This window comes from Petromyzon marinus, assembly GCF_048934315.1.
Source record: "Petromyzon marinus isolate PM22_M1 ecotype Great Lakes invasive population chromosome 85 unlocalized genomic scaffold, UKy_Petmar_22M1.pri1.0 chr85_unloc.3, whole genome shotgun sequence".
NCBI classification, from domain to species: domain Eukaryota; kingdom Metazoa; phylum Chordata; class Hyperoartia; order Petromyzontiformes; family Petromyzontidae; genus Petromyzon; species Petromyzon marinus.
The window spans coordinates 362-72,450 of NW_027422648.1; the positions used below are offsets into that span (position 1 = coordinate 362).

The window sequence follows — 72,089 nt, forward strand, 5'->3', positions numbered from 1 at the left end:
AGTGACTAGCACTTGGTGAGTGACTTGGTGAGTGACTTGGTGAGTGACCTGGTGAGTGACTTGGTGAGTGACTTGGTGAGTGACCTGGTGAGTGACATGGTGAGTGACTTGGTGAGTGACTTGGTGAGTGACCTGGTGAGTGACCTGGTGAGTGACTTGGTGAGTGACCTGGTGAGTGACCTTGGTGAGTGACTTGGTGAGTGACTTGGTGAGTGACCTTGGTGAGTGACTTGGTGAGTGACTTGGTGAGTGACCTGGTGAGTGACTTGGTGAGTGACTTGGTGAGTGACTTGGTGAGTGACCTGGTGAGTGACCTGGTGAGTGACTTGGTGAGTGACCTGGTGAGTGACTTGGTGAGTGACCTGGTGAGTGACTTGGTGAGTGACTTGGTGAGTGACTTGGTGAGTGACTTGGTGAGTGACCTGGTGAGTGACTTGGTGAGTGACTTGGTGAGTGACTTGGTGAGTGACCTGGTGAGTGACCTGGTGAGTGACTTGGTGAGTGACTTGGTGAGTGACCTGGTGAGTGACTTGGTGAGTGACTTGGTGAGTGACTTGGTGAGTGACTTGGTGAGTGACCTGGTGAGTGACTTGGTGAGTGACTTGGTGAGTGACTTGGTGAGTGACTGGTGAGTGACCTGGTGAGTGACTTGGTGAGTGACTTGGTGAGTGACCTGGTGAGTGACTTGGTGAGTGACTTGGTGAGTGACTTGGTGAGTGGCTGTGTGACCTGGTGAGTGACCTGGTGAGTGACTTGGTGAGTGACTTGGTGAGTGACCTGGTGAGTGACTTGGTGAGTGACCTGGTGAGTGACTTGGTGAGTGACCTGGGTGAGTGACTTGGTGAGTGACTTGGTGAGTGACCTGGTGAGTGACTTGGTGAGTGACTTGGTGAGTGACTTGGTGGAGTGACTTGGTGAGTGACCTGGTGAGTGACTTGGTGAGTGACTTGGTGAGTGACCTGGTGAGTGACTTGGTGAGTGACCTGGTGAGTGACTTGGTGAGTGACTTGGTGAGTGACTTGGTGAGTGACTTGGTGAGTGACTTGGTGAGTGACCTGGTGAGTGACTTGGTGAGTGACTTGGTGAGTGACTTGGTGAGTGACTTGGTGAGTGACCTGGTGAGTGACTTGGTGAGTGACTTGGTGAGTGACCTGGTGAGTGACCTGGTGAGTGACTTGGTGAGTAACATGGTGAGTGACCTGGTGAGTGACTTGGTGAGTGACTTGGTGAGTGACCTGGTGAGTGACTTGGTGAGTGACCTGGTGAGTGACCTGGTGAGTGACTTGGTGAGTGACCTGGTGAGTGACTTGGTGAGTGACCTGGTGAGTGACCTTGGTGAGTGACTTGGTGAGTGACCTGGTGAGTGACCTTGGTGAGTGACTTGGTGAGTAACTTGGTGAGTGACCTGGTGAGTGACTTGGTGAGTGACCTGGTGAGTGACTTGGTGAGTGGACTTGGTGGAGTAACTTGGTGAGTGACCTTGGTGAGTGACTTGGTGAGTGACCTGGTGAGTGACTTGGTGAGTGACTTGGTGAGTGACCTGGTGAGTGACTGGTGAGTGACTTGGTGAGTGACTTGGTGAGTGACCTGGTGAGTGACTTGGTGAGTGACTTGGTGAGTGACCTGGTGAGTGACTTGGTGAGTGACTTGGTGAGTGACCTGGTGAGTGACTTGGTGAGTGACTTGGTGAGTGACTTGGTGAGTGACCTGGTGAGTGACTTGGTGAGTGACTTGGTGAGTGACCTGGTGAGTGACTTGGTGAGTGACCTGGTGAGTGACTTGGTGAGTGACTTGGTGAGTGACTTGGTGAGTGACCTGGTGAGTGACTTGGTGAGTGACCTGGTGAGTGACTTGGTGAGTGACTTGGTGAGTGACCTGGTGAGTGACTTGGTGAGTGACCTTGTGAGTGACTTGGTGAGTGACTTGTGACTTGGTGAGTGACCTGGTGAGTGACTTGGTGAGTGACTTGGTGAGTGACTTGGTGAGTGACTTGGTGATGACCCGGGAGGACCTGGTGAGTGACTTGGTGAGTGACCTGGTGAGTGACTTGGTGAGTGACTTGGTGAGTGACCTTGTGTTGTAGTGGACGTGTGGTGAGTGACCTGGTGAGTGACTTGGTGAGTGACTTGGTGAGTGACTTGGTGAGTGACTTGGTGAGTGACCTGGTGAGTGACTTGGTGAGTGACTTGGTGAGTGACTTGGTGAGTGACCTGGTGAGTGACTTGGTGAGTGACTTGGTGAGTGACCTGGTGAGAGACTTGGTGAGTGACTTGGTGAGTGACCTGGTGAGTGACTGGTGAGTGACCTGGTGAGTGACTTGGTGAGTGACTGGTGAGTGACCTGGTGAGTGACTTGGTGAGTGACTTGGTGAGTGACCTGGTGAGTGACTTGGTGAGTGACCTGGTGAGTGACCTGGTGAGTGACTTGGTGAGTGACTTGGTGAGTGACTTGGTGAGTGACTTGGTGAGTGACTGGTGAGTGACTTGGTGAGTGACTTGGTGAGTGACCTGGTGAGTGACTTGGTGAGTGACCTTGGTGAGTGACCTGGTGAGTGACTTGGTGAGTGACTTGGTGAGTGACTTGGTGAGTGACCCGGTGAGTGACTTGGTGAGTGACTTGGTGAGTGACTTGGTGAGTGACCTGGTGAGTGACTGGTGAGTGACTTGGTGAGTGACTTGGTGAGTGACTTGGTGAGTGACCTTGGTGAGTCACCTGGTGAGTGACTTGGTGAGTGACTTGGTGAGTGACCTGGTGAGTGACTTGGTGAGTGACTTGGTGAGTGACTTGGTGAGTGACCTGGTGAGTGACTTGGTGAGTGACTTGGTGAGTGACCTGGTGAGTGACTTGGTGAGTGACCTGGTGAGTGACCTGGTGAGTGACTTGGTGAGTGACTTGGTGAGTGACTTGGTGAGTGACCTGGTGAGTGACCTGGTGAGTGACTTGGTGAGTGACTTGGTGAGTGACTTGGTGAGTGACCTGGTGAGTGACTTGGTGAGTGACCTGGTGAGTGACTTGGTGAGTGACCTGGTGAGTGACTTGGTGAGTGACCTGGTGAGTGACTTGGTGAGTGACTTGTGAGTGACTTGGTAAGTCACCTGGTGAGTGACTTGGTGAGTGACTTGGTGAGTGACTTGGTGAGTGACCTGGTGAGTGACTTGGTGAGTGACCTGGTGAGTGACTTGGTGAGTGACCTGGTGAGTGACTTGGTGAGTGACTTGGTGAGTGACTTGGTGAGTGACCTGGTGAGTGACCTGGTGAGTGACTTGGTGAGTGACTTGGTGAGTGACCTGGTGAGTGACTTGGTGAGTGACTTGGTGAGTGACTTGGTGAGTGACCTGGTGAGTGACTTGGTGAGTGACCTGGTGAGTGACTTGGTGAGTGACCTGGTGAGTGACTTGGTGAGTGACTTGGTGAGTGACTCTGGTGAGTGACTTGGTGAGTGACCTGGTGAGTGACCTGGTGAGTGACTTGGTGAGTGACCTGGTGAGTGACTTGGTGAGTGACCTGGTGAGTGACTTGTGAGTGACCTGGTGAGTGACTTGGTGAGTAACTTGGTGAGTGACCTGGTGAGTGACTTGGTGAGTGACTTGGTGAGTGACCTGGTGAGTGACTTGGTGAGTGACCTGGTGAGTGACTTGGTGTGTGACCTGGTGAGTGACTTGGTGAGTGACTTGGTGAGTGACTTGGTGAGTGACCTGGTGAGTGACCTGGTGAGTGACTTGGTGAGTGACCTGGTGAGTGACTTGGTGAGTGACCTGGTGAGTGACTTGGTGAGTGACCTGGTGAGTGACTTGGTGAGTGACTTGGTGAGTACCTGGTGAGTGACCTGGTGAGTGACCTGGTGAGTGACTTGGTGAGTGACTTGGTGAGTGACTTGGTGAGTGACCTGGTGAGTGACTTGGTGAGTGACCTGGTGAGTGACTTGGTGAGTGACTTGCTGAGTGACTTGGTGAGTCACCTGGTGAGTGACCTGGTGAGTGACTTGGTGAGTGACCTGGTGAGTGACCTGGTGAGTGACCTGGTGAGTAACCTGGTGAGTGACTTGGTGAGTGACTTGGTGAGTGAGTGACTTGGTGAGTGACTTGGTGAGTGACTTGGTGAGTGACCTGGTGAGTGACCTGGTGAGTGACTTGGTGAGTGACCTGGTGAGTGACTTGGTGAGTGACCTGGTGAGTGACTTGGTGAGTGACTTGGTGAGTGACCTGGTGAGTGACTTGGTGAGTGACCTGGTGAGTGACTTGGTGAGTGACCTGGTGAGTGACTTGGTGAGTGACTTGGTGAGTGACTTGGTGAGTGACTTGGTGAGTGACTTGGTGAGTGACCTGGTGAGTGACTTGGTGAGTGACTTGGTGAGTGACTTGGTGAGTGACTTGGTGAGTGACCTGGTGAGTGACTTGGTGAGTGACTTGGTGAGTGACTTGGTGAGTGACCTGGTGAGTGACTTGGTGAGTGACTTGGTGAGTGACCTGGTGAGTGACCTGGTGAGTGACCTGGTGAGTGACTTGGTGAGTGACCTGGTGAGTGACTTGGTGAGTGACCTGGTGAGTGACCTGGTGAGTGACCTGGTGAGTGACTTGGTGAGTGACCTGGTGAGTGACCTGGTGAGTGACTTGGTGAGTGACCTGGTGAGTGACTTGGTGAGTGACCTGGTGAGTGACTTGGTGAGTGACTTGGTGAGTGACCTGGTGAGTGACTTGGTGAGTGACCTGGTGAGTGACTTGGTGAGTGACCTGGTGAGTGACCTGGTGAGTGACTTGGTGAGTGACTTGGTGAGTGACTTGGTGAGTGACCTGGTGAGTGACTTGGTGAGTGACTTGGTGAGTGACCTGGTGAGTGACTTGGTGAGTGACCTGGTGAGTGACCTGGTGAGTGACTTGGTGAGTGACTTGGTGAGTGACTTGGTGAGTGACTTGGTGAGTGACCTGGTGAGTGACTTGGTGAGTGACTTGGTGAGTGACCTGGTGAGTGACCTGGTGAGTGACTTGGTGAGTGACCTGGTGAGTGACTTGGTGAGTGACCTGGTGAGTGACCTGGTGAGTGACCTGGTGAGTGACTTGGTGAGTGACCTGGTGAGTGACTTGGTGAGTGACTTGGTGAGTGACTTGGTGAGTCACCTGGTGAGTGACTTGGTGAGTGACTTGGTGAGTGACTTGGTGAGTGACCTGGTGAGTGACTTGGTGAGTGACCTGGTGAGTGACTTGGTGAGTGACCTGGTGAGTGACTTGGTGAGTGACTTGGTGAGTGACCTGGTGAGTGACCTGGTGAGTGACTTGGTGAGTGACCTGGTGAGTGACCTGGTGAGTGACCTGGTGAGTGACTTGGTGAGTGACTTGGTGAGTGACTTGGTGAGTGACTTGGTGAGTGACCTGGTGAGTGACTTGGTGAGTGACTTGGTGAGTGACTTGGTGAGTGACCTGGTGAGTGACTTGGTGAGTGACTTGGTGAGTGACCTGGTGAGTGACTTGGTGAGTGACTTGGTGAGTGACTTGGTGAGTGACCTGGTGAGTGACCTGGTGAGTGACCTGGTGAGTGACCTGGTGAGTGGCTTGGTGAGTGACCTGGTGAGTGACTTGGTGAGTGACTTGGTGAGTGACCTGGTGAGTGACCTGGTGAGTGACTTGGTGAGTGACCTGGTGAGTGACTTGGTGAGTGACCTGGTGAGTGACTTGGTGAGTGACTTGGTGAGTGACCTGGTGAGTGACCTGGTGAGTGACCTGGTGAGTGACTTGGTGAGTGACCTGGTGAGTGACTTGGTGAGTGACTTGGTGAGTGACTTGGTGAGTGACCTGGTGATTGACTTGGTGAGTGACCTGGTGAGTAACTTGGTGAGTGACCTGGTGAGTGACCTGGTGAGTGACTTGGTGAGTGACTTGGTGAGTGACTTGGTGAGTGAGTGACCTGGTGAGTGACTTGGTGAGTGACTTGGTGAGTGACCTGGTGAGTGACTTGGTGAGTGACTTGGTGAGTGACTTGGTGAGTGACCTGGTGAGTGACTTGGTGAGTGACTTGGTGAGTGACTTGGTGAGTGAGTGACCTGGTGAGTGACTTGGTGAGTGACTTGGTGAGTGACTTGGTGAGTGACCTGGTGAGTGACTTGGTGAGTGACTTGGTGAGTGACCTGGTGAGTGACTTGGTGAGTGACTTGGTGAGTGACTTGGTGAGTACCTGGTGAGTGACCTGGTGAGTGACCTGGTGAGTGACCTGGTGAGTGACTTGGTGAGTGACCTGGTGAGTGACTTGGTGAGTGACTTGGTGAGTGACCTGGTGAGTGACCTGGTGAGTGACTTGGTGAGTGACCTGGTGAGTGACTTGGTGAGTGACCTGGTGAGTGACTTGGTGAGTGACTTGGTGAGTGACCTGGTGAGTGACCTGGTGAGTGACCTGGTGAGTGACTTGGTGAGTGACCTGGTGAGTGACTTGGTGAGTGACTTGGTGAGTGACTTGGTGAGTGACTTGGTGATTGACTTGGTGAGTGACCTGGTGAGTAACTTGGTGAGTGACCTGGTGAGTGACCTGGTGAGTGACTTGGTGAGTGACTTGGTGAGTGACTTGGTGAGTGAGTGACCTGGTGAGTGACTTGGTGAGTGACTTGGTGAGTGACCTGGTGAGTGACTTGGTGAGTGACTTGGTGAGTGACTTGGTGAGTGACTTGGTGAGTGACCTGGTGAGTGACTTGGTGAGTGACCTGGTGAGTGACTTGGTGAGTGACCTGGTGAGTGACTTGGTGAGTGACCTGGTGAGTGACTTGGTGAGTGACTTGGTGAGTGACCTGGTGAGTGACTTGGTGAGTGACTTGGTGAGTGACCTGGTGAGTGACTTGGTGAGTGACTTGGTGAGTGACTTGGTGAGTGACTTGGTGAGTGACTTGGTGAGTCACCTGGTGAGTGACTTGGTGAGTGACTTGGTGAGTGACCTGGTGAGTGACTTGGTGAGTGACTTGGTGAGTGACCTGGTGAGTGACTTGGTGAGTGACCTGGTAAGTGACTTGGTGAGTGACTTGGTGAGTGACTTGGTGAGTGACCTGGTGAGTGACTTGGTGAGTGACCTGGTGAGTGACTTGGTGAGTGACTTGGTGAGTGACCTGGTGAGTGACCTGGTGAGTGACTTGGTGAGTGACTTGGTGAGTGACCTGGTGAGTGACTTGGTGAGTGACCTGGTGAGTGACTTGGTGAGTGACCTGGTGAGTGACTTGGTGAGTGACTTGGTGAGTGACCTGGTGAGTCACCTGGTGAGTGACTTGGTGAGTGACCTGGTGAGTGACTTGGTGAGTGACTTGGTGAGTGACTTGGTGAGTGACCTGGTGAGTGACTTGGTGAGTGACTTGGTGAGTGACCTGGTGAGTGACTTGGTGAGTGACCTGGTGAGTGACTTGGTGAGTGACCTGGTGAGTGACCTGGTGAGTGACTTGGTGAGTGACTTGGTGAGTGACTTGGTGAGTGACCTGGTGAGTGACTTGGTGAGTGACTTGGTGAGTGACTTGGTGAGTGACTTGGTGAGTGACCTGGTGAGTGACTTGGTGAGTGACTTGGTGAGTGACTTGGTGAGTGACCTGGTGAGTGACTTGGTGAGTGACTTGGTGAGTGACCTGGTGAGTGACTTGGTGAGTGACTTGGTGAGTGACTTGGTGAGTGACTTGGTGAGTGACTTGGTGAGTGACCTGGTGAGTGACTTGGTGAGTGACCTGGTGAGTGACTTGGTGAGTGACTTGGTGAGTGACTTGGTGAGTGACCTGGTGAGTGACTTGGTGAGTGACCTGGTGAGTGACTTGGTGAGTGACTTGGTGAGTGACCTGGTGAGTGACCTGGTGAGTGACTTGGTGAGTGACCTGGTGAGTGACTTGGTGAGTGACCTGGTGAGTGACTTGGTGAGTGACCTGGTGAGTGACTTGGTGAGTGACTTGGTGAGTGACCTGGTGAGTCACCTGGTGAGTGACTTGGTGAGTGACTTGGTGAGTGACTTGGTGAGTGACCTGGTGAGTGACTTGGTGAGTGACTTGGTGAGTGACTTGGTGAGTGACCTGGTGAGTGACTTGGTGAGTGACTTGGTGAGTGACCTGGTGAGTGACTTGGTGAGTGACCTGGTGAGTGACTTGGTGAGTGACCTGGTGAGTGACCTGGTGAGTGACTTGGTGAGTGACTTGGTGAGTGACTTGGTGAGTGACTTGGTGAGTGACTTGGTGAGTGACTTGGTGAGTGACCTGGTGAGTGACTTGGTGAGTGACTTGGTGAGTGACTTGGTGAGTGACCTGGTGAGTGACTTGGTGAGTGACTTGGTGAGTGACTTGGTGAGTGACCTGGTGAGTGACCTTATGAGTGACTTGGTGAGTGACTTGGTGAGTGACTTGGTGAGTGACCTGGTGAGTGACATGGTGAGTGACCTGGTGAGTGACTTGGTGAGTGACCTGGTGAGTGACTTGGTGAGTGACTTGGTGAGTGACCTGGTGAGTGACTTGGTGAGTGACCTCCACCTCTCCCCCCCACTCCCCCCCCACCGTCAGCTCCCTTCACCTTCGGCCCACAATGCACTGCGATCTCGAGCCGACCGACCAATCAGAGGCTAGCGCTCGCCCCACGCGTCCGGCAGGAAGTCTCCCACAATGCACCGGGGGGGCAGCTGCTGCTTCCTGCCGCGTCAATCGCCAGGCACACGGACGCCAGGTAGATAGACAACATCCGGTCTAGATAGACAACACAGAGACACACACATAGACACTCACTGAGACTCACACAGAGACACACACAGAGACACTCACACAGAGACTCACACAGAGACTCACACAGAGACACTCACAGACACCCACAGAGACTCACAGAGACTCACAGAGACACGCAGAGATACACAGACACTCACAGAGATACACAGACACGCACAGAGACTCACAGAGACACACAGAGACTCACAGACACCCACAGAGACTCACAGAGACACACAGAGACACACAGAGACTCACAAAGACCCACAGCGACTCACAGACACCCACAGAGACTCACAGAGACTCACAGAGACCCACAGAGACTCACAGACACCCACAGAGACTCACAGAGACTCAGAGAGACTCACAGACACCCACAGAGACTCACAGAGACACACAGAGACTCACAGAGACACACAGAGACTCACAGAGACACACACAGAGACACACACATAGACACTCACAGAGACTCACACACACACACAGAGACACACACAGAGACACACACAGAGACACGCACAGAGACACACACAGAGACACACACAGACACACACAGAGACACACACATAGACACTCACAGAGACACACACACACAGAGACACACACAGAGACACACACAGAGACACTCACAGAGACACACACAGAGACACACACAGAGACACACAAAGACACACACAGAGACTCACACAGAGACTCACACAGAGACACACACAGAGACACACAGAGACTCACAGAGACTCACAGAGACACACAGAGACTCACAGAGACACACAGAGACTCAGAGAGACTCACAGAGACTCACAGAGACACACAGAGACTCACAGAGACACACAGAGACACTCATAGAGACTCACAGAGACTCACAGAGACACTCACAGAGACACACAGAGACTCACAGAGATACACAGAGACTCACAGAGACACACAGAGACTCACAGAGACTCACAGAGACACACAGAGATACACAGACACTCACAGACACTCACAGAGACACACAGAGACTCACAGAGACCCACAGAGACTCACAGAGACTCACAAAGACTCACAGACACTCACAGAGACTCACAGAGACCCACAGAGACTCACAAAGACTCACAGAGACCCACAGAGACTCACAGACACCCACAGAGACTCACAGAGACTCACAGAGACACACAGAGACTCACAGAGACTCACAGAGACACAGAGATACACAGACACTCACAGAGATACACAGACACTCACAGAGACTCACAGAGACACACAGAGACTCACAGAGACTCACAGAGACACTGAGTCACACAGAGACTCACAGAGACTCACAGAGACACATAGAGACTCAAAGAGACCCACAGAGACTCACAGAGACTCACAAAGACTCACAGAGACACACAGAGACACACAGACACTCACAGAGACTCACAGAGACCCATAGAGACTCACAGAGACACACAGAGACACACAGAGACTCACAGAGACACACAGCGACTCACAGACACCCAAAGAGACTCACAGAGACTCACAGATACCCACAGAGACTCACAGAGACACTCAAAGACACACAGAGACTCACAGAGACTCACAAAGACTCACAGAGACCCACAGAGACTCACAGAGACTCACAGACACCCACAGAGACTCACAGAGACTCACAGAGCCTCACAGAGACACACAGCGACTCACAGAGACTCACAAAGACTCACAGAGAAACACAGAGACTCACAGAGACTCACAGACACCCAGAGAGACTCACAGACACCCACAGACACCCACAGAGACTCACAGAGACTCACAGAGACCCACAGAGACTCACAGAGACCCACAGAGACTCACAGACACACAGAGACACACAGAGACTCACAGAGACTCACAGAGACACTCAGAGACACACAGAGACTCACAGAGACGCACAGAGACTCACAGAGACTCACAGACACCCAGAGAGACTCACAGACACCCACAGACACCCACAGAGACTCACAGAGACTCACAGACACACAGAGACACACAAAGACTCACAGAGACTCACAGAGACTCACAGAGACCCACAGAGACTCACAGAGACTCACAGACACCCACAGAGACTCACAGAGACTCACAGAGGCCCACAGAGACTCACAGAGACTCACAGACACCCACAGAGACTCACAGAGACTCACAGAGACTCACAGACACCCACAGAGACTCACAGAGACACACAGAGACTCACACAGAGACCCACAGAGACTCACAGAGACCCACAGAGACTCACAGAGACCCACAGAGACTCACAGACACACAGAGACACACAGAGACTCACAGAGACTCACAGAGACACTCAGAGACACACAGAGACTCACAGAGACGCACAGAGACTCACAGAGACTCACAGAGAATCACAGACACCCACAGAGACTCACAGACACCCACAGACACCCACAGAGACTCACAGAGACTCACAGACACACAGAGACACAAAGACTCACAGAGACTCACAGAGACTCACAGACACCCACAGAGACTCACAGAGACACACAGAGACTCACAGAGACTCACAGAGACTCACAGAGACACACAGAGACCCACAGAGACTCACAGAGACCCACAGAGACTCACAGACACCCACAGAGACTCACAGAGACTCACAGACACTCACAGAGACACACAGAGACTCACAGAGACTCACAGAGACACTCAGAGACCCACAGAGACTCACAGAGACTCACAGACACTCACAGAGACACACAGAGACTCACAGAGACTCACAGAGACACTCAGAGACCCACAGAGACTCACAGAGACTCACAGACACGCACAGAGACTCAAGTAGACCCACAGAGACCCACAGAGACTCACAGACACCCACAGAGACTCACAGAGACCCACAGAGACTCACAGAGACTCACAGACACCCACAGAGACTCACACAGACTCACAGAGACACACAGAAACTCACAGAGACTCACAGAGACACACAGAGTCACACAGAGACTCACAGAGACACACAGAGACGCACAGAGACGCACAGAGACTCACGGAGACTCACAGAGACTCACAGACACCCACAGACACCCACAGAGACTCACAGAGACTCACAGACACACAGAGACACATAAAGACTCACAGAGACTCACAGAGACTCACAGACACCCGCAGAGACTCACAGAGACACACAGAGACTCACAGAGACTCACAGATACCCACAGAGACTCACAGAGACTCACATATACCCACAGAGACGCACATAGATGCACAAAGACTCACAGACACTCACAGAGACTCACAAAGACCCACAGAGACTCACAGAGACACACAGAGACACACAGAGACTCACAGAGACACACAGAGACTTACAGAGACCCACAGCGACTCACAGACACCCACAGAGACTCACAGAGACTCACAGACACCCACAGAGACTCATAGAGACTTACAGACACCCACAAAGACTCACAGAGACTCACAGAGACACACAGAGACTCACAGAGACACTCACAGAGACTCACAGAGACTCACAGAGACTCACATAGAGACACACAGAGACACTCACAGAGACACACAGAGACTCACAGAGACTCACAGACACCCACAGAGACTCACAGAGACACACAGAGACCCACAGAGCCTCACAGAGACACACAGAGACTCACAGAGACACACAGAGACACACAAAGACTCACAGACACCCACAGAGACTCACAGAGACACTCACAGAGACACACAGAGACTCACAGACACCCACAGAGACTCACAGAGACTCACAGAGACACACAGAGACTCACAGAGACTCACAGAGACACACAGAGACTCACAGACACCCACAGAGACTCACAGAGACACACAAAGACTCACAGACACCCACAGAGGCTCACAGAGACACATAGAGACTCACAGAGACTCAGAGACACCCACAGAGACTCACAGAGACTCACAGACACCCACAGAGACTCACAGAGACTCACAGAGACACACAGAAACACACAGAGACTCACAAAGACCCACAGCGACTCACAGACACCCACAGAGACTCACAGAGACTCACAGAGACCCACAGAGACTCACAGACACACACAGAGACTCACAGAGACACACAGAGACTCACAGAGACACACAGAGACTCACAGAGACACTCACAGAGACTCACAGAGACTCACAGAGACTCACAGAGACTCACACAGAGACTCACAGAGACACACAGAGACTCCCAGAGCCTCACAGAGACACACAGAGACTCACAGAGACTCACAAAGACTCACAGAGACTCACAGAGACTCACAGAGACACACAGAGACACACACAGATACACACACAGAGACTCACACAGAGACACACACAGAGACACCCACAGAGACTCACAGAGACTCACAAAGACTCACAGAGACTCAGAGAGACACACAGAGACTCACAGAGACACACAGAGATACACAGACACTCACAGAGACACACAGAAACTCACAGAGACTCACAGAGACACACAGAGTCACACAGAGACTCACAGAGACACACAGAGACGCACAGAGACTCACATAGACACACAGAGACACACAGAGACATACTGAGACCCACAGAGACACACAGAGACTCACAGAGACCCACAGAGACTCACAGACACCCACAGAGACTCACAGAGACTCACAGAGACCCACAGAGACTCACAGAGACTCACAGACACCCACAGAGACTCACACAGACTCACAGAGAGACACAGAAACTCACAGAGACTCACAGAGACACACAGAGTCATACAGAGACTCACAGAGACACACAGAGACGCACAGAGACTCACAGAGACTCACAGAGACTCACAGAGACTCACAGACACCCACAGAGACTCACAGACACCCACAGACACCCACAGAGACTCACAGAGACTCACAGACACACAGAGACACATAAAGACTCACAGAGACTCACAGAGACTCACAGACACCCACAGAGACGCACAGAGACACACAGAGACTCACAGAGACTCACAGAGACTCACAGAGACACACAGAGACCCACAGAGACTCACAGAGACCCACAGAGACTCACAGACACCCACAGAGACTCAAGGAGACTCACAGAGACACACAGAGATACACAGACACTCACAGAGACACACAGAAACTCACAGAGACTCACAGAGACACACAGAGTCACACAGAGACTCACAGAGACACACAGAGACGCACAGAGACTCACATAGACACACAGAGACACACAGAGACATACAGAGACCCACAGAGACACACAGAGACTCACAGAGACCCACAGAGACTCACAGACACCCACAGCGACTCACAGAGACTCACAGAGACCCACAGAGACTCACAGACACCCACAGAGACTCACAGAGCCTCACAGAGACCCACAGAGACTCACAGAGACTCACAGACACCCACAGAGACTCACAGAGACTCACAGAGACTCACAGACACCCACAGAGACTCACAGAGACACACAGAGACTCACACAGAGACCCACAGAGACTCACAGAGACCCACAGAGACTCACAGAGACCCACAGAGACTCACAGACACACAGAGACACACAGAGACTCACAGAGACTCACAGAGACACTCAGAGACACACAGAGACTCACAGAGACGCACAGAGACTCACAGAGACTCACAGAGAATCACAGACACCCACAGAGACTCACAGACACCCACAGACACCGACAGAGACTCACAGAGACTCACAGACACACAGAGACACAAAGACTCACAGAGACTCACATAGACTCACAGACACCCACAGAGACTCACAGAGACACACAGAGACTCACAGAGACTCACAGAGACTCACAGAGACACACAGAGACCCACAGAGACTCACAGAGACCCACAGAGACTCACAGACACCCACAGAGACTCACAGAGACTCACAGACACTCACAGAGACACACAGAGACTCACAGAGACTCACAGAGACACTCAGAGACCCACAGAGACTCACAGAGACCCACAGAGACTCACAGACACCCACAGAGACTCACATAGACCCACAGAGACCCACAGAGACTCACAGACACCCACAGAGACTCACAGAGACTCACAGAGACCCACAGAGACTCACAGAGACTCACAGACACCCACAGAGACTCACACAGACTCACAGAGACACACAGAAACTCACAGAGACTCACAGAGACACACAGAGTCACACAGAGACTCACAGAGACACACAGAGACGCACAGAGACGCACAGAGACTCACAGAGACTCACAGAGACTCACAGACACCCACAGAGACTCACAGACACCCACAGACACCCACAGAGACTCACAGAGACTCACAGACACACAGAGACACATAAAGACTCACAGAGACTCACAGAGACTCACAGACACCCGCAGAGACTCACAGAGACACACAGAGACTCACAGAGACTCACAGACACTCACAGAGTCACACAGAGACTCACAGAGACTCACAGATACCCACAGAGACTCACAGAGACTCACATATACCCACAGAGACGCACATAGACTCACAGACACTCACAGAGACTCACAAAGACCCACAGAGACTCACAGAGACACACAGAGACACACAGAGACTCACAGAGACACACAGAGACTTACAGAGACCCACAGCGACTCACAGACACCCACAGAGACTCACAGAGACACACAGAGACACTCATAGAGACTCACAGAGACTCACAGAGACACTCACAGAGACACACAGAGACTCACAGAGATACACAGAGACTCACAGAGACACACAGAGACTCACAGAGACTCACAGAGACACACAGAGATACACAGACACTCACAGACACTCACAGAGACACACAGAGACTCACAGAGACCCACAGAGACTCACAGAGTCTCACAAAGACTCACAGACACTCACAGAGACTCACAGAGACCCACAGAGACTCACAAAGACTCACAGAGACCCACAGAGACTCACAGACACCCACAGAGACTCACAGAGACTCACAGAGACACACAGAGACTCACAGAGACTCACAGAGACACAGAGATACACAGACACTCACAGAGATACACAGACACTCACAGAGACTCACAGAGACACACAGAGACTCACAGAGACTCACAGAGACACTGAGTCACACAGAGACTCACAGAGACACATAGAGACTCAAAGAGACCCACAGAGACTCACAGAGACTCACAAAGACTCACAGAGACACACAGAGACACACAGACACTCACAGAGACTCACAGAGACCCATAGAGACTCACAGAGACACACAGAGACACACAGAGACTCACAGAGACACACAGCGACTCACAGACACCCAAAGAGACTCACAGAGACTCACAGATACCCACAGAGACTCACAGAGACACTCAAAGACACACAGAGACTCACAGAGACTCACAAAGACTCACAGAGACCCACAGAGACTCACAGAGACTCACAGACACCCACAGAGACTCACAGAGACTCACAGAGCCTCACAGAGACACACAGCGACTCACAGAGACTCACAAAGACTCACAGAGAAACACAGAGACTCACAGAGACTCACAGACACCCAGAGAGACTCACAGACACCCACAGACACCCACAGAGACTCACAGAGACTCACAGAGACCCACAGAGACTCACAGAGACCCACAGAGACTCACAGACACACAGAGACACACAGAGACTCGCAGGAACTCACAGAGACACTCAGAGACACACAGAGACTCACAGAGACGCACAGAGACTCACAGAGACTCACAGACACCCAGAGAGACTCACAGACACCCACAGACACCCACAGAGACTCACAGAGACTCACAGACACACAGAGACACACAAAGACTCACAGAGACTCACAGAGACTCACAGAGACCCACAGAGACTCACAGAGACTCACAGACACCCACAGAGACTCACAGAGACTCACAGAGACCCACAGAGACTCACAGAGACTCACAGACACCCACAGAGACTCACAGAGACTCACAGAGACTCACAGAGACCCACAGAGACTCACAGAGACCCACAGAGACTCACAGAGACCCACAGAGACTCACAGACACACAGAGACACACAGAGACTCACAGAGACTCACAGAGACACTCAGAGACACACAGAGACTCACAGAGACGCACAGAGACTCACAGAGACTCACAGAGAATCACAGACACCCACAGAGACTCACAGACACCCACAGACACCCACAGAGACTCACAGAGACTCACAGACACACAGAGACACAAAGACTCACAGAGACTCACAGAGACTCACAGACACCCACAGAGACTCACAGAGACACACAGAGACTCACAGAGACTCACAGAGACTCACAGAGACACACAGAGACCCACAGAGACTCACAGAGACCCACAGAGACTCACAGACACCCACAGAGACTCACAGAGACTCACAGACACTCACAGAGACACACAGAGACTCACAGAGACACTCAGAGACCCACAGAGACTCACAGAGACCCACAGAGACTCACAGACACGCACAGAGACTCAAGTAGACCCACAGAGACCCACAGAGACTCACAGACACCCACAGAGACTCACAGAGACTCACAGAGACCCACAGAGACTCACAGAGACTCACAGACACCCACAGAGACTCACACAGACTCACAGAGACACACAGAAACTCACAGAGACTCACAGAGACACACAGAGTCACACAGAGACTCACAGAGACACACAGAGACGCACAGAGACGCACAGAGACTCACAGAGACTCACAGACACCCACAGAGACTCACAGACACCCACAGACACCCACAGAGACTCACAGAGACTCACAGACACACAGAGACACATAAAGACTCACAGAGACTCACAGAGACTCACAGACACCCGCAGAGACTCACAGAGACACACAGAGACTCACAGAGACTCACAGACACTCACAGAGTCACACAGAGACTCACAGAGACTCACAGATACCCACAGAGACTCACAGAGACTCACATATACCCACAGATACGCACATAGACGCACAAAGACTCACAGACACTCACAGAGACTCACAAAGACCCACAGAGACTCACAGAGACACACAGAGACACACAGAGACTCACAGAGACACACAGAGACTTACAGAGACCCACAGCGACTCACAGACACCCACAGAGACTCACAGAGACTCACAGACACCCACAGAGACTCATAGAGACTTACAGACACCCACAAAGACTCACAGAGACTCACAGAGACACACAGAGACTCACAGAGACACTCACAGAGACTCACAGAGACTCACAGAGACTCACATAGAGACACACAGAGACACTCACAGAGACACACAGAGACTCACAGAGACTCATAGACACCCACAGAGACTCACAGAGACACACAGAGACCCACAGAGCCTCACAGAGACACACAGAGACTCACAGAGACACACAGAGACACACAAAGACTCACAGACACCCACAGAGACTCACAGAGACACTCACAGAGACACACAGAGACTCACAGACACCCACAGAGACTCACAGAGACTCACAGAGACACACAGAGACTCACAGAGACTCACAGAGACACACAGAGACTCACAGACACCCACAGAGACTCACAGAGACACACAAAGACTCACAGACACCCACAGAGGCTCACAGAGACACATAGAGACTCACAGAGACTCAGAGACACCCACATTGACTCACAGAGACTCACAGACACCCACAGAGACTCACAGAGACTCACAGAGACACACAGAGACACACAGAGACTCACAAAGACCCACAGCGACTCACAGACACCCACAGAGACTCACAGAGACTCACAGAGACCCACAGAGACTCACAGACACACACAGAGACTCACAGAGACACACAGAGACTCACAGAGACACACAGAGACTCACAGAGACACTCACAGAGACTCACAGAGACTCACAGAGACTCACAGAGACTCACACAGAGACTCACAGAGACACACAGAGACTCCCAGAGCCTCACAGAGACACACAGAGACTCACAGAGACTCACAAAGACTCACAGAGACTCACAGAGACTCACAGAGACACACAGAGACACACACAGATACACACACAGAGACTCACACAGAGACACACACAGAGACACCCACAGAGACTCACAGAGACTCACAAAGACTCACAGAGACTCAGAGAGACACACAGAGACTCACAGAGACACACAGAGATACACAGACACTCACAGAGACACACAGAAACTCACAGAGACTCACAGAGACACACAGAGTCACACAGAGACTCACAGAGACACACAGAGACGCACAGAGACTCACATAGACACACAGAGACACACAGAGACATACTGAGACCCACAGAGACACACAGAGACTCACAGAGACCCACAGAGACTCACAGACACCCACAGAGACTCACAGAGACTCACAGAGACCCACAGAGACTCACAGAGACTCACAGACACCCACAGAGACTCACACAGACTCACAGAGAGACACAGAAACTCACAGAGACTCACAGAGACACACAGAGTCACACAGAGACTCACAGAGACACACAGAGACGCACAGAGACTCACAGAGACTCACAGAGACTCACAGAGACTCACAGAGACACACAGAGACCCACAGAGACTCACAGAGACCCACAGAGACTCACAGACACCCACAGAGACTCACGGAGACTCACAGAGACACACAGAGATACACAGACACTCACAGAGACACACAGAAACTCACAGAGACTCACAGAGACACACAGAGTCACACAGAGACTCACAGAGACACACAGAGACGCACAGAGACTCACATAGACACACAGAGACACACAGAGACATACAGAGACCCACAGAGACACACAGAGACTCACAGAGACCCACAGAGACTCACAGACACCCACAGAGACTCACAGAGACTCACAGAGACCCACAGAGACTCACAGACACCCACAGAGACTCACAGAGCCTCACAGAGACCCACAGAGACTCACAGAGACTCACAGACACCCACAGAGACTCACAGAGACTCACAGAGACTCACAGACACCCACAGAGACTCACAGAGACACACAGAGACTCACACAGAGACCCACAGAGACTCACAGAGACCCACAGAGACTCACAGAGACCCACAGAGACTCACAGACACACAGAGACACACAGAGACTCACAGAGACTCACAGAGACACTCAGAGACACACAGAGACTCACAGAGATGCACAGAGACTCACAGAGACTCACAGAGAATCACAGACACCCACAGAGACTCACAGACACCCACAGACACCCACAGAGACTCACAGAGACTCACAGACACACAGAGACACAAAGACTCACAGAGACTCACAGAGACTCACAGAGACACACAGAGACCCACAGAGACTCACAGAGACCCACAGAGACTCACAGACACCCACAGAGACTCACAGAGACTCACAGACACTCACAGAGACACACAGAGACTCACAGAGACTCACAGAGAAACTCAGAGACCCACAGAGACTCACAGAGACCCACAGAGACTCACAGACACCCACAGAGACTCACATAGACCCACAGAGACCCACAGAGACTCACAGACACCCACAGAGACTCACAGAGACTCACAGAGACCCACAGAGACTCACAGAGACTCACAGACACCCACAGAGACTCACACAGACTCACAGAGACACACAGAAACTCACAGAGACTCACAGAGACACACAGAGTCACACAGAGACTCACAGAGACACACAGAGACGCACAGAGACGCACAGAGACTCACAGAGACTCACAGAGACTCACAGACACCCACAGAGACTCGCAGACACCCACAGACACCCACAGAGACTCACAGAGACTCACAGACACACAGAGACTCATAAAGACTCACAGAGACTCACAGAGACTCACAGACACCCGCAGAGACTCACAGAGACACACAGAGACTCACAGAGACTCACAGACACTCACAGAGTCACACAGAGACTCACAGAGACTCACAGATACCCACAGAGACTCACAGAGACTCACATATACCCACAGAGACGCACATAGACGCACAAAGACTCACAGACACTCACAGAGACTCACAAAGACCCACAGAGACTCACAGAGACACACAGAGACACACAGAGACTCACAGAGACACACAGAGACTTACAGAGACCCACAGCGACTCACAGACACCCACAGAGACTCACAGAGACTCACAGACACCCACAGAGACTCATAGAGACTTACAGACACCCACAAAGACTCACAGAGACTCACAGAGACACACAGAGACTCACAGAGACACTCACAGAGACTCACAGAGACTCACAGAGACTCACATAGAGACACACAGAGACACTCACAGAGACACACAGAGACTCACAGAGACTCACAGACACCCACAGAGACTCACAGAGACACACAGAGACCCACAGAGCCTCACAGAGACACACAGAGACTCACAGAGACACACAGAGACACACAAAGACTCACAGACACCCACAGAGACTCACAGAGACACTCACAGAGACACACAGAGACTCACAGACACCCACAGAGACTCACAGAGACTCACAGAGACACACAGAGACTCACAGAGACTCACAGAGACACACAGAGACTCACAGACACCCACAGAGACTCACAGAGACACACAAAGACTCACAGACACCCACAGAGGCTCACAGAGACACATAGAGACTCAGAGACACCCACAGAGACTCACAGAGACTCACAGACACCCACAGAGACTCACAGAGACTCACAGAGACACACAGAGACACACAGAGACTCACAAAGACCCACAGCGACTCACAGACACCCACAGAGACTCACAGAGACTCACAGAGACCCACAGAGACTCACAGACACCCACAGAGACTCACAGAGACACACAGAGACTCACAGAGACTCACAGAGACACACAGAGTCACACAGAGACTCACAGAGACACACAGAGACGCACAGAGACTCACATAGACACACAGAGACACACAGAGACATACAGAGACCCACAGAGACACACAGAGACTCACAGAGACCCACAGAGACTCACAGACACCCACAGAGACTCACAGAGACTCACAGAGACCCACAGAGACTCACAGACACCCACAGAGACTCACAGAGCCTCACAGAGACCCACAGAGACTCACAGAGACTCACAGACACCCACAGAGACTCACAGAGACTCACAGAGACTCACAGACACCCACAGAGACTCACAGAGACACACAGAGACTCACACAGAGACCCACAGAGACTCACAGAGACCCACAGAGACTCACAGAGACCCACAGAGACTCACAGACACACAGAGACACACAGAGACTCACAGAGACTCACAGAGACACTCAGAGACACACAGAGACTCACAGAGACGCACAGAGACTCACCGAGACTCACAGAGAATCACAGACACCCACAGAGACTCACAGACACCCACAGACACCCACAGAGACTCACAGAGACTCACAGACACACAGAGACACAAAGACTCACAGAGACTCACAGAGACTCACAGACACCCACAGAGACTCACAGAGACACACAGAGACTCACAGAGACTCACAGAGCCTCACAGAGACACACAGAGACCCACAGAGACTAACAGAGACCCACAGAGACTCACAGACACCCACAGAGACTCACAGAGACTCACAGACACTCACAGAGACACACAGAGACTCACAGAGACTCACAGAGACACTCAGAGACCCACAGAGACTCACAGAGACCCACAGAGACTCACAGACACCCACAGAGACTCACATAGACCCACAGAGACCCACAGAGACTCACAGACACCCACAGAGACTCACAGAGACTCACAGAGACCCACAGAGACTCACAGAGACTCACAGACACCCACAGAGACTCACACAGACTCACAGAGACACACAGAAACTCACAGAGACTCACAGAGACACACAGAGTCACACAGAGACTCACAGAGACACACAGAGACGCACAGAGACGCACAGAGACTCACAGAGACTCACAGACACCCACAGAGACTCACAGACACCCACAGACACCCACAGAGACTCACAGAGACTCACAGACACACAGAGACACATAAAGACTCACAGAGACTCACAGAGACTCACAGACACCCGCAGAGACTCACAGAGACACACAGAGACTCACAGAGACTCACAGAGACTCACAGAGTCACACAGAGACTCACAGAGACTCACAGATACCCACAGAGACTCACAGAGACTCACATATACCCACAGAGACGCACATAGACGCACAAAGACTCACAGACACTCACAGAGACTCACAAAGACCCACAGAGACTCACAGAGACACACAGAGACACACAGAGACTCACAGAGACACACAGAGACTTACAGAGACCCACAGCGACTCACAGACACCCACAGAGACTCACAGAGACTCACAGACACCCACAGAGACTCATAGAGACTTACAGACACCCACAAAGACTCACAGAGACTCACAGAGACACACAGAGACTCACAGAGACACTCACAGAGACTCACAGAGACTCACAGAGACTCACATAGAGACACACAGAGACACTCACAGAGACACACAGAGACTCACAGAGACTCACAGACACCCACAGAGACTCACAGAGACACACAGAGACCCACAGAGCCTCACAGAGACACACAGAGACTCACAGAGACACACAGAGACACACAAAGACTCACAGACACCCACAGAGACTCACAGAGACACTCACAGAGACACACAGAGACTCACAGACACCTACAGAGACTCACAGAGACTCACAGAGACACACAGAGACTCACAGAGACTCACAGAGACACACAGAGACTCACAGACACCCACAGAGACTCACAGAGACACACAAAGACTCACAGACACCCACAGAGGCTCACAGAGACACATAGAGACTCACAGAGACTCAGAGACACCCACAGAGACTCACAGAGACTCACAGACACCCACAGAGACTCACAGAGACTCACAGAGACACACAGAGACACACAGAGACTCACAAAGACCCACAGCGACTCACAGACACCCACAGAGACTCACAGAGACTCACAGAGACCCACAGAGACTCACAGACACCCACAGAGACTCACAGAGACACACAGAGACTCACAGAGACACACAGAGACTCACAGAGACACTCACAGAGACTCACAGAGACTCACAGAGACTCACACAGAGACTCACAGAGACACACAGAGACTCTCAGAGCCTCACAGAGACACACAGAGACTCACAGAGACTCACAAAGACTCACAGAGACTCACAGAGACTCACAGAGACACACAGAGACACACACAGATACACACACAGAGACTCACACAGAGACACACACAGAGACACCCACAGAGACTCACAGAGACTCACAAAGACTCACAGAGACTCAGAGAGACACACAGAGACTCACAGAGACACACAGAGATACACAGACACTCACAGAGACACACAGAAACTCACAGAGACTCACAGAGACACACAGAGTCACACAGAGACTCACAGAGACACACAGAGACGCACAGAGACTCACATAGACACACAGAGACACACAGAGACATACAGAGACCCACAGAGACACACAGAGACTCACAGAGACCCACAGAGACTCACAGACACCCACAGAGACTCACAGAGACTCACAGAGACCCACAGAGACTCACAGAGACTCACAGACACCCACAGAGACTCACACAGACTCACAGAGAGACACAGAAACTCACAGAGACTCACAGAGACACACAGAGTCACACAGAGACTCACAGAGACACACAGAGACGCACAGAGACTCACAGAGACTCACAGAGACTCACAGACACCCACAGAGACTCACAGACACCCACAGACACCCACAGAGACTCACAGAGACTCACAGACACACAGAGACACATAAAGACTCACAGAGACTCACAGAGACTCACAGACACCCACAGAGACTCACAGAGACACACAGAGACTCACAGAGACTCACAGAGACTCACAGAGACACACAGAGACCCACAGAGACTCACAGAGACCCACAGAGACTCACAGACACCCACAGAGACTCACGGAGACTCACAGACACTCACAGAGACACACAGAGACTCACAGAGACTCACAGAGACACTCAGAGACCCACAGAGACTCACAGAGACCCACAGAGACTCACAGACACCCACAGAGACTCACATAGACCCACAGAGACCCACAGAGACTCACAGACACCCACAGAGACTCACAGAGACTCACAGAGACCCACAGAGACTCACAGAGACTCACAGACACCCACAGAGACTCACACAGACTCACAGAGACGCACAGAAACTCACAGAGACTCACAGAGACACACAGAGTCACACAGAGACTCACAGAGACACACAGAGACGCACAGAGACTCACAGAGACACACAGAGACACACAGAGACACACAGACACTCACAGAGACACACAGAGACACACAGAGACATACAGAGACTCGCAGAGACACACAGAGTCACACAGAGACTCACAGAGACACACAGAGACTCACAGAGACTCACAGAGACACACAGAGACACAGAGATACACAGAGACTCACAGAGACTCACAGAGACACACAGAGCCTCACAGAGACTCACAGAGACACACAGAGATACACAGACACTCACAGACACTCACAGAGTCACACAGAGACTCACAGAGACTCACAGATACCCACAGAGACTCACAGAGACTCACATAGACCCACAGAGACGCACATAGACGCACAAAGACTCACAGACACTCACAGAGACTCACAAAGACCCACAGAGACTCACAGAGACACACAGAGACACACAGAGACTCACAGAGACACACAGAGACTTACAGAGACCCACAGCGACTCACAGACACCCACAGAGACTCACAGAGACTCACAGACACCCACAGAGACTCATAGAGACTTACAGACACCCACAAAGACTCACAGAGACTCACAGAGACACACAGAGACTCACAGAGACACTCACAGAGACTCACAGAGACTCACAGAGACTCACATAGAGACACACAGAGACACTCACAGAGACACACAGAGACTCACAGAGACTCACAGAGACTCACAGAGACACACAGAGACCCACAGAGCCTCACAGAGACACACAGAGACTCACAGAGACACACAGAGACACACAAAGACTCACAGACACCCACAGAGACTCACAGAGACACTCACAGAGACACACAGAGACTCACAGACACCCACAGAGACTCACAGAGACTCACAGAGACACACAGAGACTCACAGAGACTCACAAAGACCCACAGCGACTCACAGACACCCACAGAGACTCACAGAGACTCACAGAGACCCACAGAGACTCACAGACACCCACAGAGACTCACAGAGACACACAGAGACTCACAGAGACACACAGAGACTCACAGAGACACTCACAGAGACTCACAGAGACTCACAGAGACTCACACAGAGACTCACAGAGACACACAGAGACTCCCAGAGCCTCACAGAGACACACAGAGACTCACAGAGACTCACAAAGACTCACAGAGACTCACAGAGACTCACAGAGACACACAGAGACACACACAGATACACACACAGAGACTCACACAGAGACACACACAGAGACACCCACAGAGACTCACAGAGACTCACAAAGACTCACAGAGACTCAGAGAGACACACAGAGACTCACAGAGACACACAGAGATACACAGACACTCACAGAGACACACAGAAACTCACAGAGACTCACAGAGACACACAGAGTCACACAGAGACTCACAGAGACACACAGAGACGCACAGAGACTCACATAGACACACAGAGACACACAGAGACATACAGAGACCCACAGAGACACACAGAGACTCACAGAGACCCACAGAGACTCACAGACACCCACAGAGACTCACAGAGACTCACAGAGACCCACAGAGACTCACAGAGACTCACAGACACCCACAGAGACTCACACAGACTCACAGAGAGACACAGAAACTCACAGAGACTCACAGAGACACACAGAGTCACACAGAGACTCACAGAGACACACAGAGACGCACAGAGACTCACAGAGACTCACAGAGACTCACAGACACCCACAGAGACTCACAGACACCCACAGACACCCACAGAGACTCACAGAGACTCACAGACACACAGAGACACATAAAGACTCACAGAGACTCACAGAGACTCACAGACACCCACAGAGACTCACAGAGACACACAGAGACTCACAGAGACTCACAGAGACTCACAGAGACACACAGAGACCCACAGAGACTCACAGAGACCCACAGAGACTCACAGACACCCACAGAGACTCACGGAGACTCACAGACACTCACAGAGACACACAGAGACTCACAGAGACTCACAGAGACACTCAGAGACCCACAGAGACTCACAGAGACCCACAGAGACTCACAGACACCCACAGAGACTCACATAGACCCACAGAGACCCACAGAGACTCACAGACACCCACAGAGACTCACAGAGACTCACAGAGACCCACAGAGACTCACAGAGACTCACAGACACCCACAGAGACTCACACAGACTCACAGAGACGCACAGAAACTCACAGAGACTCACAGAGACACACAGAGTCACACAGAGACTCACAGAGACACACAGAGACGCACAGAGACTCACAGAGACACACAGAGACACACAGAGACACACAGACACTCACAGAGACACACAGAGACACACAGAGACATACAGAGACTCGCAGAGACACACAGAGTCACACAGAGACTCACAGAGACACACAGAGACTCACAGAGACTCACAGAGACACACAGAGACACAGAGATACACAGAGACTCACAGAGACTCACAGAGACACACAGAGACTCACAGAGACTCACAGAGACACACAGAGATACACAGACACTCACAGACACTCACAGAGTCACACAGAGACTCACAGAGACTCACAGATACCCACAGAGACTCACAGAGACTCACATAGACCCACAGAGACGCACATAGACGCACAAAGACTCACAGACACTCACAGAGACTCACAAAGACCCACAGAGACTCACAGAGACACACAGAGACACACAGAGACTCACAGAGACACACAGAGACTTACAGAGACCCACAGCGACTCACAGACACCCACAGAGACTCACAGAGACTCACAGACACCCACAGAGACTCATAGAGACTTACAGACACCCACAAAGACTCACAGAGACTCACAGAGACACACAGAGACTCACAGAGACACTCACAGAGACTCACAGAGACTCACAGAGACTCACATAGAGACACACAGAGACACTCACAGAGACACACAGAGACTCACAGAGACTCACAGACACCCACAGAGACTCACAGAGACACACAGAGACCCACAGAGCCTCACAGAGACACACAGAGACTCACAGAGACACACAGAGACACACAAAGACTCACAGACACCCACAGAGACTCACAGAGACACTCACAGAGACACACAGAGACTCACAGACACCCACAGAGACTCACAGAGACTCACAGAGACACACAGAGACTCACAGAGACTCACAGAGACACACAGAGACTCACAGACACCCACAGAGACTCACAGAGACACACAAAGACTCACAGACACCCACAGAGGCTCACAGAGACACATAGAGACTCACAGAGACTCAGAGACACCCACAGAGACTCACAGAGACTCACAGACACCCACAGAGACTCACAGAGACTCACAGAGACTCACAGAGACCCACAGAGACTCACAGACACCCACAGAGACTCACAGAGACACACAGAGACTCACAGAGACACACAGAGACTCACAGAGACACTCGCAGAGACTCACAGAGACTCACAGAGACTCACAGAGACTCACACAGAGACTCACAGAGACACACAGAGACTCCCAGAGCCTCACAGAGACACACAGAGACTCACAGAGACTCACAAAGACTCACAGAGACTCACAGAGACTCACAGAGACACACAGAGACACACACAGATACACACACAGAGACTCACACAGAGACACACACAGAGACACCCACAGAGACTCACAGAGACTCACAAAGACTCACAGAGACTCAGAGAGACACACAGAGACTCACAGAGACACACAGAGATACACAGACACTCACAGAGACACACAGAAACTCACAGAGACTCACAGAGACACACAGAGTCACACAGAGACTCACAGAGACACACAGAGACGCACAGAGACTCACAGAGACACACAGAGACACACAGAGACATACAGAGACCCACAGAGACACACAGAGACTCACAGAGACACACAGAGACTCACAGACACCCACAGAGACTCACAGAGACTCACAGAGACCCACAGAGACTCACAGAGACTCACAGACACCCACAGAGACTCACACAGACTCACAGAGACACACAGAAACTCACAGAGACTCACAGAGACACACAGAGTCACACAGAGACTCACAGAGACACACAGAGACGCACAGAGACTCACAGAGACTCACAGAGACTCACAGAGACTCACAGACACCCACAGAGACTCACAGACACCCACAGACACCCACAGAGACTCACAGAGACTCACAGACACACAGAGACACATAAAGACTCACAGAGACTCACAGAGACTCACAGACACCCACAGAGACTCACAGAGACACACAGAGACTCACAGAGACTCACAGAGACACACAGAGACCCACAGAGACTCACAGAGACCCACAGAGACTCACAGACACCCACAGAGACTCACGGAGACTCACAGACACTCACAGAGACACACAGAGACTCACAGAGACTCACAGAGACACTCAGAGACCCACAGAGACTCACAGAGACCCACAGAGACTCACAGACACCCACAGAGACTCACATAGACCCACAGAGACCCACAGAGACTCACAGAGACACAGAGATACACAGACACTCACAGAGATACACAGACACTCACAGAGACTCACAGAGACACACAGAGACTCACAGAGACTCACAGAGACACTGAGTCACACAGAGACTCACAGAGACTCACAGAGACACTCACAGAGACACACACAGAGACACACACAGAGACACACAAAGACACACACAGAGACTCACACAGAGACTCACACAGAGACACACACAGAGACACACAGAGACTCACAGAGACTCACAGAGACACACAGAGACTCACAGAGACACACAGAGACTCAGAGAGACTCACAGAGACTCACAGAGACACACAGAGACTCACAGAGACACACAGAGACACTCATAGAGACTCACAGAGACTCACAGAGACACTCACAGAGACACACAGAGACTCACAGAGATACACAGAGACTCACAGAGACACACAGAGACTCACAGAGACTCACAGAGACTCACAGAGACCCACAGAGACTCACAAAGACTCACAGAGACGCACAGAGACTCACAGACACCCACAGAGACTCACAGAGACTCACAGAGACTCACAGAGACACACAGAGACTCACAGAGACTCACAGAGACACAGAGATACACAGACACTCACAGAGATACACAGACACTCACAGAGACTCACAGAGACACACAGAGACTCACAGAGACTCACAGATACACTGAGTCACACAGAGACTCACAGAGACTCACAGAGACACATAGAGACTCAAAGAGACCCACAGAGACTCACAGAGACTCACAAAGACTCACAGAGACACACAGAGACACACAGACACTCACAGAGACTCACAGAGACCCATAGAGACTCACAGAGACACACAGCGACTCACAGACACCCAAAGAGACTCACAGAGACTCACAGATACCCACAGAGACTCACAGAGACACTCAAAGACACACAGAGACTCACAGAGACTCACAAAGACTCACAGAGACCCACAGAGACTCACAGAGACTCACAGACACCCACAGAGACTCACAGAGACTCACAGAGCCTCACAGAGACACACAGAGACTCACAGAGACTCACAAAGACTCACAGAGAAACACAGAGACTCACAGAGACTCACAGACACCCACAGAGACTCACAGAGACACACAGAGACCCACAGAGACTCACAGAGACACACAAAGACTCACAGAGACTCACAAAGACCCACAGAGACTCACAGAGACCCACAGAGACTCACAGAGACCCACAGAGACTCACAGACACACAGAGACACACAGAGACTCACAGAGACTCACAGAGACACTCAGAGACACACAGAGACTCACAGAGACGCACAGAGACTCACAGAAACTCACAGACACCCAGAGAGACTCACAGACACCCACAGACACCCACAGTGACTCACAGAGACTCACAGACACACAGAGACACACAAAGACTCACAGAGACTCACAGAGACTCATAGAGACCCACAGAGACTCACAGAGACTCACAGACACCCACAGAGACTCACAGAGACTCACAGAGACCCACAGAGACTCACAGAGACTCACAGACACCCACAGAGACTCACAGAGACTCACAGAGACTCACAGACACCCACAGAGACTCACAGAGACTCACAGAGACTCACAGAGACCCACAGAGACTCACAGAGACGCACAGAGACTCACAGAGACTCACAGAGAATCACAGACACCCACAGAGACTCACAGAGACCCACAGAGACTCACAGACACCCACAGAGACTCACAGAGACTCACAGAGACTCACAGAGACACACAGAGACTCACAGAGACTCACAGAGACACAGAGATACACAGACACTCACAGAGATACACAGACACTCACAGAGACTCACAGAGACACACAGAGACTCACAGAGACTCACAGAGACACTGAGTCACACAGAGACTCACAGAGACTCACAGAGACACATAGAGACTCAAAGAGACACACAGAGACTCACAGAGACACACAGAGACTCACAGACACCCACAGAGACTCACAGAGACTCACAGAGACCCACAGAGACTCACAGAGACTCACAGACACCCACAGAGACTCACACAGACTCACAGAGACACACAGAAACTCACAGAGACTCACAGAGACACACAGAGTCACACAGAGACTCACAGAGACACACAGAGACGCACAGAGACTCACAGAGACTCACAGAGACTCACAGAGACTCACAGACACCCACAGAGACTCACAGACACCCACAGACACCCACAGAGACTCACAGAGACTCACAGACACACAGAGACACATAAAGACTCACAGAGACTCACAGAGACTCACAGACACCCACAGAGACTCACAGAGACACACAGAGACTCACAGAGACTCACAGAGACACACAGAGACCCACAGAGACTCACAGAGACCCACAGAGACTCACAGACACCCACAGAGACTCACGGAGACTCACAGACACTCACAGAAACACACAGAGACTCACAGAGACTCACAGAGACACTCAGAGACCCACAGAGACTCACAGAGACCCACAGAGACTCACAGACACCCACAGAGACTCACATAGACCCACAGAGACCCACAGAGACTCACAGAGACACAGAGATACACAGACACTCACAGAGATACACAGACACTCACAGAGACTCACAGAGACACACAGAGACTCACAGAGACTCACAGAGACACTGAGTCACACAGAGACTCACAGAGACTCACAGAGACACTCACAGAGACACACACAGAGACACACACAGAGACACACAAAGACACACACAGAGACTCACACAGAGACTCACACAGAGACACACACAGAGACACACAGAGACTCACAGAGACACACAGAGACTCACAGAGACACACAGAGACTCAGAGAGACTCACAGAGACTCACAGAGACACACAGAGACTCACAGAGACACACAGAGACACTCATAGAGACTCACAGAGACTCACAGAGACACTCACAGAGACACACAGAGACTCACAGAGATACACAGAGACTCACAGAGACACACAGAGACTCACAGAGACTCACAGAGACACACAGAGATACACAGACACTCACAGACACTCACAGAGACACACAGAGACTCACAGAGACCCACAGAGACTCACAGAGACTCACAAAGACTCACAGACACTCACAGAGACTCACAGAGACCCACAGAGACTCACAAAGACTCACAGAGACCCACAGAGACTCACAGACACCCACAGAGACTCACAGAGACTCACAGAGACTCACAGAGACACACAGAGACTCACAGAGACTCACAGAGACACAGAGATACACAGACACTCACAGAGATACACAGACACTCACAGAGACTCACAGAGACACACAGAGACTCACAGAGACACTGAGTCACACAGAGACTCACAGAGACTCACAGAGACACATAGAGACTCAAAGAGACCCACAGAGACTCACAGAGACTCACAAAGACTCACAGAGACACACAGAGACACACAGACACTCACAGAGACTCACAGAGACCCATAGAGACTCACAGAGACACACAGAGACACACAGAGACTCACAGAGACACACAGCGACTCACAGACACCCAAAGAGACTCACAGAGACTCACAGATACCCACAGAGACTCACAGAGACACTCAAAGACACACAGAGACTCACAGAGACTCACAAAGACTCACAGAGACCCACAAAGACTCACAGAGACTCACAGACACCCACAGAGACTCACAGAGACACACAGAGACTCACAGAGACTCACAGAGACACACAGAGACCCACAGAGACTCACAGAGACCCACAGAGACTCACAGACACCCACAGAGACTCACGGAGACTCACAGACACTCACAGAGACACACAGAGACTCACAGAGACTCACAGAGACACTCAGAGACCCACAGAGACTCACAGAGACCCACAGAGACTCACAGACACCCACAGAGACTCACATAGACCCACAGAGACCCACAGAGACTCACAGAGACACAGAGATACACAGACACTCACAGAGATACACAGACACTCGCAGAGACTCACAGAGACACACAGAGACTCACAGAGACTCACAGAGACACTGAGTCACACAGAGACTCACAGAGACTCACAGAGACACTCACAGAGACACACACAGAGACACACACAGAGACACACAAAGACACACACAGAGACTCACACAGAGACTCACACAGAGACACACACAGAGACACACAGAGACTCACAGAGACTCACAGAGACACACAGAGACTCACAGAGACACACAGAGACTCAGAGAGACTCACAGAGACTCACAGAGACACACAGAGACTCACAGAGACACACAGAGACACTCATAGAGACTCACAGAGACTCACAGAGACACTCACAGAGACACACAGAGACTCACAGAGATACACAGAGACTCACAGAGACACACAGAGACTCACAGAGACTCACAGAGACTCACAGAGACCCACAGAGACTCACAAAGACTCACAGAGACGCACAGAGACTCACAGACACCCACAGAGACTCACAGAGACTCACAGAGACTCACAGAGACACACAGAGACTCACAGAGACTCACAGAGACACAGAGATACACAGACACTCACAGAGATACACAGACACTCACAGAGACTCACAGAGACACACAGAGACTCACAGAGACTCACAGATACACTGAGTCACACAGAGACTCACAGAGACTCACAGAGACACATAGAGACTCAAAGAGACCCACAGAGACTCACAGAGACTCACAAAGACTCACAGAGACACACAGAGACACACAGACACTCACAGAGACTCACAGAGACCCATAGAGACTCACAGAGACACACAGCGACTCACAGACACCCAAAGAGACTCACAGAGACTCACAGATACCCACAGAGACTCACAGAGACACTCAAAGACACACAGAGACTCACAGAGACTCACAAAGACTCACAGAGACCCACAGAGACTCACAGAGACTCACAGACACCCACAGAGACTCACAGAGACTCACAGAGCCTCACAGAGACACACAGAGACTCACAGAGACTCACAAAGACTCACAGAGAAACACAGAGACTCACAGAGACTCACAGACACCCACAGAGACTCACAGAGACACACAGAGACCCACAGAGACTCACAGAGACACACAAAGACTCACAGAGACTCACAAAGACCCACAGAGACTCACAGAGACCCACAGAGACTCACAGAGACCCACAGAGACTCACAGACACACAGAGACACACAGAGACTCACAGAGACTCACAGAGACACTCAGAGACACACAGAGACTCACAGAGACGCACAGAGACTCACAGAAACTCACAGACACCCAGAGAGACTCACAGACACCCACAGACACCCACAGTGACTCACAGAGACTCACAGACACACAGAGACACACAAAGACTCACAGAGACTCACAGAGACTCATAGAGACCCACAGAGACTCACAGAGACTCACAGACACCCACAGAGACTCACAGAGACTCACAGAGACCCACAGAGACTCACAGAGACTCACAGACACCCACAGAGACTCACAGAGACTCACAGAGACTCACAGACACCCACAGAGACTCACAGAGACTCACAGAGACTCACAGAGACCCACAGAGACTCACAGAGACGCACAGAGACTCACAGAGACTCACAGAGAATCACAGACACCCACAGAGACTCACAGAGACCCACAGAGACTCACAGACACCCACAGAGACTCACAGAGACTCACAGAGACTCACAGAGACACACAGAGACTCACAGAGACTCACAGAGACACAGAGATACACAGACACTCACAGAGATACACAGACACTCACAGAGACTCACAGAGACACTCAGAGACACACAGAGACTCACAGAGACGCACAGAGACTCACAGAAACTCACAGACACCCAGAGAGACTCACAGACACCCACAGACACCCACAGTGACTCACAGAGACTCACAGACACACAGAGACACACAAAGACTCACAGAGACTCACAGAGACTCATAGAGACCCACAGAGACTCACAGAGACTCACAGACACCCACAGAGACTCACAGAGACTCACAGAGACCCACAGAGACTCACAGAGACTCACAGACACCCACAGAGACTCACAGAGACTCACAGAGACTCACAGACACCCACAGAGACTCACAGAGACTCACAGAGACTCACAGAGACCCACAGAGACTCACAGAGACGCACAGAGACTCACAGAGACTCACAGAGAATCACAGACACCCACAGAGACTCACAGAGACCCACAGAGACTCACAGACACCCACAGAGACTCACAGAGACTCACAGAGACTCACAGAGACACACAGAGACTCACAGAGACTCACAGAGACACAGAGATACACAGACACTCACAGAGATACACAGACACTCACAGAGACTCACAGAGACACACAGAGACTCACAGAGACTCACAGAGACACTGAGTCACACAGAGACTCACAGAGACTCACAGAGACACATAGAGACTCAAAGAGACACACAGAGACTCACAGAGACACACAGAGACTCACAGACACCCACAGAGACTCACAGAGACTCACAGAGACCCACAGAGACTCACAGAGACTCACAGACACCCACAGAGACTCACACAGACTCACAGAGACACACAGAAACTCACAGAGACTCACAGAGACACACAGAGTCACACAGAGACTCACAGAGACACACAGAGACGCACAGAGACTCACAGAGACTCACAGAGACTCACAGAGACTCACAGACACCCACAGAGACTCACAGACACCCACAGACACCCACAGAGACTCACAGAGACTCACAGACACACAGAGACACATAAAGACTCACAGAGACTCACAGAGACTCACAGACACCCACAGAGACTCACAGAGACACACAGAGACTCACAGAGACTCACAGAGACACACAGAGACCCACAGAGACTCACAGAGACCCACAGAGACTCACAGACACCCACAGAGACTCACGGAGACTCACAGACACTCACAGAAACACACAGAGACTCACAGAGACTCACAGAGACACTCAGAGACCCACAGAGACTCACAGAGACCCACAGAGACTCACAGACACCCACAGAGACTCACATAGACCCACAGAGACCCACAGAGACTCACAGAGACACAGAGATACACAGACACTCACAGAGATACACAGACACTCACAGAGACTCACAGAGACACACAGAGACTCACAGAGACTCACAGAGACACTGAGTCACACAGAGACTCACAGAGACTCACAGAGACACTCACAGAGACACACACAGAGACACACACAGAGACACACAAAGACACACACAGAGACTCACACAGAGACTCACACAGAGACACACACAGAGACACACAGAGACTCACAGAGACTCACAGAGACACACAGAGACTCACAGAGACACACAGAGACTCAGAGAGACTCACAGAGACTCACAGAGACACACAGAGACTCACAGAGACACACAGAGACACTCATAGAGACTCACAGAGACTCACAGAGACACTCACAGAGACACACAGAGACTCACAGAGATACACAGAGACTCACAGAGACACACAGAGACTCACAGAGACTCACAGAGACACACAGAGATACACAGACACTCACAGACACTCACAGAGACACACAGAGACTCACAGAGACCCACAGAGACTCACAGAGACTCACAAAGACTCACAGACACTCACAGAGACTCACAGAGACCCACAGAGACTCACAAAGACTCACAGAGACCCACAGAGACTCACAGACACCCACAGAGACTCACAGAGACTCACAGAGACTCACAGAGACACACAGAGACTCACAGAGACTCACAGAGACACAGAGATACACAGACACTCACAGAGATACACAGACACTCACAGAGACTCACAGAGACACACAGAGACTCACAGAGACACTGAGTCACACAGAGACTCACAGAGACTCACAGAGACACATAGAGACTCAAAGAGACCCACAGAGACTCACAGAGACTCACAAAGACTCACAGAGACACACAGAGACACACAGACACTCACAGAGACTCACAGAGACCCATAGAGACTCACAGAGACACACAGAGACACACAGAGACTCACAGAGACACACAGCGACTCACAGACACCCAAAGAGACTCACAGAGACTCACAGATACCCACAGAGACTCACAGAGACACTCAAAGACACACAGAGACTCACAGAGACTCACAAAGACTCACAGAGACCCACAAAGACTCACAGAGACTCACAGACACCCACAGAGACTCACAGAGACACACAGAGACTCACAGAGACTCACAGAGACACACAGAGACCCACAGAGACTCACAGAGACCCACAGAGACTCACAGACACCCACAGAGACTCACGGAGACTCACAGACACTCACAGAGACACACAGAGACTCACAGAGACTCACAGAGACACTCAGAGACCCACAGAGACTCACAGAGACCCACAGAGACTCACAGACACCCACAGAGACTCACATAGACCCACAGAGACCCACAGAGACTCACAGAGACACAGAGATACACAGACACTCACAGAGATACACAGACACTCACAGAGACTCACAGAGACACACAGAGACTCACAGAGACTCACAGAGACACTGAGTCACACAGAGACTCACAGAGACTCACAGAGACACTCACAGAGACACACACAGAGACACACACAGAGACACACAAAGACACACACAGAGACTCACACAGAGACTCACACAGAGACACACACAGAGACACACAGAGACTCACAGAGACTCACAGAGACACACAGAGACTCACAGAGACACACAGAGACTCAGAGAGACTCACAGAGACTCACAGAGACACACAGAGACTCACAGAGACACACAGAGACACTCATAGAGACTCACAGAGACTCACAGAGACACTCACAGAGACACACAGAGACTCACAGAGATACACAGAGACTCACAGAGACACACAGAGACTCACAGAGACTCACAGAGACTCACAGAGACCCACAGAGACTCACAAAGACTCACAGAGACGCACAGAGACTCACAGACACCCACAGAGACTCACAGAGACTCACAGAGACTCACAGAGACACACAGAGACTCACAGAGACTCACAGAGACACAGAGATACACAGACACTCACAGAGATACACAGACACTCACAGAGACTCACAGAGACACACAGAGACTCACAGAGACTCACAGATACACTGAGTCACACAGAGACTCACAGAGACTCACAGAGACACATAGAGACTCAAAGAGACCCACAGAGACTCACAGAGACTCACAAAGACTCACAGAGACACACAGAGACACACAGACACTCACAGAGACTCACAGAGACCCATAGAGACTCACAGAGACACACAGCGACTCACAGACACCCAAAGAGACTCACAGAGACTCACAGATACCCACAGAGACTCACAGAGACACTCAAAGACACACAGAGACTCACAGAGACTCACAAAGACTCACAGAGACCCACAGAGACTCACAGAGACTCACAGACACCCACAGAGACTCACAGAGACTCACAGAGCCTCACAGAGACACACAGAGACTCACAGAGACTCACAAAGACTCACAGAGAAACACAGAGACTCACAGAGACTCACAGACACCCACAGAGACTCACAGAGACACACAGAGACCCACAGAGACTCACAGAGACACACAAAGACTCACAGAGACTCACAAAGACCCACAGAGACTCACAGAGACCCACAGAGACTCACAGAGACCCACAGAGACTCACAGACACACAGAGACACACAGAGACTCACAGAGACTCACAGAGACACTCAGAGACACACAGAGACTCACAGAGACGCACAGAGACTCACAGAAACTCACAGACACCCAGAGAGACTCACAGACACCCACAGACACCCACAGTGACTCACAGAGACTCACAGACACACAGAGACACACAAAGACTCACAGAGACTCACAGAGACTCATAGAGACCCACAGAGACTCACAGAGACTCACAGACACCCACAGAGACTCACAGAGACTCACAGAGACCCACAGAGACTCACAGAGACTCACAGACACCCACAGAGACTCACAGAGACTCACAGAGACTCACAGACACCCACAGAGACTCACAGAGACTCACAGAGACTCACAGAGACCCACAGAGACTCACAGAGACGCACAGAGACTCACAGAGACTCACAGAGAATCACAGACACCCACAGAGACTCACAGAGACCCACAGAGACTCACAGACACCCACAGAGACTCACAGAGACTCACAGAGACTCACAGAGACACACAGAGACTCACAGAGACTCACAGAGACACAGAGATACACAGACACTCACAGAGATACACAGACACTCACAGAGACTCACAGAGACACACAGAGACTCACAGAGACTCACAGAGACACTGAGTCACACAGAGACTCACAGAGACTCACAGAGACACATAGAGACTCAAAGAGACACACAGAGACTCACAGAGACACACAGAGACTCACAGACACCCACAGAGACTCACAGAGACTCACAGAGACCCACAGAGACTCACAGAGACTCACAGACACCCACAGAGACTCACACAGACTCACAGAGACACACAGAAACTCACAGAGACTCACAGAGACACACAGAGTCACACAGAGACTCACAGAGACACACAGAGACGCACAGAGACTCACAGAGACTCACAGAGACTCACAGAGACTCACAGACACCCACAGAGACTCACAGACACCCACAGACACCCACAGAGACTCACAGAGACTCACAGACACACAGAGACACATAAAGACTCACAGAGACTCACAGAGACTCACAGACACCCACAGAGACTCACAGAGACACACAGAGACTCACAGAGACTCACAGAGACACACAGAGACCCACAGAGACTCACAGAGACCCACAGAGACTCACAGACACCCACAGAGACTCACGGAGACTCACAGACACTCACAGAAACACACAGAGACTCACAGAGACTCACAGAGACACTCAGAGACCCACAGAGACTCACAGAGACCCACAGAGACTCACAGACACCCACAGAGACTCACATAGACCCACAGAGACCCACAGAGACTCACAGAGACACAGAGATACACAGACACTCACAGAGATACACAGACACTCACAGAGACTCACAGAGACACACAGAGACTCACAGAGACTCACAGAGACACTGAGTCACACAGAGACTCACAGAGACTCACAGAGACACTCACAGAGACACACACAGAGACACACACAGAGACACACAAAGACACACACAGAGACTCACACAGAGACTCACACAGAGACACACACAGAGACACACAGAGACTCACAGAGACTCACAGAGACACACAGAGACTCAGAGAGACACACAGAGACTCAGAGAGACTCACAGAGACTCACAGAGACACACAGAGACTCACAGAGACACACAGAGACACTCATAGAGACTCACAGAGACTCACAGAGACACTCACAGAGACACACAGAGACTCACAGAGATACACAGAGACTCACAGAGACACACAGAGACTCACAGAGACTCACAGAGACACACAGAGATACACAGACACTCACAGACACTCACAGAGACACACAGAGACTCACAGAGACCCACAGAGACTCACAGAGACTCACAAAGACTCACAGACACTCACAGAGACTCACAGAGACCCACAGAGACTCACAAAGACTCACAGAGACCCACAGAGACTCACAGACACCCACAGAGACTCACAGAGACTCACAGAGACTCACAGAGACACACAGAGACTCACAGAGACTCACAGAGACACAGAGATACACAGACACTCACAGAGATACACAGACACTCACAGAGACTCACAGAGACACACAGAGACTCACAGAGACTCACAGAGACACTGAGTCACACAGAGACTCACAGAGACTCACAGAGACACATAGAGACTCAAAGAGACCCACAGAGACTCACAGAGACTCACAAAGACTCACAGAGACACACAGAGACACACAGACACTCACAGAGACTCACAGAGACCCATAGAGACTCACAGAGACACACAGAGACACACAGAGACTCACAGAGACACACAGCGACTCACAGACACCCAAAGAGACTCACAGAGACTCACAGATACCCACAGAGACTCACAGAGACACTCAAAGACACACAGAGACTCACAGAGACTCACAAAGACTCACAGAGACCCACAAAGACTCACAGAGACTCACAGACACCCACAGAGACTCACAGAGACTCACAGAGCCTCACAGAGACACACAGAGACTCACAGAGACTCACAAAGACTCACAGAGAAACACAGAGACTCACAGAGACTCACAGACACCCACAGAGACTCACAGAGACACACAGAGACCCACAGAGACTCACAGAGACACACAAAGACTCACAGAGACTCACAAAGACCCACAGAGACTCACAGAGACCCACAGAGACTCACAGAGACCCACAGAGACTCACAGACACTCAGAGACACACAGAGACTCACAGAGACGCACAGAGACTCACAGAGACTCACAGACACCCAGAGAGACTCACAGACACCCACAGACACCCACAGAGACTCACAGAGACACAGAGATACACAGACACTCACAGAGATACACAGACACTCACAGAGACTCACAGAGACACACAGAGACTCACAGAGACTCACAGATACACTGAGTCACACAGAGACTCACAGAGACTCACAGAGACACATAGAGACTCAAAGAGACCCACAGAGACTCACAGAGACTCACAAAGACTCACAGAGACACACAGAGACACACAGACACTCACAGAGACTCACAGAGACCCATAGAGACTCACAGAGACACACAGCGACTCACAGACACCCAAAGAGACTCACAGAGACTCACAGATACCCACAGAGACTCACAGAGACACTCAAAGACACACAGAGACTCACAGAGACTCACAAAGACTCACAGAGACCCACAGAGACTCACAGAGACTCACAGACACCCACAGAGACTCACAGAGACTCACAGAGCCTCACAGAGACACACAGAGACTCACAGAGACTCACAAAGACTCACAGAGAAACACAGAGACTCACAGAGACTCACAGACACCCACAGAGACTCACAGAGACACACAGAGACCCACAGAGACTCACAGAGACACACAAAGACTCACAGAGACTCACAAAGACCCACAGAGACTCACAGAGACCCACAGAGACTCACAGAGACCCACAGAGACTCACAGACACACAGAGACACACAGAGACTCACAGAGACTCACAGAGACACTCAGAGACACACAGAGACTCACAGAGACGCACAGAGACTCACAGAGACTCACAGACACCCAGAGAGACTCACAGACACCCACAGACACCCACAGTGACTCACAGAGACTCACAGACAGACAGAGACACACAAAGACTCACAGAGACTCACAGAGACTCACAGAGACCCACAGAGACTCACAGAGACTCACAGACACCCACAGAGACTCACAGAGACTCACAGAGACCCACAGAGACTCACAGAGACTCACAGACACCCACAGAGACTCACAGAGACTCACAGAGACTCACAGACACCCACAGAGACTCACAGAGACTCACAGAGACTCACAGAGACCCACAGAGACTCACAGAGACGCACAGAGACTCACAGAGACTCACAGAGAATCACAGACACCCACAGAGACTCACAGAGACCCACAGAGACTCACAGACACCCACAGAGACTCACAGAGACTCACAGAGACTCACAGAGACACACAGAGAATCACAGAGACTCACAGAGACACAGAGATACACAGACACTCACAGAGATACACAGACACTCACAGAGACTCACAGAGACACACAGAGACTCACAGAGACTCACAGAGACACTGAGTCACACAGAGACTCACAGAGACTCACAGAGACACATAGAGACTCAAAGAGACACACAGAGACTCACAGAGACACACAGAGACTCACAGACACCCACAGAGACTCACAGAGACTCACAGAGACCCACAGAGACTCACAGAGACTCACAGACACCCACAGAGACTCACACAGACTCACAGAGACACACAGAAACTCACAGAGACTCACAGAGACACACAGAGTCACACAGAGACTCACAGAGACACACAGAGACGCACAGAGACTCACAGAGACTCACAGAGACTCACAGAGACTCACAGACACCCACAGAGACTCACAGACACCCACAGACACCCACAGAGACTCACAGAGACTCACAGACACACAGAGACACATAAAGACTCACAGAGACTCACAGAGACTCACAGACACCCACAGAGACTCACAGAGACACACAGAGACTCACAGAGACTCACAGAGACACACAGAGACCCACAGAGACTCACAGAGACCCACAGAGACTCACAGACACCCACAGAGACTCACGGAGACTCACAGACACTCACAGAAACACACAGAGACTCACAGAGACTCACAGAGACACTCAGAGACCCACAGAGACTCACAGAGACCCACAGAGACTCACAGACACCCACAGAGACTCACATAGACCCACAGAGACCCACAGAGACTCACAGAGACACAGAGATACACAGACACTCACAGAGATACACAGACACTCACAGAGACTCACAGAGACACACAGAGACTCACAGAGACTCACAGAGACACTGAGTCACACAGAGACTCACAGAGACTCACAGAGACACTCACAGAGACACACACAGAGACACACACAGAGACACACAAAGACACACACAGAGACTCACACAGAGACTCACACAGAGACACACACAGAGACACACAGAGACTCACAGAGACTCACAGAGACACACAGAGACTCACAGAGACACACAGAGACTCAGAGAGACTCACAGAGACTCACAGAGACACACAGAGACTCACAGAGACACACAGAGACACTCATAGAGACTCACAGAGACTCACAGAGACACTCACAGAGACACACAGAGACTCACAGAGATACACAGAGACTCACAGAGACACACAGAGACTCACAGAGACTCACAGAGACACACAGAGATACACAGACACTCACAGACACTCACAGAGACACACAGAGACTCACAGAGACCCACAGAGACTCACAGAGACTCACAAAGACTCACAGACACTCACAGAGACTCACAGAGACCCACAGAGACTCACAAAGACTCACAGAGACCCACAGAGACTCACAGACACCCACAGAGACTCACAGAGACTCACAGAGACTCACAGAGACACACAGAGACTCACAGAGACTCACAGAGACACAGAGATACACAGACACTCACAGAGATACACAGACACTCACAGAGACTCACAGAGACACACAGAGACTCACAGAGACACTGAGTCACACAGAGACTCACAGAGACTCACAGAGACACATAGAGACTCAAAGAGACCCACAGAGACTCACAGAGACTCACAAAGACTCACAGAGACACACAGAGACACACAGACACTCACAGAGACTCACAGAGACCCATAGAGACTCACAGAGACACACAGAGACACACAGAGACTCACAGAGACACACAGCGACTCACAGACACCCAAAGAGACTCACAGAGACTCACAGATACCCACAGAGACTCACAGAGACACTCAAAGACACACAGAGACTCACAGAGACTCACAAAGACTCACAGAGACCCACAAAGACTCACAGAGACTCACAGACACCCACAGAGACTCACAGAGACTCACAGAGCCTCACAGAGACACACAGAGACTCACAGAGACTCACAAAGACTCACAGAGAAACACAGAGACTCACAGAGACTCACAGACACCCACAGAGACTCACAGAGACACACAGAGACCCACAGAGACTCACAGAGACACACAAAGACTCACAGAGACTCACAAAGACCCACAGAGACTCACAGAGACCCACAGAGACTCACAGAGACCCACAGAGACTCACAGACACACAGAGACACACAGAGACTCACAGAGACTCACAGAGACACTCAGAGACACACAGAGACTCACAGAGACGCACAGAGACTCACAGAGACTCACAGACACCCAGAGAGACTCACAGACACCCACAGACACCCACAGAGACTCACAGAGACTCACAGACACACAGAGACACACAAAGACTCACAGAGACTCACAAAGACCCACAGAGACTCACAGAGACCCACAGAGACTCACAGAGACCCACAGAGACTCACAGACACACAGAGACACACAGAGACTCACAGAGACTCACAGAGACACTCAGAGACACACAGAGACTCACAGAGACGCACAGAGACTCACAGAGACTCACAGACACCCAGAGAGACTCACAGACACCCACAGACACCCACAGAGACTCACGGAGACTCACAGACACTCACAGAAACACACAGAGACTCACAGAGACTCACAGAGACACTCAGAGACCCACAGAGACTCACAGAGACCCACAGAGACTCACAGACACCCACAGAGACTCACATAGACCCACAGAGACCCACAGAGACTCACAGAGACACAGAGATACACAGACACTCACAGAGATACACAGACACTCACAGAGACTCACAGAGACACACAGAGACTCACAGAGACTCACAGAGACACTGAGTCACACAGAGACTCACAGAGACTCACAGAGACACTCACAGAGACACACACAGAGACACACACAGAGACACACAAAGACACACACAGAGACTCACACAGAGACTCACACAGAGACACACACAGAGACACACAGAGACTCACAGAGACTCACAGAGACACACAGAGACTCACAGAGACACACAGAGACTCAGAGAGACTCACAGAGACTCACAGAGACACACAGAGACTCACAGAGACACACAGAGACACTCATAGAGACTCACAGAGACTCACAGAGACACTCACAGAGACACACAGAGACTCACAGAGATACACAGAGACTCACAGAGACACACAGAGACTCACAGAGACTCACAGAGACACACAGAGATACACAGACACTCACAGACACTCACAGAGACACACAGAGACTCACAGAGACCCACAGAGACTCACAGAGACTCACAAAGACTCACAGACACTCACAGAGACTCACAGAGACCCACAGAGACTCACAAAGACTCACAGAGACCCACAGAGACTCACAGACACCCACAGAGACTCACAGAGACTCACAGAGACTCACAGAGACACACAGAGACTCACAGAGACTCACAGAGACACAGAGATACACAGACACTCACAGAGATACACAGACACTCACAGAGACTCACAGAGACACACAGAGACTCACAGAGACACTGAGTCACACAGAGACTCACAGAGACTCACAGAGACACATAGAGACTCAAAGAGACCCACAGAGACTCACAGAGACTCACAAAGACTCACAGAGACACACAGAGACACACAGACACTCACAGAGACTCACAGAGACCCATAGAGACTCACAGAGACACACAGAGACACACAGAGACTCACAGAGACACACAGCGACTCACAGACACCCAAAGAGACTCACAGAGACTCACAGATACCCACAGAGACTCACAGAGACACTCAAAGACACACAGAGACTCACAGAGACTCACAAAGACTCACAGAGACCCACAAAGACTCACAGAGACTCACAGACACCCACAGAGACTCACAGAGACTCACAGAGCCTCACAGAGACACACAGAGACTCACAGAGACTCACAAAGACTCACAGAGAAACACAGAGACTCACAGAGACACACAAAGACTCACAGAGACTCACAAAGACCCACAGAGACTCACAGAGACCCACAGAGACTCACAGAGACCCACAGAGACTCACAGACACACAGAGACACACAGAGACTCACAGAGACTCACAGAGACACTCAGAGACACACAGAGACTCACAGAGACGCACAGAGACTCACAGAGACTCACAGACACCCAGAGAGACTCACAGACACCCACAGACACCCACAGAGACTCACAGAGTCTCACAGACACACAGAGACACACAAAGACTCACAGAGACTCACAGAGACTCACAGAGACCCACAGAGACTCACAGAGACTCACAGACACCCACAGAGACTCACAGAGACTCACAGAGACCCACAGAGACTCACAGAGACTCACAGACACCCACAGAGACTCACAGAGACTCACAGAGACTCACAGACACCCACAGAGACTCACAGAGACACACAGAGACTCACAGAGACTCACAGAGACTCACAGAGACCCACAGAGACTCACAGAGACGCACAGAGACTCACAGAGACTCACAGAGAATCACAGACACCCACAGAGACTCACAGAGACCCACAGAGACTCACAGACACCCACAGAGACTCACAGAGACTCACAGAGACTCACAGAGACACACAGAGACTCACAGAGACTCACAGAGACACAGAGATACACAGACACTCACAGAGATACACAGACACTCACAGAGACTCACAGAGACACACAGAGACTCACAGAGACTCACAGAGACACTGAGTCACACAGAGACTCACAGAGACTCACAGAGACACATAGAGACTCAAAGAGACCCACAGAGACTCACAGAGACTCACAAAGACTCACAGAGACACACAGAGACACACAGACACTCACAGAGACTCACAGAGACCCATAGAGACTCACAGAGACACACAGAGACACACAGAGACTCACAGAGACACACAGCGACTCACAGACAACCAAAGAGACTCACAGAGACTCACAGATACCCACAGAGACTCACAGAGACACTCAAAGACACACAGAGACTCACAGAGACTCACAAAGACTCACAGAGACCCACAGAGACTCAAAGAGACTCACAGACACCCACAGAGACTCACAGAGACTCACAGACCCTCACAGAGACACACAGAGACTCACAGAGACTCACAAAGACTCACAGAGAAACACAGAGACTCACAGAGACTCACAGACACCCACAGAGACTCACAGAGACACACAGAGACCCACAGAGACTCACAGAGACACACAAAGACTCACAGAGACTCACAAAGACCCACAGAGACTCACAGAGACCCACAGAGACTCACAGAGACCCACAGAGACTCACAGAGACTCACAGAGACACTCAGAGACACACAGAGACTCACAGAGACGCACAGAGACTCACAGAGACTCACAGACACCCAGAGAGACTCACAGACACCCACAGACACCCACAGAGACTCACAGAGACTCACAGACACACAGAGACACACAAAGACTCACAGAGACTCACAGAGACTCACAGAGACCCACAGAGACTCACAGAGACTCACAGACACCCACAGAGACTCACAGAGACTCACAGAGACCCACAGAGACTCACAGAGACTCACAGACACCCACAGAGACTCACAGAGACTCACAGAGACTCACAGACACCCACAGAGACTCACAGAGACACACAGAGACTCACAGAGACTCACAGAGACTCACAGAGACCCACAGAGACTCACAGAGACGCACAGAGACTCACAGAGACTCACAGAGAATCACAGACACCCACAGAGACTCACAGACACCCACAGACACCCACAGAGACTCACAGAGACTCACAGACACACAGAGACACAAAGACTCACAGAGACTCACAGAGACTCACAGACACCCACAGAGACTCACAGAGACACACAGAGACTCACAGAGACACACAGAGACCCACAGAGACTCACAGAGACCCACAGAGACTCACAGACACCTACAGAGACTCACAGAGACTCACAGACACTCACAGAGACACACAGAGACTCACAGAGACTCACAGAGACAATCAGAGACCCACAGAGACTCACAGAGACCCACAGAGACTCACAGACACCCACAGAGACTCACATAGACCCACAGAGACCCACAGAGACTCACAGACACCCACAGAGACTCACAGAGACTCACAGAGACCCACAGAGACTCACAGAGACTCACAGACACCCACAGAGACTCACACAGACTCACAGAGACACACAGAAACTCACAGAGACTCACAGAGACACACAGAGTCACACAGAGACTCACAGAGACACACAGAGACGCACAGAGACTCACAGAGACACATAAAGACTCACAGAGACTCACAGAGACTCACAGACACCCACAGAGACTCACAGAGACACACAGAGACTCACAGAGACTCACAGAGACTCACAGAGACACACAGAGACCCACAGAGACTCACAGAGACCCACAGAGACTCACAGACACCCACAGAGACTCACGGAGACTCACAGACACTCACAGAGACACACAGAGACTCACAGAGACTCACAGAGACACTCAGAGACCCACAGAGACTCACAGAGACTCACAGAGACTCACAGACACCCACATAGACTCACACAGACTCACAGAGACGCACAGAAACTCACAGAGACTCACAGAGACACACAGAGTCACACAGAGACTCACAGAGACACACAGAGACGCACAGACACTCACAGAGACACACAGAGACACACAGAGACACACAGACACTCACAGAGACACACAGAGACACACAGAGACATACAGAGACTCGCAGAGACACACAGAGTCACACAGAGACTCACAGAGACACACAGAGACTCACAGAGACTCACAGAGACACACAGAGACACAGAGATACACAGAGACTCACAGAGACTCACAGAGACACACAGAGACTCACAGAGACTCACAGAGACACACATAGATACACAGACACTCACAGACACTCACAGAGTCACACAGAGACTCACAGAGACTCACAGATACCCACAGAGACTCACAGAGACTCACATAGACCCACAGAGACGCACATAGACGCACAAAGACTCACAGACACTCACAGAGACTCACAAAGACCCACAGAGACTCACAGAGACACACAGAGACACACAGAGACTCACAGAGACACACAGAGACTTACAGAGACCCACAGCGACTCACAGACACCCACAGAGACTCACAGAGACTCACAGACACCCACAGAGACTCATAGAGACTTACAGACACCCACAAAGACTCACAGAGACTCACAGAGACACACAGAGACTCACAGAGACACTCACAGAGACTCACAGAGACTCACAGAGACTCACATAGAGACACACAGAGACACTCACAGAGACACACAGAGACTCACAGAGACTCACAGACACCCACAGAGACTCACAGAGACACACAGAGACCCACAGAGCCTCACAGAGACACACAGAGACTCACAGAGACACACAGAGACACACAAAGACTCACAGACACCCACAGAGACTCACAGAGACACTCACAGAGACACACAGAGACTCACAGACACCCACAGAGACTCACAGAGACTCACAGAGACTCACAGAGACTCACAGAGACACACAGAGACTCACAGACACCCACAGAGACTCACAGAGACACACACAGACTTACAGACACCCACAGAGGCTCACAGAGACACATAGAGACTCACAGAGACTCAGAGACACCCACAGAGACTCACAGAGACTCACAGACACCCACAGAGACTCACAGAGACTCACAGAGACACCCAGAGACACACAGAGACTCACAAAGACCCACAGCAACTCACAGACACCCACAGAGACTCACAGAGACTCACAGAGACCCACAGAGACTCACAGACACCCACAGAGACTCACAGAGACACACAGAGACTCACAGAGACACACAGAGACTCACAGAGACACTCACAGAGACTCACAGAGACTCACACAGAGACTCACAGAGACACACAGAGACTCCCAGAGCCTCACAGAGACACACAGAGACTCACAGAGACTCACAAAGACTCACAGAGACTCACAGAGACTCACAGAGACACACAGAGACACACACAGATACACACACAGAGACTCACACAGAGACACACACAGAGACACCCACAGAGACTCACAGAGACTCACAAAGACACACAGAGACTCACAGAGACTCACAAAGACTCACAGAGACCCACAGAGACTCACAGAGACTCACAGACACCCACAGAGACTCACAGAGACTCACAGAGCCTCACAGAGACACACAGAGACTCACAGAGACTCACAAAGACTCACAGAGAAACACAGAGACTCACAGAGACTCACAGACACCCACAGAGACTCACAGAGACACACAGAGACCCACAGAGACTCACAGAGACACACAAAGACTCACAGAGACTCACAAAGACCCACAGAGACTCACAGAGACCCACAGAGACTCACAGAGACCCACAGAGACTCACAGACACACAGAGACACACAGAGACTCACAGAGACTCACAGAGACACTCAGAGACACACAGAGACTCACAGAGACGCACAGAGACTCACAGAGACTCACAGACACCCAGAGAGACTCACAGACACCCACAGACACCCACAGTGACTCACAGAGACTCACAGACACACAGAGACACACAAAGACTCACAGAGACTCACAGAGACTCACAGAGACCCACAGAGACTCACAGAGACTCACAGACACCCACAGAGACTCACAGAGACTCACAGAGACCCACAGAGACTCACAGAGACTCACAGACACCCACAGAGACTCACAGAGACTCACAGAGACTCACAGACACCCACAGAGACTCACAGAGACTCACAGAGACTCACAGAGACCCACAGAGACTCACAGAGACGCACAGAGACTCACAGAGACTCACAGAGAATCACAGACACCCACAGAGACTCACAGAGACCCACAGAGACTCACAGACACCCACAGAGACTCACAGAGACTCACAGAGACTCACAGAGACACACAGAGACTCACAGAGACTCACAGAGACACAGAGATACACAGACACTCACAGAGATACACAGACACTCACAGAGACTCACAGAGACACACAGAGACTCACAGAGACTCACAGAGACACTGAGTCACACAGAGACTCACAGAGACTCACAGAGACACATAGAGACTCAAAGAGACACACAGAGACTCACAGAGACACACAGAGACTCACAGACACCCACAGAGACTCACAGAGACTCACAGAGACCCACAGAGACTCACAGAGACTCACAGACACCCACAGAGACTCACACAGACTCACAGAGACACACAGAAACTCACAGAGACTCACAGAGACACACAGAGTCACACAGAGACTCACAGAGACACACAGAGACGCACAGAGACTCACAGAGACTCACAGAGACTCACAGAGACTCACAGACACCCACAGAGACTCACAGACACCCACAGACACCCACAGAGACTCACAGAGACTCACAGACACACAGAGACACATAAAGACTCACAGAGACTCACAGAGACTCACAGACACCCACAGAGACTCACAGAGACACACAGAGACTCACAGAGACTCACAGAGACACACAGAGACCCACAGAGACTCACAGAGACCCACAGAGACTCACAGACACCCACAGAGACTCACGGAGACTCACAGACACTCACAGAAACACACAGAGACTCACAGAGACTCACAGAGACACTCAGAGACCCACAGAGACTCACAGAGACCCACAGAGACTCACAGACACCCACAGAGACTCACATAGACCCACAGAGACCCACAGAGACTCACAGAGACACAGAGATACACAGACACTCACAGAGATACACAGACACTCACAGAGACTCACAGAGACACACAGAGACTCACAGAGACTCACAGAGACACTGAGTCACACAGAGACTCACAGAGACTCACAGAGACACTCACAGAGACACACACAGAGACACACACAGAGACACACAAAGACACACACAGAGACTCACACAGAGACTCACACAGAGACACACACAGAGACACACAGAGACTCACAGAGACTCACAGAGACACACAGAGACTCACAGAGACACACAGAGACTCAGAGAGACTCACAGAGACTCACAGAGACACACAGAGACTCACAGAGACACACAGAGACACTCATAGAGACTCACAGAGACTCACAGAGACACTCACAGAGACACACAGAGACTCACAGAGATACACAGAGACTCACAGAGACACACAGAGACTCACAGAGACTCACAGAGACACACAGAGATACACAGACACTCACAGACACTCACAGAGACACACAGAGACTCACAGAGACCCACAGAGACTCACAGAGACTCACAAAGACTCACAGACACTCACAGAGACTCACAGAGACCCACAGAGACTCACAAAGACTCACAGAGACCCACAGAGACTCACAGACACCCACAGAGACTCACAGAGACTCACAGAGACTCACAGAGACACACAGAGACTCACAGAGACTCACAGAGACACAGAGATACACAGACACTCACAGAGATACACAGACACTCACAGAGACTCACAGAGACACACAGAGACTCACAGAGACTCACAGAGACACTGAGTCACACAGAGACTCACAGAGACTCACAGAGACACATAGAGACTCAAAGAGACCCACAGAGACTCACAGAGACTCACAAAGACTCACAGAGACACACAGAGACACACAGCCACTCACAGAGACTCACAGAGACCCATAGAGACTCACAGAGACACACAGAGACACACAGAGACTCACAGAGACACACAGCGACTCACAGACACCCAAAGAGACTCACAGAGACTCACAGATACCCACAGAGACTCACAGAGACACTCAAAGACACACAGAGACTCACAGAGACTCACAAAGACTCACAGAGACCCACAAAGACTCACAGAGACTCACAGACACCCACAGAGACTCACAGAGACTCACAGAGCCTCACAGAGACACACAGAGACTCACAGAGACTCACAAAGACTCACAGAGAAACACAGAGACTCACAGAGACTCACAGACACCCACAGAGACTCACAGAGACACACAGAGACCCACAGAGACTCACAGAGACACACAAAGACTCACAGAGACTCACAAAGACCCACAGAGACTCACAGAGACCCACAGAGACTCACAGAGACCCACAGAGACTCACAGACACACAGAGACACACAGAGACTCACAGAGACTCACAGAGACACTCAGAGACACACAGAGACTCACAGAGACGCACAGAGACTCACAGAGACTCACAGACACCCAGAGAGACTCACAGACACCCACAGACACCCACAGAGACTCACAGAGACTCACAGACACACAGAGACACACAAAGACTCACAGAGACTCACAGAGACTCACAGAGACCCACAGAGACTCACAGAGACTCACAGACACCCACAGAGACTCACAGAGACTCACAGAGACCCACAGAGACTCACAGAGACTCACAGACACCCACAGAGACTCACAGAGACTCACAGAGACTCACAGACACCCACAGAGACTCACAGAGACACACAGAGACTCACAGAGACTCACAGAGACTCACAGAGACCCACAGAGACTCACAGAGACGCACAGAGACTCACAGAGACTCACAGAGAATCACAGACACCCACAGAGACTCACAGAGACCCACAGAGACTCACAGACACCCACAGAGACTCACAGAGACTCACAGAGACTCACAGAGACACACAGAGACTCACAGAGACTCACAGAGACACAGAGATACACAGACACTCACAGAGATACACAGACACTCACAGAGACTCACAGAGACACACAGAGACTCACAGAGACTCACAGAGACACTGAGTCACACAGAGACTCACAGAGACTCACAGAGACACATAGAGACTCAAAGAGACCCACAGAGACTCACAGAGACTCACAAAGACTCACAGAGACACACAGAGACACACAGACACTCACAGAGACTCACAGAGACCCATAGAGACTCACAGAGACACACAGAGACACACAGAGACTCACAGAGACACACAGCGACTCACAGACAACCAAAGAGACTCACAGAGACTCACAGATACCCACAGAGACTCACAGAGACACTCAAAGACACACAGAGACTCACAGAGACTCACAAAGACTCACAGAGACCCACAGAGACTCACAGAGACTCACAGACACCCACAGAGACTCACAGAGACTCACAGACCCTCACAGAGACACACAGAGACTCACAGAGACTCACAAAGACTCACAGAGAAACACAGAGACTCACAGAGACTCACAGACACCCACAGAGACTCACAGAGACACACAGAGACCCACAGAGACTCACAGAGACACACAAAGACTCACAGAGACTCACAAAGACCCACAGAGACTCACAGAGACCCACAGAGACTCACAGAGACCCACAGAGACTCACAGAGACTCACAGAGACACTTAGAGACACACAGAGACTCACAGAGACGCACAGAGACTCACAGAGACTCACAGACACCCAGAGAGACTCACAGACACCCACAGACACCCACAGAGACTCACAGAGACTCACAGACACACAGAGACACACAAAGACTCACAGAGACTCACAGAGACTCACAGAGACCCACAGAGACTCACAGAGACTCACAGACACCCACAGAGACTCACAGAGACTCACAGAGACCCACAGAGACTCACAGAGACTCACAGACACCCACAGAGACTCACAGAGACTCACAGAGACTCACAGACACCCACAGAGACTCACAGAGACACACAGAGACTCACAGAGACTCACAGAGACTCACAGAGACCCACAGAGACTCACAGAGACGCACAGAGACTCACAGAGACTCACAGAGAATCACAGACACCCACAGAGACTCACAGACACCCACAGACACCCACAGAGACTCACAGAGACTCACAGACACACAGAGACACAAAGACTCACAGAGACTCACAGAGACTCACAGACACCCACAGAGACTCACAGAGACACACAGAGACTCACAGAGACACACAGAGACCCACAGAGACTCACAGAGACCCACAGAGACTCACAGACACCTACAGAGACTCACAGAGACTCACAGACACTCACAGAGACACACAGAGACTCACAGAGACTCACAGAGACAATCAGAGACCCACAGAGACTCACAGAGACCCACAGAGACTCACAGACACCCACAGAGACTCACATAGACCCACAGAGAACCACAGAGACTCACAGACACCCACAGAGACTCACAGAGACTCACAGAGACCCACAGAGACTCACAGAGACTCACAGACACCCACAGAGACTCACACAGACTCACAGAGACACACAGAAACTCACAGAGACTCACAGAGACACACAGAGTCACACAGAGACTCACAGAGACACACAGAGACGCACAGAGACTCACAGAGACTCACAGAGACTCACAGACACCCACAGAGACTCACAGACACCCACAGACACCCACAGAGACTCACAGAGACTCACAGACACACAGAGACACATAAAGACTCACAGAGACTCACAGAGACTCACAGACACCCACAGAGACTCACAGAGACACACAGAGACTCACAGAGACTCACAGAGACTCACAGAGACACACAGAGACCCACAGAGACTCACAGAGACCCACAGAGACTCACAGACACCCACAGAGACTCACGGAGACTCACAGACACTCACAGAGACACACAGAGACTCACAGAGACTCACAGAGACACTCAGAGACGCACAGAGACTCACAGAGACTCACAGAGACTCACAGACACCCACAGAGACTCACACAGACTCACAGAGACGCACAGAAACTCACAGAGACTCACAGAGACACACAGAGTCACACAGAGACTCACAGAGACACACAGAGACGCACAGACACTCACAGAGACACACAGAGACACACAGAGACACACAGACACTCACAGAGACACACAGAGACACACAGAGACATACAGAGACTCGCAGAGACACACAGAGTCACACAGAGACTCACAGAGACACACAGAGACTCACAGAGACTCACAGAGACACACAGAGACACAGAGATACACAGAGACTCACAGAGACTCACAGAGACACACAGAGACTCACAGAGACTCACAGAGACACACATAGATACACAGACACTCACAGACACTCACAGAGTCACACAGAGACTCACAGAGACTCACAGATACCCACAGAGACTCACAGAGACTCACATAGACCCACAGAGACGCACATAGACGCACAAAGACTCACAGACACTCACAGAGACTCACAAAGACCCACAGAGACTCACAGAGACACACAGAGACACACAGAGACTCACAGAGACACACAGAGACTTACAGAGACCCACAGCGACTCACAGACACCCACAGAGACTCACAGAGACTCACAGACACCCACAGAGACTCATAGAGACTTACAGACACCCACAAAGACTCACAGAGACTCACAGAGACACACAGAGACTCACAGAGACACTCACAGAGACTCACAGAGACTCACAGAGACTCACATAGAGACACACAGAGACACTCACAGAGACACACAGAGACTCACAGAGACACACAGAGACCCACAGAGCCTCACAGAGACACACAGAGACTCACAGAGACACACAGAGACACACAAAGACTCACAGACACCCACAGAGACTCACAGAGACACTCACAGAGACACACAGAGACTCACAGACACCCACAGAGACTCACAGAGACTCACAGAGACACACAGAGACTCACAGAGACTCACAGAGACACACAGAGACTCACAGACACCCACAGAGACTCACAGAGACACACACAGACTCACAGACACCCACAGAGGCTCACAGAGACACATAGAGACTCACAGAGACTCAGAGACACCCACAGAGACTCACAGAGACTCACAGACACCCACAGAGACTCACAGAGACTCACAGAGACACCCAGAGACACACAGAGACTCACAAAGACCCACAGCAACTCACAGACACCCACAGAGACTCACAGAGACTCACAGAGACCCACAGAGACTCACAGACACCCACAGAGACTCACAGAGACACACAGAGACTCACAGAGACACACAGAGACTCACAGAGACACTCACAGAGACTCACAGAGACTCACACAGAGACTCACAGAGACACACAGAGACTCCCAGAGCCTCACAGAGACACACAGAGACTCACAGAGACTCACAAAGACTCACAGAGACTCACAGAGACTCACAGAGACACACAGAGACACACACAGATACACACACAGAGACTCACACAGAGACACACACAGAGACACCCACAGAGACTCACAGAGACTCACAAAGACTCACAGAGACTCAGAGAGACACACAGAGACTCACAGAGACACACAGAGATACACAGACACTCACAGAGACACACAGAAACTCACAGAGACTCACAGAGACACACAGAGTCACACAGAGACTCACAGAGACACACAGAGACGCACAGAGACTCACAGAGACACACAGAGACACACAGAGACATACAGAGACCCACAGAGACACACAGAGACTCACAGAGACCCACAGAGACTCACAGACACCCACAGAGACTCACAGAGACTCACAGAGACCCACAGAGACTCACAGAGACTCACAGACACCCACAGAGACTCACACAGACTCACAGAGACACACAGAAACTCACAGAGACGCACAGAGACACACAGAGTCACACAGAGACTCCCAGAGACACACAGAGACGCACAGAGACTCACAGAGACTCACAGAGACTCACAGAGACTCACAGACACCCACAGAGACTCACAGACACCCACAGACACCCACAGAGACTCACAGAGACTCACAGACACACAGAGACACATAAAGACTCACAGAGACTCACAGAGACTCACAGACACCCACAGAGACTCACAGAGACACACAGGGACTCACAGAGACTCACAGAGACTCACAGAGACACACAGAGACCCACAGAGACTCACAGAGACCCACAGAGACTCACAGACACCCACAGAGACTCACGGAGACTCACAGACACTCACAGAGACACACAGAGACTCACAGAGACTCACAGAGACACTCAGAGACCCACAGAGACTCACAGAGACCCACAGAGACTCACAGACACCCACAGAGACTCACATAGACCCACAGAGACCCACAGAGACTCACAGACACCCACAGAGACTCACAGAGACTCACAGAGACCGACAGAGACTCACAGAGACTCACAGACACCCACAGAGACTCACACAGACTCACAGAGACGCACAGAAACTCACAGAGACTCACAGAGACACACAGAGTCACACAGAGACTCACAGAGACACACAGAGACGCACAGAGACTCACAGAGACACACAGAGACACACAGAGACACACAGACACTCACAGAGACACACAGAGACACACAGAGACATACAGAGACTCGCAGAGACACACAGAGTCACACAGAGACTCACAGAGACACACAGAGACTCACAGAGACTCACAGAGACACACAGAGACACAGAGATACACAGAGACTCACAGCGACTCACAGAGACACACAGAGACTCACAGAGACACACAGAGATACACAGACACTCACAGACACTCACAGAGTCACACAGAGACTCACAGAGACTCACAGAGACTTACAGAGACCCACAGCGACTCACAGACACCCACAGAGACTCACAGAGACTCACAGACACCCACAGAGAGTCATAGAGACTTACAGACACCCACAAAGACTCACAGAGACTCACAGAGACACACAGAGACTCACAGAGACACTCACAGAGACTCACAGAGACTCACAGAGACTCACATAGAGACACACAGAGACACTCACAGAGACACACAGAGACTCACAGAGACTCACAGACACCCACAGAGACTCACAGAGACACACAGAGACCCACAGAGCCTCACAGAGACACACAGAGACTCACAGAGACACACAGAGACACACAAAGACTCACAGACACCCACAGAGACTCACAGAGACACTCACAGAGACACACAGAGACTCACAGACACCCACAGAGACTCACAGAGACTCACAGAGACACACAGAGACTCACAGAGACTCACAGAGACACACAGAGACTCACAGACACCCACAGAGACTCACAGAGACACACAAAGACTCACAGACAACCACAGAGGCTCACAGATACACATAGAGACTCACAGAGACTCAGAGACACCCACAGAGACTCACAGAGACTCACAGACACCCACAGAGACTCACAGAGACTCACAGAGACACACAGAGACACACAGAGACTCACAAAGACCCACAGCGACTCACAGACACCCACAGAGACTCACAGAGACTCACAGAGACCCACAGAGACTCACAGACACCCACAGAGACTCACAGAGACACACAGAGACTCACAGAGACACACAGAGACTCACAGAGACACTCACAGAGACTCACAGAGACTCACAGAGACTCACAGAGACACACAGAGACTCCCAGAGCCTCACAGAGACACACAGAGACTCACAGAGACTCACAAAGACTCACAGAGACTCACAGAGACTCACAGAGACACACAGAGACACACACAGATACACACACAGAGACTCACACAGAGACACACACAGAGACACCCACAGAGACTCACAGAGACTCACAAAGACTCACCGAGACTCAGAGAGACACACAGAGACTCACAGAGACACACAGAGATACACAGACACTCACAGAGACACACAGAAACTCACAGAGACTCACAGAGACACACAGAGTCACACAGAGACTCACAGAGACACACAGAGACGCACAGAGACTCACAGAGACACACAGAGACACACAGAGACATACAGAGACCCACAGAGACACACAGAGACTCACAGAGACACAGAGAGACTCACAGAGACACAGAGATACACAGAGACTCACAGAGACTCACAGAGATACACAGACACTCACAGACACTCACAGAGTCACACAGAGACTCACAGAGACTCACAGATACCCACAGAGACTCACAGAGACTCAAATAGACCCACAGAGACGCACATAGACGCACAAAAACTCACAGACACTCACAGAGACTCACAAAGACCCACAGAGACTCACAGAGACACACAGAGACACACAGAGACTCACAGAGACCCACAGAGACTCACAGAGACCCACAGCGACTCACAGACACCCACAGAGACTCACAGAGACTCACAGACACCCGCAGAGACTCATAAAGACTCACAGACACCCACAAAGACTCACAGAGACTCACAGAGACACACAGAGACTCACAGAGACACTCACAGAGACCCACAGAGACTCACAGAGACTCACATAGAGACACACAGAGACACACAGAGACTCACAGAGACTCACAGACACCCACAGAGACTCACAGAGACACACAGAGACTCACAGAGCCTCACAGAGACACACAGAGACTCACAGACACCCACAAAGACTCACAGAGACTAACAGAGACACACAGAGACTCATGGAGACTCACAGACACCCACAGAGACTCACAGAGACTCACAGAGACACACAAAGACTCACAGACACCCACAGAGACTCACAGAGACTCACAGAGACTCACAGAGACACACAGAGACTCACAGAGACTCACAGACACCCACAGAGACTCACAGAGACTCACAGAGACTCACAGAGACACACAAAGAATCACAGACACCCACAGAGACTCACAGAGACTCACAGAGAAACACAGAGACTCACAGAGACCCACAGCGACTCACAGAAATCCACAGAGACTCACAGAGGCTCACAGACACCCACAGAGACTCATAGAGACTCACAGACACCCACAGAGACTCACAGAGACACACAGAGACTCACAGAGACTCACAGAGACACACAGAGACTCACAGAGACACACAGAGACTCACAGAGACACTCACAGAGACTCACAGAGACACACAGAGACTTACAGACACCCACAGAGACTCACAGAGACTCACAGAGACACACAGAGACTCACAGAGACACACAGAGACTCACAGACACCCACAGAGACTCACAGAGACACACAGAGACACACAAAGACTCACAGACACCCACAGAGGCTCACAGAGTCTCACAGACACCCACAGAGACTCACAGAGACACACAGAGACTCACAGAGCCTCACAGAGACACACAGGGACTCACAGACACCCACAAAGACCCACAGAGACTCACAGAGACTCACAGAGACATACAAAGACTCACAGACACCCACAGAGACTCACGGACACCCACAGAGACTCACAGAGACTCACAGAGACACACAGAGACTCACAGAGACTCACAGACACCCACAGAGACTCACAGAGACTCACAGAGACTCACAGAGACACACAAAGAATCACAGACACCCACAGAGACTCACAGAGACACACAAAGACTCAGAGAGACTCACAGACACCCACAGAGACTCACAGAGACTCACAGACACCCACAGAGACTCACAGAGACTCACAAACACCCACAGAGACTCACAGAGACTCACAGAGACACACAGAGACTCACAGAGACTCACAGACACCCACAGAGACTCACAGAGACACACAAAGACTCACAGAGACCCACAGAGACTCACAGAGACTCACAGAGACCCACAGAGACTCACAGAGACCCACAGAGACTCACAGAGACTCACAGAGACTCACAGAGACCCACAGAGACTCACAGACACCCACAGAGACTCACAGAGACTCACAGACACCCACAGAGACTCACAGAGACTCACAGAGACTCACAGAGACTCACCGAGACACACAGAGACTCACAGAGACTCACCGAGACACACAGAGACTCACAGAGACTCACCGAAACACACAAAGACTCACAGAGACTCACAGAGACTCACAGAGACACACAGAGTCTCACAGAGACACACAGAGACTCACAGAGACTCACAGAGACTCACAGAGACACATAGAGACCCACAGAGACTCACAGAGACACACAGAGACTCACAGAGACCCACAGAGACTCACAGAGACCCACAGAGACTCACAGAGACTCACAGAGACTCACAGACACCCACAGAGACTCACAGAGACTCACACAGAGACTCACAAAGACCCACAGAGACTCACAGAGACTCACAGAGACATACAAAGACTCACAGACACCCACAGAGACTCACGGACACCCACAGAGACTCACAGAGACTCACAGAGACACACAGAGACTCACAGAGACTCACAGACACCCACAGAGACTCACAGAGACTCACAGAGACTCACAGAGACACACAAAGAATCACAGACACCCACAGAGACTCACAGAGACACACAAAGACTCAGAGAGACTCACAGACACCCACAGAGACTCACAGAGACTCACAGACACCCACAGAGACTCACAGAGACTCACAAACACCCACAGAGACTCACAGAGACTCACAGAGACACAAAGAGACTCACAGAGACTCACAGACACCCACAGAGACTCACAGAGACACACAAAGACTCACAGAGACCCACAGAGACTCACAGAGACTCACAGAGACCCACAGAGATACACAGAGACCGACAGAGACTCACAGAGACTCACAGAGACTCACAGAGACCCACAGAGACTCACAGACACCCACAGAGACTCACAGAGACTCACAGACACCCACAGAGACTCACAGAGACTCACAGAGACTCACAGAGACTCACCGAGACACAGAGACTCACAGAGACTCACCGAGACACACAGAGACTCACAGAGACTCACCGAAACACACAGAGACTCACAGAGACTCACAGAGACTCACAGAGACACACAGAGTCTCACAGAGACACACAGAGACTCACAGAGACTCACAGAGACACATAGAGACCCACAGAGACTCACAGAGACACACAGAGACTCACAGAGACCCACAGAGACTCACAGACACCCACAGAGACTCACAGAGACTCACAGAGACACACAGAGACTCACAGAGACTCACAGAGACACACAGAGACTCACAGACACCCACAGAGACTCACAGAGACACACACAGACTCACAGACACCCACAGAGGCTCACAGAGACACATAGAGACTCACAGAGACTCAGAGACACCCACAGAGACTCACAGAGACTCACAGACACCCACAGAGACTCACAGAGACTCACAGAGACACCCAGAGACACACAGAGACTCACAAAGACCCACAGCAACTCACAGACACCCACAGAGACTCACAGAGACTCACAGAGACCCACAGAGACTCACAGACACCCACAGAGACTCACAGAGACACACAGAGACTCACAGAGACACACAGAGACTCACAGAGACACTCACAGAGACTCACAGAGACTCACACAGAGACTCACAGAGACACACAGAGACTCCCAGAGCCTCACAGAGACACACAGAGACTCACAGAGACTCACAAAGACTCACAGATACTCACAGAGACTCACAGAGACACACAGAGACACACACAGATACACACACAGAGACTCACACAGAGACACACACAGAGACACCCACAGAGACTCACAGAGACTCACAAAGACTCACAGAGACTCAGAGAGACACACAGAGACTCACAGAGACACACAGAGATACACAGACACTCACAGAGACACACAGAAACTCACAGAGACTCACAGAGACACACAGAGTCACACAGAGACTCACAGAGACACACAGAGACGCACAGAGACTCACAGAGACACACAGAGACACACAGAGACATACAGAGACCCACAGAGACACACAGAGACTCACAGAGACCCACAGAGACTCACAGACACCCACAGAGACTCACAGAGACTCACAGAGACCCACAGAGACTCACAGAGACTCACAGACACCCACAAAGACTCACACAGACTCACAGAGACACACAGAAACTCACAGAGACTCACAGAGACACACAGAGTCACACAGAGACTCACAGAGACACACAGAGACGCACAGAGACTCACAGAGACTCACAGAGACTCACAGAGACTCACAGACACCCACAGAGACTCACAGACACCCACAGACACCCACAGAGACTCACAGAGACTCACAGACACACAGAGACACATAAAGACTCACAGAGACTCACAGAGACTCACAGACACCCACAGAGACTCACAGAGACACACAGGGACTCACAGAGACTCACAGAGACTCACAGAGACACACAGAGACCCACAGAGACTCACAGAGACCCACAGAGACTCACAGACACCCACAGAGACTCACGGAGACTCACAGACACTCACAGAGACACACAGAGACTCACAGAGACTCACAGAGACACTCAGAGACCCACAGAGACTCACAGAGACCCACAGAGACTCACAGACACCCACAGAGACTCACATAGACCCACAGAGACCCACAGAGACTCACAGACACCCACAGAGACTCACAGAGACTCACAGAGACCCACAGAGACTCACAGAGACTCACAGACACCCACAGAGACTCACACAGACTCACAGAGACGCACAGAAACTCACAGAGACTCACAGAGACACACAGAGTCACACAGAGACTCACAGAGACACACAGAGACGCACAGAGACTCACAGAGACACACAGAGACACACAGAGACACACAGACACTCACAGAGACACACAGAGACACACAGAGACATACAGAGACTCGCAGAGACACACAGAGTCACACAGAGACTCACAGAGACACACAGAGACTCACAGAGACTCACAGAGACACACAGAGACACAGAGATACACAGAGACTCACAGAGACTCACAGAGACACACAGAGACTCACAGAGACACACAGAGATACACAGACACTCACAGACACTCACAGAGTCACACAGAGACTCACAGAGACTCACAGATACCCACAGAGACTCACAGAGACTCACATAGACCCACAGAGACGCACATAGACGCACAAAGACTCACAGACACTCACAGAGACTCACAAAGACCCACAGAGACTCACAGAGACACACAGAGACACACAGAGACTCACAGAGACACACAGAGACTTACAGAGACCCACAGCGACTCACAGACACCCACAGAGACTCACAGAGACTCACAGACACCCACAGAGAGTCATAGAGACTTACAGACACCCACAAAGACTCACAGAGACTCACAGAGACACACAGAGACTCACAGAGACACTCACAGAGACTCACAGAGACTCACAGAGACTCACATAGAGACACACAGAGACACTCACAGAGACACACAGAGACTCACAGAGACTCACAGACACCCACAGAGACTCACAGAGACACACAGAGACCCACAGAGCCTCACAGAGACACACAGAGACTCACAGAGACACACAGAGACACACAAAGACTCACAGACACCCACAGAGACTCACAGAGACACTCACAGAGACACACAGAGACTCACAGACACCCACAGAGACTCACAGAGACTCACAGAGACACACAGAGACTCACAGAGACTCACAGAGACACACAGAGACTCACAGACACCCACAGAGACTCACAGAGACACACAAAGACTCACAGACACCCACAGAGGCTCACAGATACACATAGAGACTCACAGAGACTCAGAGACACCCACAGAGACTCACAGAGACTCACAGACACCCACAGAGACTCACAGAGACTCACAGAGACACACAGAGACACACAGAGACTCACAAAGACCCACAGCGACTCACAGACACCCACAGAGACTCACAGAGACTCACAGAGACCCACAGAGACTCACAGACACCCACAGAGACTCACAGAGACACACAGAGACTCACAGAGACACACAGAGACTCACAGAGACACTCACAGAGACTCACAGAGACTCACAGAGACTCACAGAGACACACAGAGACTCCCAGAGCCTCACAGAGACACACAGAGACTCACAGAGACTCACAAAGACTCACAGAGACTCACAGAGACTCACAGAGACACACAGAGACACACACAGATACACACACAGAGACTCACACAGAGACACACACAGAGACACCCACAGAGACTCACAGAGACTCACAAAGACTCACCGAGACTCAGAGAGACACACAGAGACTCACAGAGACACACAGAGATACACAGACACTCACAGAGACACACAGAAACTCACAGAGACTCACAGAGACACACAGAGTCACACAGAGACTCACAGAGACACACAGAGACGCACAGAGACTCACAGAGACACACAGAGACACACAGAGACATACAGAGACCCACAGAGACACACAGAGACTCACAGAGACACACAGAGACTCACAGAGACACAGAGATACACAGAGACTCACAGAGACTCACAGAGATACACAGACACTCACAGACACTCACAGAGTCACACAGAGACTCACAGAGACTCACAGATACCCACAGAGACTCACAGAGACTCAAATAGACCCACAGAGACGCACATAGACGCACAAAAACTCACAGACACTCACAGAGACTCACAAAGACCCACAGAGACTCACAGAGACACACAGAGACACACAGAGACTCACAGAGACCCACAGAGACTCACAGAGACCCACAGCGACTCACAGACACCCACAGAGACTCACAGAGACTCACAGACACCCGCAGAGACTCATAAAGACTCACAGACACCCACAAAGACTCACAGAGACTCACAGAGACACACAGAGACTCACAGAGACACTCACAGAGACCCACAGAGACTCACAGAGACTCACATAGAGACACACAGAGACACACAGAGACTCACAGAGACTCACAGACACCCACAGAGACTCACAGAGACACACAGAGACTCACAGAGCCTCACAGAGACACACAGAGACTCACAGACACCCACAAAGACTCACAGAGACTAACAGAGACACACAGAGACTCATGGAGACTCACAGACACCCACAGAGACTCACAGAGACTCACAGAGACACACAAAGACTCACAGACACCCACAGAGACTCACAGAGACTCACAGAGACTCACAGAGACACACAGAGACTCACAGAGACTCACAGACACCCACAGAGACTCACAGAGACTCACAGAGACTCACAGAGACACACAAAGAATCACAGACACCCACAGAGACTCACAGAGACTCACAGAGAAACACAGAGACTCACAGAGACCCACAGCGACTCACAGAAATCCACAGAGACTCACAGAGGCTCACAGACACCCACAGAGACTCATAGAGACTCACAGACACCCACAGAGACTCACAGAGACACACAGAGACTCACAGAGACTCACAGAGACACACAGAGACTCACAGAGACACACAGAGACTCACAGAGACACTCACAGAGACTCACAGAGACACACAGAGACTTACAGACACCCACAGAGACTCACAGAGACTCACAGAGACACACAGAGACTCACAGAGACACACAGAGACTCACAGACACCCACAGAGACTCACAGAGACACACAGAGACACACAAAGACTCACAGACACCCACAGAGGCTCACAGAGTCTCACAGACACCCACAGAGACTCACAGAGACACACAGAGACTCACAGAGCCTCACAGAGACACACAGGGACTCACAGACACCCACAAAGACCCACAGAGACTCACAGAGACTCACAGAGACATACAAAGACTCACAGACACCCACAGAGACTCACGGACACCCACAGAGACTCACAGAGACTCACAGAGACACACAGAGACTCACAGAGACTCACAGACACCCACAGAGACTCACAGAGACTCACAGAGACTCACAGAGACACACAAAGAATCACAGACACCCACAGAGACTCACAGAGACACACAAAGACTCAGAGAGACTCACAGACACCCACAGAGACTCACAGAGACTCACAGACACCCACAGAGACTCACAGAGACTCACAAACACCCACAGAGACTCACAGAGACTCACAGAGACACACAGAGACTCACAGAGACTCACAGACACCCACAGAGACTCACAGAGACACACAAAGACTCACAGAGACCCACAGAGACTCACAGAGACTCACAGAGACCCACAGAGACTCACAGAGACCCACAGAGACTCACAGAGACTCACAGAGACTCACAGAGACCCACAGAGACTCACAGACACCCACAGAGACTCACAGAGACTCACAGACACCCACAGAGACTCACAGAGACTCACAGAGACTCACAGAGACTCACCGAGACACACAGAGACTCACAGAGACTCACCGAGACACACAGAGACTCACAGAGACTCACCGAAACACAAAAAGACTCACAGAGACTCACAGAGACTCACAGAGACACACAGAGTCTCACAGAGACACACAGAGACTCACAGAGACTCACAGAGACTCACAGAGACACATAGAGACCCACAGAGACTCACAGAGACACACAGAGACTCACAGAGACCCACAGAGACTCACAGAGACCCACAGAGACTCACAGAGACTCACAGAGACTCACAGACACCCACAGAGACTCACAGAGCCTCACACAGAGACTCACAAAGACCCACAGAGACTCACAGAGACTCACAGAGACATACAAAGACTCACAGACACCCACAGAGACTCACGGACACCCACAGAGACTCACAGAGACTCACAGAGACACACAGAGACTCACAGAGACTCACAGACACCCACAGAGACTCACAGAGACTCACAGAGACTCACAGAGACACACAAAGAATCACAGACACCCACAGAGACTCACAGAGACACACAAAGACTCAGAGAGACTCACAGACACCCACAGAGACTCACAGAGACACACAGAGACTCACAGAGACACTCACAGAGACTCACAGAGACACACAGAGACTTACAGACACCCACAGAGACTCACAGAGACTCACAGAGACACACAGAGACTCACGGAGACACACAGAGACTCACAGACACCCACAGAGACTCACAGAGACACACAGAGACACACAAAGACTCACAGACACCCACAGAGGCTCACAGAGTCTCACAGACACCCACAGAGACTCACAGAGACACACAGAGACTCACAGAGCCTCACAGAGACACACAGGGACTCACAGACACCCACAAAGACCCACAGAGACTCACAGAGACTCACAGAGACATACAAAGACTCACAGACACCCACAGAGACTCACGGACACCCACAGAGACTCACAGAGACTCACAGAGACACACAGAGACTCACAGAGACTCACAGACACCCACAGAGACTCACAGACACCCACAGAGACTCACAGAGACTCACAGACACCCACAGAGACTCACAGAGACTCACAAACACCCACAGAGACTCACAGAGACTCACAGAGACACACAGAGACTCACAGAGACTCACAGACACCCACAGAGACTCACAGAGACACACAAAGACTCACAGAGACCCACAGAGACTCACAGAGACTCACAGAGACCCACAGAGACTCACAGAGACCCACAGAGACTCACAGAGACTCACAGAGACTCACAGAGACCCACAGAGACTCACAGACACCCACAGAGACTCACAGAGACTCACAGACACCCACAGAGACTCACAGAGACTCACAGAGACTCACAGAGACTCACCGAGACACACAGAGACTCACAGAGACTCACCGAGACACACAGAGACTCACAGAGACTCACCGAAACACAAAAAGACTCACAGAGACTCACAGAGACTCACAGAGACACACAGAGTCTCACAGAGACACACAGAGACTCACAGAGACTCACAGAGACTCACAGAGACACATAGAGACCCACAGAGACTCACAGAGACACACAGAGACTCACAGAGACCCACAGAGACTCACAGAGACCCACAGAGACTCACAGAGACTCACAGAGACTCACAGACACCCACAGAGACTCACAGAGCCTCACACAGAGACTCACAAAGACCCACAGAGACTCACAGAGACTCACAGAGACATACAAAGACTCACAGACACCCACAGAGACTCACGGACACCCACAGAGACTCACAGAGACTCACAGAGACACACAGAGACTCACAGAGACTCACAGACACCCACAGAGACTCACAGAGACTCACAGAGACTCACAGAGACACACAAAGAATCACAGACACCCACAGAGACTCACAGAGACACACAAAGACTCAGAGAGACTCACAGACACCCACAGAGACTCACAGAGACTCACAGACACCCACAGAGACTCACAGAGACTCACAAACACCCACAGAGACTCACAGAGACTCACAGAGACACAAAGAGACTCACAGAGACTCACAGACACCCACAGAGACTCACAGAGACACACAAAGACTCACAGAGACCCACAGAGACTCACAGAGACTCACAGAGACCCACAGAGATACACAGAGACCGACAGAGACTCACAGAGACTCACAGAGACTCACAGAGACCCACAGAGACTCACAGACACCCACAGAGACTCACAGAGACTCACAGACACCCACAGAGACTCACAGAGACTCACAGAGACTCACAGAGACTCACCGAGACACAGAGACTCACAGAGACTCACCGAGACACACAGAGACTCACAGAGACTCACCGAAACACACAGAGACTCACAGAGACTCACAGAGACTCACAGAGACACACAGAGTCTCACAGAGACACACAGAGACTCACAGAGACTCACAGAGACACATAGAGACCCACAGAGACTCACAGAGACACACAGAGACTCACAGAGACCCACAGAGACTCACAGAGACCCACAGAGACTCACAGAGACTCACAGAGACTCACAGACACCCACAGAGACTCACAGAGACTCACACAGAGACTCACAGAGACTCACACAGAGACTCACAGAGACTCACAGAGACTCACAGAGACCCACAGAGACTCACAGAGACCCACAGAGACTCACAGAGACACACAGAGACTCAGAGACCCACAGAGACTCACAGAGACTCACAGAGACACACAAAGACTCACAGACACCCACAGAGACTCACAGAGACACTCAGAGACTCACAGAGCCTCACAGAGACTCACAGAGACTCACAGACACCCACAGAGACTCACAGAGACTCACAGAGACTCACAGAGACACACAGAAACTCACAGAGACTCTCAGAGACTCACAGAGACACACAAAGACTCACAGAGACCCACAGAGACTCACAGAGACTCACAGAGACCCACAGAGACTCACAGAGACCCACAGAGACTCACAGAGACTCACAGAGACTCACAGACACCCACAGAGACACACAGAGACTCACAGAGACCCACAGAGACTCACAGACACCCACAGAGACTCACAGAGACTCACAGACACCCACAGAGACTCACAGAGACACACAGAGACTCACAGAGACTCACAGAGACCCACAGAGACTCACAGAGACTCACAGACACCCACAAAGACTCACAGAGACTCACAGAGCCTCACAGAGACACACAGAGACTCACAAAGACTCACAAAGACTCACAGAGAAACACAGACTCACAGAGACTCACAGACACCCACAGAGACTCACAGAGACTCACAGAGACTCACAGAGACA

General features: G+C 51.2%; 1 protein-coding gene across 1 annotated transcript; it reads right to left on the bottom strand.

Annotated features, from left to right (window-relative positions):
• Nucleotides 1-3,091: 3,091 nt before the first annotated feature.
• LOC142908543 (uncharacterized) lies at nucleotides 3,092-8,672 on the bottom strand. Its single transcript, XM_076059288.1, has 5 exons — nucleotides 8,628-8,672; nucleotides 6,083-6,165; nucleotides 5,163-5,450; nucleotides 3,780-4,826; nucleotides 3,092-3,095 (listed from the first exon to the last, which is right to left on the bottom strand). Exons 1-5 carry the CDS (start codon nucleotides 8,670-8,672, stop codon nucleotides 3,092-3,094), a joined length of 1,467 nt encoding a protein of 488 aa, XP_075915403.1.
• Nucleotides 8,673-72,089: the final 63,417 nt, after the last annotated feature.

Coding starts and splice junctions, on each gene's coding strand:
- LOC142908543 (XM_076059288.1), bottom strand. CDS start 8,672: ATGTTGTCTATCTACCTGGCGTCCGTGTGCCTGGCGATTGACGCG. Junction 6,166..8,627: donor TGTGCCTGGCGATTGACGCG/GCAGGAAGCAGC, acceptor GTCACTCACCAG/GTACTCACCAAGTCACTCAC. Junction 5,451..6,082: donor CTCACCAAGTCACTCACCAG/GTCACTCACCAA, acceptor GTCACTCACCAG/GTCACTCACCAAGTCACTCA.